Genomic DNA, 71,240 nt, shown 5'->3' on the forward strand with positions numbered 1-71,240 from the left:
CCCATGTTTTAATAGCTGGCCATGGTTGGTGCAAGTAGAGGGTCTCTCCTATTGCAACAAAGATGGGGACAGCTGATCTGAACACAATAAAAGTGTCAACATTGGCATGGAGGAGAAGTTCACTGTTCGTAAAAAGAGAGAGATAAAATATAATTGAAGCTGGCAGAAACCGCCACATTGTTTTAAGATCAAGCTTATCATGTTCTAGAACCTTGAGCCACCCGCACATGAGAACTCCAGCTGCACTTGTGAAATACTGCAGCGCAGTTAGTGCCCCTGGGTAAGGAAATTTCATGACGGCCCACTTGTTAATGATGGAAAGTAATGATGCTGATAGACAGTACCCAGCAGCTATTCCATAAACTGATGCTTGCTGAAGTAAACCATCGTACCAAGTCGATTGTAGACTGGGTGGTGGTGAAGAAGCATCCGGAGACTTCCTAGCATCTCCATCTTTAGGATTTTCCACATCATTTGACATTTATATCTAAAATAACAAAAATACATATTTTCTTAGAATATTATCTTTTACATTTTATGAAAAAGTAGTATTTTTTTTTTTCAAGCAAGCATGCAGAACCTACGCCTGCTGCTTTATACAGAAAAAGCCATATGCCAGAGCATTCACCAACAATCATTTTGGTCATGTGCATCAACCATTTTGAACTGGTCGGGACCAACTATATGACTCCTCTTAATGCATTCTTCTCTTTAGGCACATTTCATTTTACATTAAATAATTTGTCATAAGGCAAATTAGGAGCTCGATAAAACTATAGGTTCTTTGAATTTCATACATATCCTTACACAGACATAGTCCTTAATCATAATAAAGAAGCTCCTCATGGACACTGATGGTATCATCTATACAGATCCTTTATTCTGTTGTGTTTTAATCTAAGTTACATTACATATTGATACTGGGAAATTGTAGGATTTTTGAGACAATTTCTTCTCCATGTGATTTTAAATCTACCTCTTTCTATATCACCTTCAATCATCATATTGTCATAAAAATCAAATTTATTAAAATAATGCTCCTTCCATTTCAATTTGTTTGTCTTTCTTTCCTTTTTAGTCCGCTTGAAGAAGAATGCTTCTTTCCTTTTTGGCAACTCCTTTATTCTAACTTTCCACATAAGATTTTTAAAACCACAATATTAAAAGGCATTTGGTACATTCTACATATAGTTTAAGATCACAAAATTCAGAAGTTCTTTTACTTTTTTAAACTCCGCGCCAAGTCAAAATCAGACAAACAAATTAAAGCGAAGAGAGTCACAACTTAGTGGCCCTCTCCACTTCTTCTCCCTGATACTCCGTCTGTCCCTATTTAGTTGTCCACTTTAGAAGTGACACACATATTAAGGCACCAATTATTACCGTAGGATAGTTACAATTTTATCCTTAACTTAAAAGATTATACAACTCCCCAAGTATAATAAATGTATTTTCTGGTTCCAAAAAGCATGTATTACAACTTAGTAGTACTAGAAATTTTATAGAATTAAATAAGGGCATATTAGAAAAAAAATTTCAAGGTATGAGTTTCTCTACTACGTAAATAAGTAAATTGGTCAGGCTCAAAACCAAACGAACTAAGCCTACGGCACTCAGTGCCTGTTTAAATTAACTTATTTTTAGGTGCTTTTGATTTCCAAGTAGTTTACAGTTTTGAAGTGTTTGGAAAGATTATAAAGTGCTTTTAAGCATCCACTTTTAGGCCAATTTTTTTAAAACTAAGTCAAAAGTAGGAACCATCTACTTATGACTTTCAACTTACAAGCAAACTTTTTATAAGCACATCCAAACAGGCCATCAGTTCAATGCTACTTCAGTGAGGACGGCTCTTCATTTCTAACCTAACTAGGCAATATTAGTCATTGACAGAAAATTCAGTACACTCAGTAAAGGTGTCCTCCCATATTCACTTAGCAAAGCATAAAATCAAGAGCAGTATTCTGCCAAGCTTCTATTTATTACCGTAAAGGATATTGGAAAATGTATCTTGCCAAAACGATTAGTTGACTTTCTTAACATTTTAAACAAACTGGATATTAAGAGGATCCACATTTGTTATGGTTCTGCTTTAGATCTATCAACATTACATACTGCATCAAACATACTTGTAATAGATTTGCATTGAAGTACTATCCTCCAACTAGTTCGATCTCTCTTTAAACATATTAGAATCTGGAAAAAAAAATCAAGTTCCAATCTCAAAAATCACAGTGAAGTAGCACAACTTACAACAACCGCGTACTGCTTCAGAGCACAGCTCACCAGAAGAGTGATCCTCCCAATTAACTAGAAGCCACTGAAGAAAACTCTGCAAGAAAAAAAAAGTAGCATAGTTAGAAGACAACAGTGAAACAAGCAAGCAGATAACACAAATACAACAATACAAATAGTGACACACATTGTTGAAATGACAGTACATAAGATTCGGAGCCACAATTGGTCGCGTATCGATTAACATGGATATGGAAATATAAAATGCGGTGGAAGAAGCCAATGACGGTGGATTTGGACCGGTGCATTGACGATGGGTCGTGACAGTGTAAGAGCATTTAGCCTGGGTATAGCTCGAAAATTAGGGTTTGAGGAGGAAGAGAGGGACTCACCGTTGAAGATCACGAAACAGGAGGAAGACAGTGGCCACTAATGATCCCGGTGGAGTTGTCGGTGGCTCGAATACGCCGGAGAGTAAGAAATAGAGCGCAAAGGAAGTAAAAGGACGAATGGGATAATAACGCAAAATGAAAGTAATTTAATCGCTGTTAAGCCCTTTGCTTGTTTTAAAATTGTCACAATAAATCCTCGAGTTATCACAAAGAATACATAAGCCCTCAAGTTTAATACATGTACTAGCTTCTTTCTTCATTTATCAACAAACCATATAATAATATTATCAAAAATAAACATAGAATATGATCAAGTAAAATTGGCTAAACTCAACGAGGCCAATTTGAAATCCAAATTAGTATTATGTTTTTTGGGTTTTGCTGGCTACTATTGAAAGTTTTTAGAGATTCTCAACTTTTTAAGTTTCAACTGTCCAATGCTTGTGACAGGAAAATTGTTGTTGCAAACAAATTCAGATGACTTTGTTGTATACTTCAATAGGTTCAAAACTATAAAGCTCAAACTTAACGAAATTAAACCAACATTGCTCGAAGTTAAACTGTTTTTGGTCGATTAACATGGAAATGGAGGACTAAATTACAACATTTGAAGAATTGGCTTCATTCATCCATCATTTATAAAGAACTCGTGCACAGCAATAAATAAAAAATACAAGATGACAAAGAGACCACCATGAGAGCAATGCAACAAGTAGAAGACTTGAGCAATAGTCTTAATTCAAATCATAGGGGAACAAATGTGTTCCTGTATTGTGGACTGTACTGAGCTGCTCATCAACTGAGAATTGTTAGGACTAAGTGAAGAGTTTGCAGAACAAGTGTTATCTTCTATATCCATTGCATTCTCCTCATTTATGCCTCCAGCACACTGAGAACTTCTATACCTGGAAAACATGTAAGCAAGTGAGAGGTTCTTCTTCTTCGCTTCTTTCAAGGAGCCTATGGGCTGACAACTACCGGTATCTTCAAGATATTCCCTGGAAGAATCAGTATCAGTTATTGATGACTCCTCTCTGGGTGAATCTCCTGAAGTAATGCAACATATATTTCCATCTACTGAACTCTCTGCAGGAAAGCTTGTATCTCGCCGAGAGCCTTCCCGTAGCTTCAGAAGGGTTGTCTCTGCATTAGAAGGGGAATAATTTATCAACTACTAAGTACGAACTATTTTCACTTTGAGAAGTATATCTGCTCTTTATCTATGGCACACTCCATTATTTCCAATACCAATGTGATTTCTCGAATCTGAGGAAGTGCTATAGAACTGATACAAATAGCAAATTGGAGGATAGGCAGACTATCTGAGAACCTAGGATATGCTAAAACTGAACTTTGTTTCTTGCATGTTTACCTTGAAGGTTATTTCATCATCAATGAAACATGAAGCATGACAAGCTGCACTACTTTTGACTGCATGACTCAAAGGATCATCGTACAACTAAAAGATGAAAGAGAAAAAAAAACATGACAATGAAACAAGCTGGCGGAGAAGGCAAAGGCCATAGGAGTAAAAGCTTCTTTCAACGAAGTTATTCGTTCATAACTTTACACAAAGCCCCTCCGTCCCAAATTGAAATTCATATTGTTGACTATAATGATAAAGATCAGAAGTCAGATGAATTGTTTAAGGTTGACAAAAAGAGTGTGGTGGCAAAAGTTAGTTATTTGTTTTTGCTGAAAATAGAAGAGAGAAAATGCTTCATTGAGAAGGGAAAACCAAAAGCATTACAACTATTAGGGATGTATAAGATATACTTCAAAGTTCAAACTTAAAGCCTCAAGAAACATAGACATTTATTTGCAGCTGCACTTAAACAAGAAGCTGCAACCATTATATATATATAGGCCAAAGGGAAATTGAATCCGTAGTTCTGAAAACCAAATGATCATCGAGACCATTTAGATGCTCTTAGCAAAACTCATAAGCAACCTGAACCATCTTTTTAAGTTCAGTTATCACTGAAATACACAAGATGATTAGGTGGCATATGTTATCTGTCTGTCCCAAAACCATGACATACAATTTACAATGAAATTTGTAAGTCCTTAGCAAGTCTAATCATACCAACATTTAAGCTTTAGTTATATTTTCCTGCAAGGCTTCAAAACTATACTCAACACAAGTGAATGGAGTTTCCTGTATCCTACTATTTTATTGGCAAGACTATAAGTACTTCGGCTGTTTCACACTTTACACAGAAGCGGCTCGGGCAGTAACCTGAGTTAATCTAGAACTCGATTTCTCATTCCTCGTGCTAGAGATGTACAACCATATGATAATTGTCTTATTAGGTCACCCACATTCATTGTATTGGAGCATAGGAGTTTGATTTAATTCCATTTATCTACTTCTACCAGTATATTTACAGATAGTATACTCGGCTACAAAATTTAAATGCCGTACCAAGGAAGCTTTCCCTCTCTACTACAAGGACTCATAAAACCTTCCTTCAGCATGGGTTTTAATAAACAAATGTTAAAAGTTGAAACATTAATTAATCAGATACTCATTAGCCTGACTGAGTGAAATTAGTCCAGTCCTGGGTGTCGTTAGTTGGCTCTACCAATCTCTCAATCTTCCTTGGAAGATCAATCGTATCGACCTTGTTGAGCTCTCCTTAACTGAAAGTTCCTATTTTGTTCCGCTCAATTTATTTATACTTTACGCGTAATTGCTAAAATATATTACTCTCGACCACTTTAAGGGAAATGATCTTAAGATTATTACTGCTTACTCCTGAGTAGCTCATATGAGCACATTCCATTCCGCCATAACCACTCTTTAAAACTCAATACGGCTCTCAAACTATATGATCCTCATCACCATTCAACTAATACTGGTAGTTGTCATACTAAGGACAATTACTAAAAGCAATTATCTCTTGAATCATAGGTACTCATTGTCATTTACGTTCAAAGCAATTTCATCCTGAATTTTGTTCTTAGTTATTGGAAGTTATTTTCTCATTATTATTGTATTTGATTACAAAAATTAGAGAATTTGGAGATTCAAATGAAAAAGGAATCTATCGTCTTCTACGCATTCTACAAAATCAATTCACTGATAATGACAACATAATGTTGTGTTTCTGTCAACAGTATCATAACTCATTTAACAATTCCCAATAATGATAAAAAAATCTACACTAACGAGGCATTAGTCGCTGCTGCCCAGCTTTCTCACCAGTTTAAATCATCAGTTATTAATAAATATATTCTTCAATTCTTATTTCTCCACCTACGAATCAACAAATTATAATTGCAGAAGACAGAAGAGATACCAAATGATTTGCGAAGATTGCGGAATTGAGAAGAAGAAGAAGAAGAAAAAAGTACCATAGATGGAGAGAGAATCAGCTTTGATGATCTTCGACGATGGCCTCTCCAACTCCAATTGCTCCAGCGAACTGATCGTCGATCGTCTTACTCTTCCCAGCATTCTCCCTCTCCTTCTCCCTCTCTACAGATTTGAGAAAATTCCCAAATAAGGAACTCAAATCTACTGGGCGGCAAAAACAAAATGAAGTAACATTAGCGGGAAGTGAAAAATAAATGTGGGCTTAAATTCCATCCTAAAAACTAAAAATATTTGGGCCAATCTTTTTTGCCTAGCTGGGGCCTTCGACGGTCCAAGTGCACAAAATAGCCACTTTCTGGTTCCCATTTAAGGTATAGCCTGTTTATAGTTTTTGCAAGTTTAGCTACCTTAAAATCAACTAATAAACCTATGAGGTTGAAATATTTTTTTTTTAAAAAAAAAGATAGATTTGAAGTAGCCTTGTTAAAGCAAAATATGGAACAATTTGTTAACAAGCAAATTTTTCATACAACTTTATGTGATACGTGGTCCCAAATTTCAATCATTTTTATTTGAAGTTTGTCATGGTAATCATAAACTTAAAGATATTTTTATTTGAAATTTAGCTTACCAATTCATAATATCGTAGTTGTGTCTGATTAAAAATTTTGAAGTGTTAAACATACAATAGTCTAGGTGGGAAAAAAAGTAAAATACATTGGGACTCTTCTAGTATTGACAATATTGTTCGGTGCACACCTAGACAAGGGCGGAGGCAGCATATAATGAGGATTTGAATCTCCTCGGCAAAAAATATTATTATTTATATATGATTAAAATTATATTTTAAATATGTATAATAGATGTCGAATTCCCTTTCACTAATTCATATGTTTACTTTTCATATTTTGAACCTCTTTATTAAAATTTCTAACTCCGCTACTGAGCACTGCACCTAAATATTACTTAGTCTTAAGTAAATATTACTTAATCTTATGTAGTCTCATGGACATAAGTGACATTCGGATGAAGTGCATGAACATGTTTTATTATTTTTAAAAAAAATTGTGATTTTTTTTTCTGGCTAAATTTGTAAAACTAGGCGGGAATCTGTTGTTCAGTTGTTATTTAATCTTAGATAAAAGAAATGAAATGAATATATAGTTCAAATAAATTATCATTGCATTTAAAGGATAAATAAAATGAAAAATATAATTGAGGATTTTGTAATAAAATCAAGCTCATAATATATAATTATAAAGAGAAAAAGATAAGATAAGCGGATGAAAGAAAAAAATTTTCTTTTTATTCAAGTGTGTTCCACAAATGGTGAATGAAGTTGTATTCATGTATGTATATTTTCAAGGAGATATAAATATTTGTAGATAATTATGTACCTACTAGTAATTTGGACATTTAACGTGGTGGCTTTTGGAGTGATATCTCAACACTATAAATAGATATATCATTCACGTAGAACAAACTTGAATAATTTTCTTTCATCTACTTATCTTGTCTTCTTCTCTTTATAGTTGTATGTTCCAAACTTGATTTTGTAACCGACTCTACAATTTTAATAAAACTTTTAATTTAGGTAAAAATAATAAAACTCTCCAATTTTCTATTTTTTATCTAAAAAAATACAAAGTTAATTAAAATAGAGAGTCGTTGCATCTAAATCAATTCAAACAATATTGTTTCGGCTAAAAAATAAATTCGATAAAAAATAATAAGATCTAGTCACTTTTTAAATAAAAGAAAGAAATATCAATTGCAAAAAATATTCATTTATGGAATAAAAAATGTCAACTTAAAGGATTTCGAAACTCTAGGTTTCTCCTTTTTAAAAAAATGAAATACGCTATTTAAACTCACTTCTATATGTTTATGATAATTTTTACTCCTTCTACTTTCCTTAATTTAATTCGTCCATTTAATACTTTATTCAAATTTTGAAATAATCGTTGATATTTTGAATCGAGATAGCTTTAAATCTGCTGTACTAAGAATTGAAATTGCAATAATCTACTGATCATTAATAAGGTCTCAAAATAGCTTCTAATAATTGGACTCAAGTTTGAAATACGTGACCCCCCACAATTTGGGCATCTAATAATTTTGCACTTTATATTTGTCCCCATTGCACTGTTTGTTTTTTTTTTTTATTGTACGAATTATATTACTACCATTTTAAAAATATCCTGCTGCACTAATATTAATTATCTTTAATTATAAAGTACTTTTAACTCTTAATTGGACGGATCAATGGATTTTTGGAATACTGTTTTTGAGATGGGATAGCTAACGATGTTTCATAAGTTTTTTTCATCATTTTATGTTGAATAATTCTGAGAATAAATAATACTCATCATCAAACGTAGAATTTACTAGCCTCATGAGGTAATAATATCTCAGAATTATTATTCATATTCCAGATCGTTTGATTCGTGGATTGGGATTGATAGAGATATTTCATTGGATATTATATTTTATTCTTATCTTTTAATTATATGAAATAACAATCCACTACTTTACAACAATAACATATAATTAATTAGCTAGTACCTCAAATCACAGATAAAGTAAAGTTAATCCGAAAATTATAATTATTCATCTTACGTACCAAGAGCTTCTATATATGAGATAATATTTCATTATTTTAGTACAAATAATAAAATAAAATTAATACCTCAAATCAAACCTGAAATAAAGTTAACTCTAAAATTATTATTTTCATCTCACTTACCAAGGCCTAACAAGAGAGTACTTAACCTGAAATTAAAAGGATTAATGATTAATTTTATTTCATACTCTAAATATGTAAAAAAAAATTATATATCTATATACTACTATAGCAAATGGAAACTTAATTAATAGCTACATTGGACACAAAAGTCTCAATATATATATCGAACATTGAAAAAACTAATAATTATATAGCTATGATCGATTACATCTGATTACTTCGATCGTAAAAAATTTTACAAGTAGGAAGTAGTAGTGCAAGCAATACAAGCAAGTAAGAGAATAGCAGCAGAAGCACCATCTTCTTCAACATTTGAACTACTTCTCTTGAACTTATTTGTTTTCCCTTTCTTACATTGCACTATTTGATAATTACTATTTTTCACTTCTGTTTGTTGCCTTATCTTCATTGTTGCTTCTACTCTTGACACCATATTTGAAAAATAAAAATAAAAAAGTAATAGTTAGATATTTTATTTTTTTATGAAGAGAGATGAGAAAGATATAATGTGCATGAGAATAAATGTTGATGCACTCTCTCTTTATATAGCCTCCACCAAACACACATGACTCTCTCAGCTGAATTATTTAATTATGAATTAAAGTAACATGAATAGAGGTGGATAGAATAGTAAACATTTTATTTGGTTTTCCTAGGGTAAAGTTACGTATTTCGTCGATCGATTAAAAATAATTAGATTTGTTAATATTTCCTTTGTTATCTATCACGATATTATTATATTATTACTCTTTTTCCGTACAGGTCACACTACTTTAATTTACTTCTTCATATTTTACTTGAGTTTGATGCATTTGAGTTGAGGTTTAAAAAAAAAACATTCTGCATATATTCTGTCCTTTTCAAATTTCGTTTAGTGAATTAAACTGAATATGCTATTGTTAGTAAAATATACACGATTTTGTGTCAAAACAACATATTTTATCTATATTGTACATTAACATACAATTACTGGCTATTACTTTGGTGACAGTCTATTAATGCCAATTTATTTTCATTATTTTTGCAAAAATGGTGTTTAAATAACTTATGTATTTTATTTTATTTGTAATCGTGAATAATTACATAAAAATAGTGAGATTACGGCCTTTCCCAAACTCCCATGTGAATAATTCGTACTTTAGTGGTCCCAATAATTTCAAATTTTGAAAATGATTTATTCCGTTACATGTGTTTACCCGACATGTCTGTCATTTGCCAATTTTGTATTAATTCCCAAAGTAACTAATAATAATTACGTTTAAGATCAATCAGATAATTTAATTATGAATTATTGATTAATCTCATAAATATAACTTCAAATAGAACCTGTTAGAACTTAGAACTAGTCAAATTAGGCCTAACGTATAACTTTTTGTTTTATGCTTTTACATTAGCTAACAATGAAATTCGCGGATAAAAGAGTTTGATATTTGAAATATATTGTGTCGTATAAATTGAGACGTATCGTAGAGGGTAATATTTACCCTTTCCTTGTCTTTTACCCTAGATGGGGAGGAAAAGTTTTACATGTTTATGTTCTATCCAACTTCAGAGCTTTCACAGGAAAAGTAAAGATAGTGACAAACTTTATTTTAGAGCCCATAATTTTCAAAACCTTATATACCACCAAAGCCAGCCTTGCAACAGAAAAAAAAAAGATGGTTGAGAAAAAGGTTAAAAGTCTGTGAATATATTGTCTATATGCATGGTTATTCATGTGGTCACAACATTAATATATCATTTTATCTGTATACCTTTTTATATACAAGTATATATCATATAATTCAAACCTAACAAGGAGGGAGACATGTAAATCTGAAAAATAGACATATAAAGTAGTTAAAAGGGGTTCGAAATCTACTATATATATATATATATATTATATAATTTTCCGCCAAAGAAAGTTAGAATGAAACCATTAATTGTAATGTGGCTCTGCCACTGCCTAAAAGGGATGGTATTTTTATAACAGGTGGTTTTTTGGGTTAGTTTTTGTGTACTTATTAATTTCATGAAAATACATGATATACCTATTAACAGTTTTAATTAGATAATTTTGTTTATCAAAACTAGAACAAATGATGATTTTGTTTCTATTGTAATTTAAATCTGAGACTTAGTAATTCTTAATCGCTGCATTAATTTCACGAAAATGTGGAATAATGTTGTATAATATCAAAACTAGAAAGGATGTGATGGTAACTATGTCTCCGCTTTAATTTAAACATAAAACCTCATCACTCTTAATCACTTTATTGACTTCTAATACGTTAATAAATTCGATCGAGTAATTAGATGATTTGCTTAAGCTACTAATATAATGAGAAAATTGGTTTATTCTATTTGAGTAAACACGTGTATATGTTATATATACAAATATAGTTATTTGTATTAGAGTTTGATTAGTTTAGATTCATGTTGAACAAAACTCATCTAAAGGTAGAATCTTTTCATATCAAAAATTCAAAATCAAAACCTTTAATTAAAAGAGAAAGAGACTTATCAACTGCACCGAATCGTGATTTTTGTTAATCCAAGACTACACGTAATTAGGCAACTATTTTCGCATATGCCTAATATAATGCACCGATGGTCGTGTTGTTCATAATGCATTAATAATTAAGTGTCTGATCCCCTAATCAATTACAATTAAAGACTAAACACTACTTTGTTCAAGTACTTAAAATAAACTCTATTTTGGTCGTATTTAGCATTGGATACTCATTATTGACTCTCCAACATATATATAATTAGGTAGAATCAACTGCTTAATAATGTATTTGTCTGATAATTAATTATCTTAGCAAAATTATTATCAAAGCTTTATATTCTTAATCATTGGATGATTCGTTAATTAATAGTAAGTAGCTAAGGAAATATTATTTTTGTACCCTCATATTCCTAAATAATGTGGAAAAATAATTACTAGTAATACATTTTATCTTTAAAATTTGGAATCTAACTAAAAACTTTTAGTATAATTGAATAAAAGAAACTTTTTTTTTTGTGGGGATTTTATATTTAGTCAACAAATACTTGAAGTTCGAAATTATGAAATCCCATGTGCAAATCCATGTGAGCATGTTCCAACTGACCCCTAGTTTTTTTTTATGCTTTGTCACTCTCATAAGCCTTATATATCTCTACGATAATTTTTTTTTATTATTTATAAACTTAGACGTGAGTAATCAATTTATATATATTTCAATTATTTTATTAGATATTTATGAGTAATCAGTTTATAATTGACTTTAATTTGTTAATTAAATCTGAACAAATAGGAAAAAATCACATACTGTTATAAATCCATTAAATAAGTGGATAGTTCATAAAGTTAGTACATGAACAACCATTCATATTCACTAGGTTACATGAACCTTTTTGGATAAGAATATATCTATTTATTATGATACTTAATATGGTGACCTTTGGAGTGATTTCTCACTCTATAAATAGGGTTGTTCATTCACTATTGTAATATATACATATGAAACTTACATATGCTTGAATAAGAAGAAAGTCTTCTCCTACATCTACTTCTCTTGTCTTCTTCTTATAATCTTGATTTTACAAACACATACGTAAATAATTAATTTTTTCTTTCTATTAATAAATAAATCCCAAATCTCATAGTTATTTTTTCTCATTTATAACAGTATAAAGTTGTCAAAATCAAGTCTCAATTCGAAGTATTGTCTTCTGATAAAATATCTCCATATATATGGCTCAATAAGAAAGACTTTTATTTAAAAAAATAAAAAAAAATAGTGTACGGAGAATGAATTAGCTTTAATTAGCGCAAGGGGTGTCACATGAGTGGTTTCGACTAATTTAGACGCGTTAAAATAGATTCACTCAATAAATGAATAATATTATAATTGAGGTAAAATTTATAATATTTAATTTTAAATTTGTTGTTATTGAAAAATAGTCATTATTTTGAAGGCTAGATTTTTCAAAAATCAAAAGAAAAACTTACCTAAAGATTTTAAAACTCTAGTTATTTTTCAAATATAAGGTCAAAAATTAAAGAGAAAATTTTATATACTAGCAAATTGTTGATACAAACTATGTCATAATCATAGTTTGATTTAATTGTAATCCGTTGTAAATTGTTGTCATTTGCATCTCTCCCTAAAATTCACGCTCGCCAGTCTCTCCCTCGCCTCTCTCGAGTCATACAAACACAAATATATAAAATGTGTTTTTGTTTTTATAAAACGAGAGAAAGGTGTATATACAAGTACAAATATATATATTTTCGTCATATATACTTATAATTATACAAATAGATATCTTCTCATGCCCAATTCTCTGCTGTCTTTCTCTCTTGCTCATTTTGTACAAACACATATTATACAAATTACAACGCATAATTTGTGTTATATAAAGCAAGAGATAGATTTGATATACAAATGTTTTATTTCGATTCAATTTTATATAAATTCAAATTTTATGCAAATATACCAGCACATACAATCAATTGAGAGGCTACCAGCAATTCATACAACGACATGCTGCCAGCGTTTTATACAAATGAGAGGTTGCCAATGATTTGATACAAATTTGATGCCCACAATGATTTATACAATCTGATGTTCCACAACAATTATAAAGTTTGATATAGAGTGCAATTATGCAATCTATAGTTATAACATGCAAATATAATTTTTATATTTGCTAAATGTGAAAATTATTTAAAATTAAATGAGTCAGAGGCCTTAAACTAAACTTTAGTAATTGAGGCAAACTTTAATTCTAAATATGTCTCCTCGTGATATTATTATATACATAACCAATCAAGCCTGACCAATAAAATTATACTTAATATATTACTGTTTGGATTAATATAATTTTGACATCCCTTGTTATACAAGATAGACAAGTTCATGGAATTTCGTAACGTATGCTTAGTGTCATTAATGAAATGGACAAATTAAGGGAATTTGGTTCAAGTGTTTATGGACCCATTATTATTATTAACATGATGTTGGGTCATGGCTCAAAGAAAATGGTCTGTTGGACATTTTCACAACATAAAAACATTTTTTTCTCATCCAATTATGAAATGTGATGTTGATTTAATTCTACATATAACAATATTTACCTAAAAAATAATTTCGTTTTCATACATTTTTGACGGCATTAATTCGACAGTTACCGCAAACAATACAAATACTAAAGAAGTAACCCTCGAAATTATATTTGTGTTTCATGTTTATGGACTACCATCAAAAACATAATTATATTTAAAATTTTATGAGTTAGCTCATAATTTTTCTTACTTTACATGTTGTCTAGATATAGTATATATATCTTTTTTTTAAAAAAAAAATAATACATTCTTTAAATTGAACTACTAAGTGTTCTAAATTATTTAACATATATTTACTAAACACCATTATTACAATTATGCAAAAAAGTGAATGTTAAATTTTTTGAATTTGAAAAATGAATTTAAATGAAGTGGATGTTGTTAAAAAATTAGAGAGGTTGAAAACTAAATATACATATAAACAACTTAGTTAGTTTGCTACGTGAACTTTCACCTAACTCTAACGGGTGAATGTTCAATTTCCACCTCATAAATTATAATCCCTCCAATTTTAATTTCCCTTATCACCATTTTTTTAAATATATATATTCGTATATATGTTGTAATATATAATTATTAGTGGTATCCACGCTTGAATACGTATATCAAATTCTAAAATTTATCTGTGATTCAGTTATTAGTGTGTTTGGGCCGGTACAGATAGAATTTGGACTCTTAATTATAAGCCCAGTAGGTTTGTAACCTATTTGCTTAAGTAAGACCTAGGCCGAGCCCAATGATTATCTAAACCATATCCCAATTTAATTAATTAAAGGAAAAATCACATGAATTGATACATTTTAATAGATAATTACTAATTTTAGCGATACTTTTTATTTATTATCATTTGTAGAATACTATGTTAAATCTGCAATATGTATTAAAAGTGAATTATGTATGCAATATATATGAATTATAATTGTTTTTTTAAAATATATCATGTTTGTTTGGTAAAAAATTGAAACATTGTAGAATAAGTATATTAAAATGTAGGATAAATGTATTATCCATAATTAAAACTTGTACTATATGTGAATAATAAACTTTTCATTGAAATATATATTAAATTTGTATTATAAATGAATTAAAAATGATTAAATAAAAAAAATATTATTTTTATAAATAATAAATATTTTTTTATTATAGTATATTTATGTGAATTCCCTTAATTAAAAAGATAAAGAAAACAATTTTAATAGCCGGAGAATAAAAACAATTTCTTATCTTATTATTATTATTACTATTATTTTACTATATAGAAGCGTGATAGAGGATGACGACCAAGGCTATTTTGGTAGTTCTGTACTATATACAAGGGCAAATTCGTCATTTTGGTCAAAGACAAATTTCTATGACTAGCTTTTTGGCCTTTCTAGAAGACTCGTGAAGTCATTTCTTCTTTCCAACAATGAAGAATTTCCAGAAGACATGTCCGAGTTTCTTTCATCCAAACTTAAATTTTTCAATTTCATAACTTAACTTCATCGATACCGTGGTTATTATTCTACCCACTCTATCTTCTATGTTCTCTTTGATTTTTCATCGGTACAAATTAGTTTTCTCTCTAAATATTTTCCTAATCTTGTTTTGGGTAGTGTTCAAAATTTTCAATAAGTACCTTGTGCCATAGGCATACAAAGCGAGGTAAGTTTTTTCTCCAATATGGTGAAAAATTCGCATCTACAAATGTTCATATGCTATTATTAAAATAAGTTTCAAGCTTTTTCTTTATAGATGTTTGAACTTATTGGACCATGATTTGCAGAGGTTGTGTCTGCTAGCTCAAGCTAAGATATTTCGCCAAAGTAGATAACATCAATTTTCCGAGTTGGGATTTCAAATACTGCTTTTCAATCTCAAGAATGTTAAAATTATCGGCTGCCTTATGACATGGTTGGAGGCGTGGTCTGAAGCAGAGTTTTGTAAGCTTTTCGAACCTTTGAGGTTTATATTAAAGAATACAGTGGTTTTGCAAAAGTTTGTTATCATAACAAAGATAAGAAAATGTTTCACTTGTTTAAACAACTGTGCGTTCCGGCATTCATATCGATTGACTAAGAAATTGTTAGACAGTCAAAAATCATCAACAAATTTCGTGATTGTTTATCAAGAAATTGCTTAGCCAACCATTATAAATAATCACGAAATTTGTTGTAGTGTTTCTAGCCGCTGCAACAAATACATATTTATCAACAAAATATAAGGTGTATCTAGCGATTAAGAGTTGTTTTTTGTAGTAGTGTTCTTATTAGGATCATTATGTATGAACTACAACTGAGTTAGAGTTGAGTTTTGATAAGAAAAGTTGGAAGCTGTGGGCATGCTAATTGAAAAACCGCAAGTATCGACTATCGTGAAACAAGCACTTGATAGTTGATCCTGATCTTGTGGGGTTGGTCTTAAATATCTCAGGGTACTTAGGCTATAAGATGGATTCAATAGTTTTTTCTACTGTGGAAATATTGAGAACAAATTTGTTCACAACTCTTTTTGGACTTGGATATTGGGCAAATATCCATAGTTTCTAGCACTATTTGAGTATCTGACTATCCAAATGGTTGCTGGATTATTCCAATCCTCTGGATGTCCTGCAGTAGTTGCAATGGTTGGGAATTAGGTTTGCAAAGAAGAGGTTATTTATAATGGGTATTTAGAATTCTCACACTTCTGTTGGGATATTACGGGGTCATTAGTCGCATCAATATTATTGAAATACAAATGGGGTTGGTCGATGATTGTTCCTGGTATCCTTATTGCTTTTAGTGGCATGATAGTGTTCCTTTTGTTACCCGTTTATCCGAAATCCATTGAATGCAATAAAGATGAAGTGCTATCTCTAGGAAAAGAAGACGAGGAAGTGAATGAACCTCTCTCTCGATCAAACAGAGAGAGAAATCGGCCGTGGGTTTTAGTGAAGCACGGAGGATTCCCGAAGTTGTGCCATCTGGTCTTTGACCTTTTTTTTTGGTGGCTTACACATTTCTCTAATGTGGTTGTCGTACAACACTAACTGTTCCATGCTGCAGGAAAGGTCAAAAGTATTGTTGCACTTGGCTGAACTGGTTGAGAAACATAATGATCAAATTGCAACGTTTGAGACTTGGGACACTGAGAAGCCATATGAACAGGCTGTTAAGATTGGAGTACGCTGGTTGTACATCCCCGTTATTATGCTCGTAAGTAATAAATTCAACTAGAAAGAAAGTCTATCATCAATTATTTCTTCTCCCTGAAAAAAAATTATTTCTACAGGCTAGGCAGATAAAATTCTTGATATGACTATTCCTGCTGAAGGACCATATTGTATTCAAACGTTGCATGAACTGATTGAATTTGTTGGTTAGATTATCTCATGAAATTTTCCTCTCCTCGTGTTCTCTTGGAAGATGAGCCCTACTTTCACTTGTGGCAGAAATATCGTGTTAAAAATGCTGAGCAGACCCCTTTAACTACACTCTATGTAGAAAATCTGTTGCAGGAGGTAGCATCAAAATTTTCTCTTTTATTGCCCAAAAGAGTCGTTTTGCACAGTAAGTCAAGTTTCAGTCTTTTTGGTATCGTATCTGAGTGAAAGAATATGTTCTTTTTCTTTTCAATTTTAGAAAAATATTCCACAACAGTTGAAGTTTTTCATTGATTCTTATCAAACAACAACATATTCAGTGTAATTTGATGAGTGGTGATTGGGGAGGATAGTGTATACGCAACCTTATCATATAAGTTCGATAATATGTTATTTGAAATTAATTCTTGATTCTTGAATATATGATTTAAGTATGAACTTGGAAGCAAAGAATCAATGCTAATTCAAGAGAAGGGAACTGTTAAATGAATAACTATTAAGTTGATATGCCGGATTACTACTAAAAAGATATGCTGAAAATAAAAAGATCCTCTTTATAACTCAAGATCACAACTTTTTTCATCGGTTAATTTTAGCACTTTTTTAAAAGATATATAATGGATCTTTTATTACAATCTGTTTGTTCTTGTAATTTTTGAACTATATAACCCAAAGATAAATGGATTATCCCTCACCTCTTCCAATTCCATGGATATTTGCTGTCATTCCCATACCTTGAGAAGGTATATGAGCCTTATACTCATGGTTGTGTCCGTGAGCTTACAATTGTCTGAAGNACAACTGTCTGAATAAGTTTGCTTATGTCTGTTTCTTATAGAGCAACCATATTTGAGTAGATCTTATTGAATCCTGATGGTTGAGTTGTCAAGAGGCCACAGTTCATATTGATATGAGTTAGGTCTATTCATTTCTTCACCGTCGTCTCCTCAAAACTCCTCTGCTCTTCTGGTATTTCTTTTTCAATAATAGATGTAGATAATGAAAATTCAAGTTCATTTATTTTCCACNATTTTCCACCTCTTTCTCTCTGGTTTATGGTATGTATGCATTTATCAACTTTATTTTTTCAAGTTTACCTATTCTAATTTACGATAGAGCTATCTTTTTTTTTCTTCTTTACTCATTAATAATTAGAAATTGAATTTGTATTTGAACTGCAGTTAGCTTTAAACTCAGTAAGAACTACATTGAGGTACAATGTACCATATAAAGTCGGGGTTTCTTGATTGACATACGACAAATGGAGAGCTCTGACTATGCATCGGTCTCTCACCAAAAAGGTATGGTAACCTCAAAAAAACTTTCCTTGAATCTGAAGACGAGAGTACTTCAATAAGGAAATTCGTGAGGAGCCTGTTGGCCAAGACCATTAATAGGTTTTGATTGAATAACCAATGTATAGTCATTCTTGATTATATCCATTAATTTCCTTATTTCGTATCATAGAATAAGAATCTATACTAAAAAAAATATTTGCGAGGTTATAGTTACCAGATACTCTTAGTCATGGATACACTATAAGCTTCCACAAATGTTAAAAAAGACATCTAATATGTATGTGACAAAGGATCAATTGTACATGTAATGGTAAGTCCCAAATCTTACAAATTATATCAGAGACAAATTTGCCCTTAATTAGTTGTAAACACTCGAGAAAAGTTATTTTGATACCATCATCTTTATATTGGCATTTTGTGATATAGCTTAATATCCAATGGCACTATTATGATAGCTAATTTATGTCTTCCTTTCCTCATATTACTTGCCACTGGACTCANTATTTTGATACCATCATCTTTATATTGGCATTTTGTGATATAGCTTAATATCCAATGGCACTATCATGATAGCTAATTTATGTCTTCCTTTCCTCATATTACTTGCCACTGGACTCGCTAATGGGTTCAAAGATTAATAGACAATTAAAATCCTCATTGTGGTCCATTTAAATCTAAAGAGTATGCAAGAGTGCTATGGTTTGTGATGTTACTTTTTGAAAATTGTATCTTGATTAATGTGTTTTACTTTATTATTATCCAGTTTGTTCAAGTTGTGTGATATATTTAGGTGGAATGCTTTCGATTTTTAGCCCTCAAAAGAAGATGGTTGTGTTATTCTTCAATATATAGAATCAGAANCTTTTTGAAAATTGTATCTTGATTAATGTGTTTTACTTTATTATTATCCAGTTTGTTCAAGTTGAGTGATATATTTAGGTGGAATGCTTTCGATTTTTAGCCCTCAAAAGAAGATGATTGTGTTATTCTTCAATATATAGAATCAGATGTTGTTATCTTGAGTCAATTGAAGCAAGTTTCCAAGGTGGAAACTGGAAATAATCTGTCAAAACATGAGAAGGTTCAAAAACTTGTTATGTAACGGTGGTTAGAAGCTTTAAGTCGCACATATATTTTTGTCTAATGTATGTAAAAAATATAATTATATATAAGAGGCTAAGGAAGTAGGTCATAGACGACACGTCTACTTTTAGCCAGGGTAATTTATGATATTTTGTATTATTTTTAAGGAGTTAATATTTGATATGGTCATTTAATTAAAAAAAAATTTCTCACAAAGACATTCAACTATATGAGTTTTTTTTATCAGAAAATCACTCAATTATGATTTTTTCTTTCCCAGAAAGTCATTCAACTATTGATTCTTCTTTCAGAAAGTAACTCAAATTTTATTTAAAACTTTAAATTTGCTCGAAGTATTTTACTTTAAAAAGTCACTCAACTTATTTAATTAATTTTTTATTAAAAATTATTTAGATAATTTTTTTTAAAAAAATAGTAAAAATAGATAATAATAAAATTGTTATTATTTTTTTTATCAGTCATTAACCTAAGACTACTTTAGATGTGGTTATTTAGTTGTAATTTTTTATCCTTACGGAACATTGCACAGAAGAAGCCTAATTTTTTAAAAAGCAATTTTATGTAAAATTAGCCCTCTTTTTCATGCTAAAATGGAAAATTTAAATTTTGTTATAAAATCTAAGTTCATAATAATATAAATTTAAAGAAAAGAAGATAAGAGAAGTAGTTAAAAGAAAATATTTTATTTTTAATCAAATGTGTGTAAAAGTCTCATATGTATATCATAAAGTAGTGAATGAACAATCCTATTTATAAGTTGAGAAATTACTCAAAAGATCACAATATTAAGTATTATAATAAATAGATACTCCCTCCGTCCATATTTATTTGTCCATATTTTTTTATATTTGTCCCCATTTACTTGTCCATTTTAACAAATCAAGAAAAGGAAAACAATTTTTTCCTTCATATGTCCTTATTTAATTTTAAAAAAATTATAGTACTACTAAGTTGTAATGCATGCTTTTTGTTTTCCACCAATTTAGTTCACTTTAATTCAAAGAAGTGAAACGTTGTCATAAGTACTATAAATAAACTTATGAACTTTCTGTCAGAGCATTAATTAGTTATCTTGAGTGAATTTATTTTAGAATTACAAACTGTACTATAAGGGTAAAATTATAATTAACTTATGATAATCATTGATGTCTTAATATGTGTGTTACTTTTAAAGTGGATAACTAAATAGGAACAGAGGAAGTATATTCTTATTCAAAAAGGTTTATGAAACCTAGTAAATATAGATAGTTATTCATGTAATGACTTTATGAACTATTCACTCATTCAATGAACTTGTAATAAAGCATTTTTTTTTAAAAAAAAAACATGTCTAAAACCTAATTAATTTTTTTTGGGGAAGACACCAAAATTTTCATGATTTTTGCTAGTCGATTTAAACCTGCTTTTATTAGATTATTTTAAGCCTTCTTTTGTTAGGATATTGTTTTATTTTTTAAATAAAAATTTCACGTCAACAAAATTTAGTGAAAAGTTAATTAACTAATTGTTTGATTTTATGTAAGTAGAATATTTATAGTTGAATGACTTTCTAAAAAAAATAATGATTAAGTTATTTTGAAATTATAAAAAAAGTTGAGTGACACTCGCTCATATTTGAGTATAGTGGTGAAGTCAAGAATTTTGTAAAGAATGTCCAGAAATAACAGTTTGTCATGTTTCAAAATATGTTATTTAATCGTTTTGAATATTATTCTATTTATATATAGAGTATCTTTTTCGATAGAGAGTGTCCAATTATCTCTATGTTGCTACGACATTAATTGAGTGACTTTCAAGGAAGAAATCATTAGAGTGAGTAAGTGAGTGATTATATGAGATATTGTCTCATTTTCTAAGCTTTTAAAAGATATTCTCTCCGTTTAAAAAATAATAATTTAATTTGACTTAAAATAAAGTTTAAGAAAAAAAATTAATTTTGTGATTATAAACTAAAACTATATATTAAATACACTAAAATATCTTTTAATTTTTTAATTTGAAATATATCACATAAAAAAATTAAAATAACATATTACTAAAAAACAAAAAAATTACTCTTTTTAAAACATACTTGAAAAAATAAAATTATTCTTTTTTGGAAGAAAGAAAATAATAGTAATCCTTATTTCTGGAACTGCAGCAACCGAGTTTTGGACTTGATTTTGAAAATGTCATCACACTTCAGTAAAGATGGTAGTTCAGTTGTTGGTGGCGCTGCCGGTGATGATCCTTCTGAGAAGATAAAATACTAGTTCTGAATGGAGTCTGTCATGCTTTGTTTTCAGTTTCTGTTGTGTTTTCATGTTTCTCCGACAAGGCTCCTCGTTTAAAATAACAAATAAATCTCCACTTTTTTTATTATGACACGTAGCTTCCATCCAAATGGAAATTTGGAGAAATGGAGAGTAAAATTAATGGAGAGGAGCCTCGACCATGTTTCTCAATTTGGTCAGGATGTATCTTAAGTAGTGATCCTGAATTGAACCGTCTACTGTGTTTTTGGGCTTGTACAGATAAAATCTGGACTCTTCCATTTATAAGCCCAGAAGTTTGTAATAAGATTTGGGCCGAGCCCATTTTCAAAGTCTACATTTTGGGGATGGATACTAATGTGGAATATTCTTACACAATTTTCACAAATAACATTATTATTATATGAGCAAATTACTCGATGAAACGATAGTTATATAAGTCGTTCGAAATTAGTTCTGAATACATATATATCTATATATGTTCATTAAAAATAAAAATGATATTAAATTTTTTTTATATTTCTGTCAAATTCTAATCAAAATTTCAAATAATTTAGCATTACTCTTCGTTTTTTTTTGTATTTTCTAGAAGGGACAAATTAAAAGACAGCGAAATAATTCCAGTTGCCGGAGAACAAAAATAATTTTATACGTATATCAAAAATAATTTTTTCGTCATGGTAAAATATTCTATCATTTCGGATAGAAAACTTCCTCTAAATTATAATTATAATAAAAAATATTTTTCTTCCAACTTATGTAACACATTTTTCTTTTAATTTATTTAAAGAAATATCATCTTCCTAAAATTGAAAGTAATTTAATTTTAAGATATACATGATAAAATAATCCATATCCAATATATAGTTTTAGATCATAATTTTTTTTAAAAAAAATTATATCTTATAGGTGTTATAGGATATAGGGAAAAAGCTCAAATATGTCAACTTTCACAAAAGACTTATTTATGCTATCTGTTAAAAGTTTGGCTCATCTATGTCATTATTGTCCGCTCATTCATGTCATTATTTTTTAATCGTGGTTTCGCAAAACCATTTTTGACACGTGATCAATTGTAATTCGGCCACGTCATCAATATTTTTCATGAATTTTTTTTTAAAAAAAATTAATTCAATTTTTGTTCATAATTTTAATTTTTTTATTTAAAAAATTAATGATGTGACAAATTATAATTAATTTAATTTTTTTAGAATTATAATTTTATTTATTTAAAGACGTGACCGAATTACAATCAATCACGTATCAAAAATAATTTTATAAAATCACTATTAAAATTTGATGACATATTTAAGTCTTTTTACGAGAATATATGAAACTTTGGAGAAAAAGAGGTGCCAAGTGTAAATGGTGTCCTATATTTATGCCAAGTAACCCGTATGTCGGTTTTATTAGCTTACTATTCACGCAGCATTCACTCGAAACTTCTCCCTTTTTTGTTTCTTTATTCAACTTTTTTTCAAAGAATTGAAAATTGGAGCTCCAACTTCCATCATAAATATTTTTTCTTAAAGAAAATAAATGATACGTCTACCTCTCTTACAACCTGACCTCCCAGTTTCCTGTCCACATTTAAATGGAATTTTGTATTTCTCTCTCTTCATACCTACTAATTTATTATTTATTATAGAAAAAAAAGTAAATACATCCTCGAACTATCGTAAATAGTATGTATATATTTTCTGTCATTTTTTAAGACATTAATGTCTTTGTCGTTCATAAATTAGAGCATGTATGCCCTTCACTCTAACGAAGGGGCAGGGGCACCAATGTCCTCAAAGTATGACGGCAGGGATACCAATGTCCCAAAAGTATAACGACAGGGGCACCTATGTACGAAAAATATGACGACAGAAACACCAATGTCCTAAAAATATGACGAAGGGTATTTGCATACTATTTATAATAGTTCGGAGGTATATCTGTCCTTTTTCTCTTTATTATATTATATATTTTGAACTTTGAAATATAAGGAAATTTATTATGTTTGTAAAATTAATAAATATTATTATTTAAGTCTCTTTTTTTATCTTGCTATAAAATACTATATTCTCATTTCAAAATAAATGAACAATTAAATCTTTTTATAAATTAAAAATAGTGAATCATTGAGTATTTATTTTTTAATGTATAATTAACTTATATTTAATAAAAGTAATTTGATAAAATTATCCATATTTGTTTTTTAATTCCTTTATCAAGTGAAAAGTAAATAACTATTTTTGAACAGAATATTTTAAGAGAGATTATTCTTATCACAATCATGACAAATTCATTACTTAAAACTATACTTTTTAAATAAATAATAATAATAATAACAATAATGTACGTCCATGTATAACAATTACAACTATTTTCATAGTCAAATGTTTAATATATTTTTAGTTTCATGTTGTTTGACCTAATATTGAGTTGGTATAATCTCTAAAGCATTTTTTATAATTAAAATAGTAAATTATACAAAAATCTGTCGACTAGCTCAAAATATTACCTTTTTTATTTAAATTTATATGATATAATTTATATTTTGAATTCAAAATAAGTTTATCTTTGACTGTTAATTTTTTATATATCTTTTAATTATTTTGAGTTATCAATTATTGTAACTTATATAATAGTATTTTTTTAAAATTGTTTGACTTACATGTCAAATAAATTGCAACAGTGGAAATAGTAAATGTATATTCTAGTTGTTCCTATCTATATATCATCTTAATAAATAGATGATCCTTAAAATATTCATCAATTTATAAAATCAATGCATAAATTATTATTTTTTCTTTCAAGTTTACTTTTAAAAATTTTCAGCCTTAAAAATATGAATTTGATTGATATAGAACAATCGTATTACATAATAATAATATTTAATAGTAATAATAATGTGGAAATAAATAAATAATTTTTTGATTTTATCTACATTTGATAGATGTAGTAATGTAACAATAGTGAAAATCCTCAACGACCGCATATTTCGGTATCCGGTCACCAACCAGTTTATATTTAAAGCCTTCATCATCACCAACAACTCCACTACTCTGTTCTACAAAACTCTGCAACAACTCAAATACACACACAAAAAAATCATGGGTATTTCGATTCTCTTTCCTTTTTATTGTTACTTGTTTTTATTAGCATGAATCTCTCTGTTTAGATTATGAACTTCCATTAATTTTTATTTGTTTCTTATTCTCACAGCTAAAGTTAAGATTGGAATTAATGGTAAGAATCTGTTCAAACTAAAAGTGAATTTCATATAGGTTGTTTGGTTCTATATTTCTATAAAATTTTGAAATCTTGTTTTTCATGGAGGATTCGGAAGAATTGGCCGATTGGTTGCTCGGGTTGCTCTCCAAAGAAATGATGTTGAACTCGTCGCAGTTAACGATCCCTTCATTTCAGTTGATTACATGGTATGTGCCCACAAAAAAACCCATAAAACGAAAAATTGAATGAGTTTATTGATAATTTAGTTGATGGGTTTGATTTGTTGGTGTTTCAGACATATATGTTTAAGTTTGATAGTGTACACGGCCAGTGGAAGCATCATGAGCTCAAGGTTAAAGATGAGAAGACTCTTCTCTTTGGTGAGAAGGCTGTTACTGTTTTTGGGTTTAGGTAATGTTTTATCTCTTTAATATATATTTGCTAATCGTTTCACAATTTTATTGGGTTGATTTGAATTTCTAATTGAACTTTATTTGTGTATCTGAAGGAACCCAGAGGAAATTCCATGGGCACAGACTGGAGCTGATTACATTGTGGAGTCGACCGGTGTTTTCACTGATAAGGACAAAGCTGCAGCTCATTTGAAGGTTTGTGATTATAAAGAAGTAAATTAACTGAGGTTCCTTGCTTTGGATTATAAGGAAAAGTTCCACAAATTTGTGCTTTTTGTGTCACCGTGTGTATGATCATCAAGTTTCGAGTTAATGTGCTTTCATACATACATAATCACTCAGTATTAGTGATGTTAATTGATGTTTGATGTGTATCTTTTATTGTACATGCTGATATACAAAATTCTGTACTAAGGTGATGCTAATTGATGTTCATAGTTAACTTGAGTTTCGGTGAGCACGTTAGTATATAATTTAATGATATTGCTTACTCTGTTTCAGTTTGTTTGTCGTATTTTCTTTTCCATTTTTAGTAGATTGTGTGTCTTCTTTTTTGACAATTCTTTAATCCTAACTTCCACATGATACTTTTAAGATCACAAGATTAGAAAGTATTTTGGTTCATTATACCTATTTTTAATTTTATGATAGCAAGATTTAAAAGTTCTTTCTTTATTTTCTTAAATTCCGTGCCAAGTCAAACGGATACAACAAATTGAAATAGAGGGTGTATGATTTATAAGTATTTTCTTGCCAAGGACATTGATTTTTTGATCAATGTTTCCTCTCATGTTTTTATTTAAATTTAGAAAAGAGAATTAAGTAAAACATATCTCATTGTTGACTTATATCAAGGACTCTAGATCAAACTTTGATATCTTATGCTCGTTTCTGTTAATGACTTAATGCTACAAGAGTTGGACTAATTGACTATTTTCCTTTCTGGCCTTGCCTCTAGTTATTACTTCAGTGATTCAAGAGAGCTAATATCTGCTCGATTTTTATGAATCATCAGGGTGGCGCCAAGAAAGTTATCATTTCTGCCCCTAGTAAGGATGCTCCTATGTTTGTTGTTGGTGTCAATGAGAAGGAATACAAGCCAGAGCTCAATATCGTTTCAAATGCTAGCTGTACCACAAATTGCCTTGCTCCCTTGGCCAAGGTTCTCCTATTCCACCAACCCGGTTCCTTCAGATTAACTATTGTCTCATTTCATAACGTTAAACGCGAGAATGAGACATCATCTCACAATTTATCATGCAACTGTGCAGGTTATAAATGACAGATTTGGAATTGTTGAGGGTCTCATGACCACAGTCCACTCCATCACAGGTAAGTGTCTCTCTTGCTTCTACTTTTAGATAAATATAATTCATTTTTAGCTTGCTCACTCGGTTTGGCTACCACCATAATATTTCAGCCACTCAGAAGACTGTTGATGGACCATCAGCCAAGGATTGGAGAGGTGGAAGAGCTGCTTCGTTCAACATTATTCCTAGCAGTACTGGAGCAGCCAAGGCTGTGGGGAAAGTGCTACCAGCATTGAATGGAAAGTTAACTGGAATGGCTTTCCGAGTCCCAACTGTTGATGTGTCCGTGGTTGACCTCACAGTCAGGTTGGAAAAAGAAGCTACCTATGATGAAATCAAAGCTGCCATCAAGTAAGCTTGTGCTTTTTACATGATTTTTCTTAATTGCATTAGTATGTGCATCATTTTCCCTGTACCTAAAGAATATATATCACATATCTATAGCGTCTAGTAATGATGTTTGCGTTTTTTCATATTTTTTTTCCTGGAGCTTAGTGTTCTCATGGCTCCCACTAACTTGCACTGTTTTATTTTCTAAAGGGAGGAATCTGAAGGAAAATTGAAGGGAATTCTAGGTTACACTGAAGATGATGTGGTTTCCACAGACTTTGTGGGAAACAATAGGTGAGTTTGTGACATTGAACTGTTCTATGATTTAATTCCTGTCTATTTCGTGTTGCATGAGCTCCTTTGAAGTTCTTGCTCAAACGTTATTTGTGCTGATCCACTTTGTCTTGCTTGAACCTTGTCTGTGCTGATCCATTTTTATCGTGCTCTACTAATCAAGACACTGTATTTCTGCATGGAAATAATTTGCAGATCAAGCATATTTGATGCCAAGGCTGGAATTGCTTTGAGCAAGAATTTTGTCAAGCTTGTTGCATGGTACGACAACGAATGGGGTTACAGGTAAAAAACATGAAATATTTACTGTACATTTCTTTCATCAATTCAGTTCACTGGTTGCTCAGCACGAATTCCAAGCGTAGGAGTATTATATGATTTGTGGCTTCCTGCTAATAGTAATCCTTGTTGAAATTGCAGTACACGAGTGGTGGACTTGATTATTCACATGTCGTCAGTTCAGTAAATGTGGCAGTTCACTCGTTGGTGGCGCTGCTGGTGATGATCCTGTTCTTCGTGGTTAGATAAAATAGCTTAGAATAAAGTGTTCTCTCACACCATAAATGCGCAGATGTTTGATGTGCTTTGGGGGGCTATACTCTTGTTTAGATGTTCAACTGGATTGTAAACCTGTTCACTTTCCGAGAATGAGTCTTAGCAACTCTGGTATATGTGTTACTCTAGTTTCGTTCTGTTATGAATGTATAATAACTTTGAACCTTGTTTAGTAATCTTGCTTCCCTGTTTCTATACTTAGCCAACAGGTTCCAAAGGTGAACTTATCTGTTCTTTCCGGAACAGGTTCCTTGATCAGGTTTCCCTTTCTTCCTGTAGTGCAAGGGGAGCCTGTCATGCTGTGTTTCTAGTTTCTCTTACTAATAAATGCAGTGAATGGGAGGAGGGAGAATAGCAGATCTCATGTGAATTTGGTTTAGCTGGTTTTTGGGATCACAAGAATGTCAATAAGTTTGATAATTGTTGGTTGTGAGCTTTAACAACTACTAGTAGAAAAGCAGTTGCGTGGTAGGTGAGCCTGTTTGTATGGCTTATTTTAAGCCCGTTCTGGAGTGTTTCGATAAAACAAAAAAGTGCTTATAAAATCGAAACAAAAAAGTGCTTATAAATGTTTATTTTCAAGTCAAAATAAGAAAAATAAGTCGAAGGACTTCAGCTACCAGTCTTACCGATGCTCTTTTATTTAGCTGGTTTTTCTTCTTGTGGCAGGACTTAAATGCGCGCACTATTTGTCCATTTAAATTTCGAATTTGAAAGTGGGGAATACAATACTTCTACTTCTATTGGACAAGAAACAGTAGAAAAAGACAAGAAATCTCTTGAATAAATTTCCACAGGTAGCTGAATCCATTTCCATTTCAAATTTTGAAAATGAGGACATTTATTTTTCCTGTTGGCACAATAATTGTTGTTAGTACTCTGATTTCAAGTGGCCTTTGTCTTATAAAAATAGCTGTACCACCAAATGACTATTGTCTTCGTTCAAACTAATATAATATTAATATACCTCTATATTTAATTTGTCAAATCTCACAATTGCATTAACAAATGAAGATGAATAAACGTGGGATAATAATATGAGATAGAAATCGCAAGGATGACTAAGTTGGTACGTTGCTTGGGCCTGCGGATTTCCTTTCATTATTGTGAACTTAAAAATAATTGTGATACAAATTTGATACAGTATTTTAATGTTGACTAATAGGTCATTAAACTCATCCATTTTCAAATTTTCTCCAATTTCGATATCTCCGCCAAATCGTTTCTTCATTCTTCACAATCATATAAATACTCTCTCTCTCTGAGCTGTTTCATTAATACTCCATTTAACGCCATTCTCCACAAAACCCTCTATAGGATAACACTCCATTATTAAACAATTCATATTTTATACGCAAAATCAATTTTGAATGGCTCTTCACTGATGGCGTCATCGGCGTTCAAATCGACGACTCGGAGGACTACCTTAGGTGGAAGTTCCGCCGGAGCCGATGACTCCTCCGGTAGCTCTGGTAACAAACCTCATCGCCGTTCTAGGAGTCTCAGTCGAGTTGCTCACGGGCCACGGCGCTATGAGGAGCCTCTACAGGTTGACTTAGGCTACAATGCTGCTCCGCGTGGGAAGTTTGTTAATACGAGTAGAGGATCGGGAGTTCCTGAAATCAGCCTTGATGATCTGGCGATAGAGTTCTTCTCTCAGGAGGAGGAGAAAGAAAATAGTGACCGTGGTCGGTCAGAAAGGCGTGCGTCGGGGATTGGGCATTGGGCGAGTGAAACGGCGTCGTCGAGGAGACGTGGTAGGTCGGTTTCCAGGCAGGGTTCGAAGACCTCTGCTGCTGATCGGAAAAGCGTTGCTGCTGATCGTTCCCGGAGTAATCTAGCTAAGTCAGATGCCACTTCGAGGAGGAGGAGGTCGGTTTCTGTTGTTCGATATCAGATTAGTGACTCGGAGGTGAAACTTCTCTATCCTTTCCTTCTTTTTGTTTGACTAGTGAGTAGAACTGGAGCATGGTAGCTGATTAGGGTAGAAGGTTAGTGGTTAGTCGAGCTTTGTTCATCTAGTTATCATCTATTGTGTACTATGTTTTGAGTGGTCCATTATGTTGTCAATGTTACTGCTCCTTGCATGTATGCTTTGCGCTGCTTTCCGACTAGTTTTCATGTTTTTTTCATTGTTTTTCCTTTCCATTACTGTTTTGATTTGCTTCAGTAGAGCCGAGAGTTTTTCGGAAACAGCTTACGAGTACGATCTGCTTAGGCTCTACCCTCCCCCACTCCCCACTTTGTGAATTTCACTGGGTATATTTTTTATCTTGACTACTGAACTTTGCTTATAATAATCTTTGGGAATGAACATTTTAATGGAATTCACCAAAGAGACTACTAAACTTGGAGCACTTTAACTTTTTTTTGATGACAAGGGAAACCCGCAGCCGCTACCCTTTTGGGTGCACACAAGATAGAACCCCGCTCCTATCCAATAACTCGCAAACCACATAGGAGAGGTAAGCCTGGTGCGACGAGCTCGACCCAGAAGGCAAACCCCTTGCTTTCGCTGGCAAGGGGTTTCGAACTACAGACCTCCAACATGGAAGTCCCAAGGAGCACTTTAACTTTGGAAACTGTCTGTATGGATATTTTTTCACTTTTCTTCCCTTTATTTTAGTTTGTGTGTGTGTAGGTAGGTGGGGGAGCGGAGAAAGGGATGAAATTGAATTTAGCTCCAATTGACTATGCAGTACGCAGATCTTCTTTTACTGATCAAAAGAAAGAAAATGTAATACAAATTTGTAAAAGCAAAATATATGAAACCTAATTGGCCGTGACATCAGAAAGTAGATATCTTTTTTGGTTGTTAATTCCAAGCATAAGTGTCCTTTTTCACCAAAACTACTTTGATTGTTTACATTCTACCGGCAAAACTAAAATAAATGTCACTCATGTACATCTAATGATAAAGAAGCCTTAGCGAATTCCTTATGTATAACACATAAATTGCCTTGTATCATGAAAGAGAAAGTGTGCATGAAATCCTATGACAAGAAACTAACAAATGGAAGTTTAAGTGCTCATAATAATTTAAAAAATATCAGTTTGAGGAGGCAGGCCTTCATTTACTATGTCTATATTGGTACATTATACCCAATTTTGTGGGAAAATTTCTTCAAAGGTAATGGTTACGCCCATTAATTTGTTATTTTGTTTTATCTTAAAACTCAGATGTGTGCATAACTGAGTAAGTTTGAAAATTTGTGAGGGTAATGTTTTCTTCCAGAAACTTTGAACCTTTCATAACTTTCCTTGAGAAGTTGGAATTCCAAGTGCTTTGGAAGGTAGAAATAGCTAAAACAAAAGAATAAATGCTTGACTTCTAGAAATACATTACCCTTGCGGTGGTGCATCTATCTAATGTTATTCTGTCACCTTAAGAATTGTTTTGTTGGTTACTGGGTTCCTAGTAGAGACAAAAAAAGTCGGGAGATCACTTTTAGTCTGTTAAGTCTTGGTGAACTGAATTATCCGTTACATGTGCCGATGGATCAGTCAACATGTGCTCAAGCTGGTTTGTCTATCACTGTCATAAGACAAGTGTTTTCCTCCTGCCCTGACTTCAGTGTTGTTTGTTCTGATGTAAGTGCTGTCGGGTGGATGGATTATCAGTGACTCGGCATTTGGGTCAGTTTTTTACCCAAAAGAATTAGTGGGATGTTTCAGTTGGTTTAAGTGTTGGAATTGGTTTGCAATTCTAGACGTGGTTGGATCAGAAGAGAATAAAGGTGAAACTATATGTGGTGTGTAACATTCCCAGTCTTTTAGTCTTATACCGCAGAATTATAACACTTTTTGAGGCTTTGAGAATTGCACTAATTGATGATGTCGTCCTCCTTAAATAATTTCTGTTCAATGTTCGAGGACAAGCTGACTCTGACATAATTAATTTTCCGAAAAATCTCACCTCAATTTAAATGTCCTAGTTCTTTCTTTTATCAACAAAAGGTATTTATTTCTGAATAGTGATGGGGTATGATATGGTAATTTCAATACTGATTGTGAAACACATTAGAGGGACATACAAACTTATGGCACATCTACATGTTATATGGGTGTGTGTCCAGAAAATCTTGGGTTGTTTAAATATTCATTATCTATGAGTTCTTAAGATCACTGTCTAAAAAGAAGAAATCAGAGAAAGCCATAGGTATCAGCAAATAAATGTGTAGTGGGGGCACTTTTTGATCAAGAGTTTTCTTTATTGTATGGCAGAGTGATGCAGATCATTTTCGAAACTCCAACAGCCAAGTTGATATCAAGAAGAGTCAGAGCAATAAAATCAGTGACATTCCATCATCAATGAAGCCAACAGCTGTAAATAATCCGAAATTAAGGAGGTCTTTTAGCCAAAAAGACATGTCTCTGTTACATGATGGCTACTCTGTAAGCCGACAATTTTAATAGCTTCTCTTTGAATCGTTGGGAACTTATTGGGTTAATGTATCATTTCTCACAGAAAAATTGCAGTTGCTCTTGCCCTTTGTTCTTATACTGTTCTGCTTTTTGTGTCTCTATATTCCTTCTTGCAATGTTACTAATTTATGCACTTCTTCATTCATATTAGAGTCACTCTTCTGCCTTGACTGACGATGACACAAAGGATGCTCTTATCTGTAAAAATGGCATCGAGAAAACCATTCGAGCAGTTTATGCACAGAAAAAGGTTTACTTTGTTGATCTGTCAAAGTAGCATGCACTGACTTTTCCCTATGTTTTATCAATTGTCTTTTTCTGAAATATATTATTGTTCTTCAGGGTGAGCATCCAAATGGGGATTTGAATGGTGAACTGTATGAAGCAATGAGAAAAGAACTCAGGCATGCTGTTGAAGAAATCAAAACTGAACTTGAACAAGTGTGTGATTTATTTGTTCCATCAAATAAGAAAATTACTCCTCCCAGAGTTTATGACTTGCTTACTATTTCATGTTGACTAATGCAGACCATGGTGAAGAAAACTACTGGCTCCAAGTCAGGTCATGTGGCCAGAAAGAGTTATGCGACAAAAATGGAGCAGGTAAGTTTTCTCCATGCTTTCATTTTCCTGTTTTCCACACACGGTGTCGAGATCTTCTTTGTCAAACTATGTTGTGCTGTCTTTTTTCCAGTCTAATATTTTTGTGTCTTTTTGCACACTGGTTCTGATTCTTCTTTGGCCATAAGTATGTTATGTGATTGTAATCCTCAGAAAATGAATGTCTTAACTTTCTTTGATATTAAAGTCAGAAGTGTATGCAATATCTGCTTGATGAAATTATGCAGGAAGACCAAAGAGGTAGGGATCGGCGGATTGTCAAAGAACTTCCTGATACAACAAGTTCTGCTGCTGGGCAGAAACAACCACGTAGAAAGGTCTCTCCCTTTTTTGGTTGAACGATCAATTTCCGACTTTCTTGATTATCTGTTATTCACCTCTGTAGTAGTTTCCTTTATTACTAGTTTTTTTTTTTACAAATTTCCAGAGAAGCAATGATAGAAACAGGACATCAACACAACTGAATGATGAGGCAGAGAAGTTTTTTGTGGATTTCATTGCAAATATAGAAGACACGGATTTTTCTTCATTTGATGGAGAAAGAAGTGATGCAAGTTCCACATTAGGAGGAATAGCTAAGCCAAGGGACAGTATTACTTATGGGGAAGCAGTTAATCAAAGTCCAGCAGGATCTAATTGTCATCCTGTTGGAACCGACGGGGTTATCTTCCCCTGGTTGCAGTGGGAGACAAGCAATGATGGTTCTTTCACTCCCATAAAAGAAGTGGAAACTCCTGTTAGTAGGAAACCTTCAATATGTGATGCAAAACAGGTAGTGATACTTTGTTTTCCTCCTACTAAAATTAAATTCTGCATGTTTGTGTTATGACATATAAGAAGTTGGCATAATACACATATATGCCCTTTAACTTGGCCTCATTTCATATTTATACCCTCCAACTTTGGATGTGCACAAATAGGCACTTAAACTTGTATAAAGTTGAACAAGTTGACACATTAGTCCTATGTGGCATAATACACATAAGACACCACGTAGTATGCAAATTGTCATGTAGGATGCTATATAGGACGTGTGTGTCTATTTGTACAATGTTATACAAGTTTAAGTATCTAATTGTGCACACTCAAAGTTGGAGGACATAAAAATAAACGAGTCAAAGTTAAAGGGCATATTTATGTATTATGCCTAAAAAGTTAGTTGCTGCTTTTGGCATGATATACTAGCAAGTGTGCTCTTGATTGGATAACGTCCTCCACGATACTTGTTAGGTTTAGCTAAATTTTCCAGATGATTGGATACTTTTTAGGAATTACATAATCTCGTTAGTGGTCAAACTAGGAGGTATGTTTGGCTCACTTTGGGCCGTAAGTACCTATCATTTTGCCTATTTGGATGTATCTTGCTTCCACTTCTTCGTTGAGAAGACCTTGAAAATCTCTACGTGCTAAAATGCTAGTAAATAAACACATTCCTTTACTAAATCGCCTGAGTTGCTTTCCATGCCGTGCCATTTGTTTTGCATTTACATATTTACACGTTCACTTTAGTAGTGTGCTAGCCATATAATTCGTACTTCCCTCTAGTAGGAAATCTCATTCTCTTCCCAGACATCTATTGTAACTTGGCCCTAACTTTGCTTCTTATAGGACATCACCTCCCCTCAGAATGACAATAGTTATTCCATGAGCAGCCATGGGAGTTGGAGCCCAGCAATTCTGCAGAATAGAACAATGTATACGGTTGAAGATAGTCGAAACATATCAGGAGAACTTGAAAGTTGCCAAAGTTCAGGATTCGACATGGCTGAATACAACAAGCTTAAACGAAGTGAAGAGCTGTTGTTTGAAAGGTATCGAGAACGGAATAGAATTAGTTCAGGTGGTCTTTTGCTTTGTGGTCATTTGAGCTGGTAAAGTACATAAGTCAAGTTATTTAGGAGTAGCAAAAATTTATCATGTAGTGAGTCTTGGAAGTTGGACTTCACTTCATCTTGGATTTTGGGTTGTTAATGGTTCGGTCATATTTGCCCTCGTAGTTATATTTTGTTCAAATATAAGGATACATTTACCCTCTTAGATATAATTTTTCTTAGTTTTTTTTGCATCACGTATTTATATATATGCAAATGCAAAATTGTTGAGATTGTTTATACCTTCTTCTAAAGTTGATAAGTTTCAACTCTAGAGATGAAAATAATCATATATACTTGATAACACCAAATAGACATCTTCCAGCTGATACCTGATATTCATAAATATATGTATCTACAAATGGAAGCTTATTTAAATAAGCTCCAAATATCAATCATTTTTTCACTATGGTTTGATACTAATACAGCAGTAAAACTAACATTCAAGAAAAGAACTTGTAACCCTTGGCTTGCAGTATGATCTGCCTCAATGCACCAATGGGAGCTAAAATCATCAGAAGAACACCAAGTATGATGCATATCTAGGTTTTAAAAAAAAAGAAAACAATTAGAATTAGTATTAGCAATACAACCAAGAAACTACGTCAATTTCTCATTAATGTTTGCAAGTTTTTGCAACAAACGTACCCAATTTATGAACCAAGACAACCCAAATCTTTTAGGTTTACATAAGATTAGCCATATGATACAAGGAAGCTGCAACAACAAGAGAAAAATGCATGTCAATATTTGGTTTTGTAGTCTGTTACAAATACATCTAATTTTAGTTAATATAATGACTTACAAAGTAGGTAGTAGGAGCAAATGCAAATCCTCCGAAAAAACCAAGTAACCCACCAAAGAATGGGAATGATATTGCAAGGAACATTGTTAGGGCTGAGCCAACACACAAGATAACAACACAAGTTATGCCTCTGGAACACATATTAATCAACATAAAAGTACTGGAATGACATACCAACATAACCAGTCCGAACAATTACTCGTAATGTTTTAGTTGGATTGAAATTTCTTTGCTTCACCAAGTAAGATTCTATCATGTCAAACACACCCATAGCAAACACCTAAAAAAAGAAAAGAATAGTGTATCAGTCTATCAGATCATTGAGATTTGAATGACTTAAAAAAGTTTAAACCTGATAGCTTCCAATAACATGAATGACAACAAAGGCATTAGCCATGATAATAAGCCAAGCAGGTTTTTGTAGGGATATCAAGATGTTGTCCTCCACACTATTTCCAAAAACTCTGTAGCCAACAAAAGCTACTGGAAAGTAACACATAGCCACAACAATGTACGCGATAACGACTCCTTTCCACATAGGTTTCTTGGATGGTTTTTCAGGAGTTGAAGGCATTGTAGCTTGAATTTCCAAGACAACATTGTGGCCAGCAAATGCAAATGCAATATCCCCTAAAGCACTTAAGGAACCAAACACTCTTCCTGTACTTGTTGAAGCCCTTGGACTATAATCAACCTCTGGAGATATTCCTTTGTGTAATGATGCTCCCCAACCTATGGTCGAATAACTACACAATGATAAATAATAATTAATCTTCATAAGAACTGCGTACACTTTATCCTCTCCAGACCCTCAAAGGGTAATGTTGTTGTTTTGCATTGATTTTAGTAATTATATTATTTGTTGTTGATGGTGGTAACAGGAGCGGCTCAAGCATATTAGTGGTCTTGAGCAAAAATCAAAGAAGGCCTTAAACTTGAATTGTTAATAATTTTTATATAATTGATTTCTTCTATAATATAATCATTCTTATTTTAAATTATTTTTCATGAGATATAGTACCCCAAATATGTCAATATTCTTCTAACATTCCTTCATTTTTCATGAAAAATTTACTTTTTTTTACAAATAGTATTCAATATTTGTTAAAAAATAATAACTAATAACCTATTATTATTAAAAATGAGACACGTGTCTTTTTTTTTAAGACGGTTGATCCACCACTGATGGTCGATTGGAAACAGTCTCTCTACTTTCACAAGCTAAGGTAGGGATAAGACTGTGTACACACTGTCCTCGCCAAACCCCACTTGTGACATTACATGTATGCTAAGATGCATATGAAATATAGAAAAAACGAGACAAACAAATTAAGACGTACCTGAGAGACATGACAGCAGCAAGGAATGAGATAAAAGTGATGGAGTTGAAATTGGGACAAAAAGAAAGGAAAAAATGAAGAGAACCAAACATTAAGATGAAATAGCTAGTCTTCAAAGGGTGGCAATTAGGACAACAAGTCTGATAAATCTTCTCTAGTGATTTGCCACCAGTGACCATGTAAACTATATTAACTCCAACTTCAACTAATAGTTGTTGAGGAACCACAATCCATAGCCCAAGTTTTTCTCCAAAAGCCTCTTGACCCAATTCATGGTATCTGTCAAATCTTTTACCTGCTACCATCTCATGCATTTGTACCATTTGCCATAATGTGTACAATGTTATCACCCATGCTAATACCATCACTGTCACTCCAACACCCCCTGTCGATTAGAGATTCAAAAAAGGTGACTTGGAATATCATAACTCAATTTCAAGTCAGTTAAATAGATACGTACCAACCTAATTGGGACATTGCATAGGGGAGCCCAAGAACACCGGCACCAACCATAGCAGTAACATTATGAAAAGCGGAATAATACCACTTTGCATTTCTCGATGATGTGATGGGTAACCAATTGTTTATAATATTTACTTTACTTGATTCTATATTATTATTCACCATTTCTGTCAATACTAATTAATTGATCTAAAAAATTCTTCTACTTAAATTTTGTTTTCTATATGGGAATAGACTAAAGAGCAAGAGCGTGTGAAAATTAAAAGGAAAAAAAAAGAGTGTGTTTCTTTTTAATTAGAATTCTAACTTGATTATCATTTGCATGACCTTTTTGTGATTCTGGTTTATTGGTATTAATATAATAAATAATAAAATAAAGGAAAAATTACTTAAATATACTCCTTTAATTATCTTAATAACCATTTATCTCTACTTATTATAAAAATTTCAAAAATCTCTTATTTCCCACAATTAAAAAAATATGTAGTTCCTATAATTTATACTAAAATAAAATATATTGAAGTGTTTGTGTTCCATCAAATGTCTACCGCTTTTAATTATAGTTATATGCATTATAATTAATAGGAAACCAAGCAAATACTGAAATATCATTATAAATATATACTTATGAAACTATATGAAATTAGAAGAAGAAGAAAGTAGGGAGAAGAGAAAAGACTATTTATTTCTCTTGATGAATATTCAGGATTCATAGATCTTTCACAAATCTTATTTACACCGAAGGAAAAACCTTTATTTATAGGAAAAACCTTACTTGGTCCCCAAGTACGATTTCTAACCATATCCTACAAGGACTCCACATAATTAGACATTCACTATAATACAAATTGTTTATAACAAAACTAATTTTGTTTAAGTGATACTCTTTCCGTTGATTTTTATTTCTCATGTTACACTTTTCAAAAATTAATTTGATTAATTTTCAAAGTTAAATTAGATTACAATAATTTGATATTTAAAAAAAATTTAGATATTCAAAAATTATATCACTATAAATTGCAATTTTTTATAGGTCAATATGATTAAAAAAATACATTTTAAAATGTTAGTCGCAAAGTTCTCATAATTTAACTCTAAAAATAAAAATTATGACAATTAAAAGCGAATGAGGGAGTATTAAATAAGTGTCATATACTTTATTGATATCATTAAGATTGATAATTTTCACTTTATTGATATTATATATATATATATATATATATATTAGTATCATTAAGATCGATAATATATATTGATTTATATTTTTAATAGTAGAAATATTTTTGCCTACAAATAGTTGCTTCACGCAAATTACTACAATTATAATTAACTAAGTAATTGACATTGAATGGAAAATATATATTTAAATTTAAAAAAAATCAGTAATTTTCTATATGTGTATTATTCAACACAATTTTCTAAAATAAAAACTAGAGAGTATCAAGAATATCATGCACTTTCTCTTTAATAAAATTATGATCAAATTAAAACTATTTAATTTTTGTAAAAAATGAAAAATACCATATGGTAAGGATATTAAATTATACGAAATTAATGTATGCATTTATTTTTTTAAAAACCAAAATTATGTCCTCCCTCCTGCCCAAAAAAGGAAAATAAAAAATAATTTGAACAAACCAAACTTTATCTTGTGAACTCTAAGCAATCATTCCAATATCCCCTCGAAATGCAAACTCTTCAATTTTGTTCTTTCTTCTTCACATTTCCATCTCCTAAAACCCTCCTTAAACCCATAAATTCTTCTAAATTTCCTTTCTTTAATCTCTCTACTTCATCCAATTTCAAGCATTCTCCTCTTACTCTTCACTGTTTCAGTTCAGATGAATACCCAGTAGGTGATGACGACGCGTTTCTCGAAGCTTTTGGACCCAAAGAGAAAGAATCTGAAGAAGAAGCCCGGCGCAGGAACTGGGTCGACCGTGGTTGGGCTCCATGGGAAGAAATCCTCTCACCTGAAGCTGATTTTGCTAGGAAATCTCTTAATGAAGGTGAAGAAGTTGCGCTTCAGTCACCTGAAGCTATTGAAGCTTTCAGAATGCTTAGTCCTAACTACAGGAAAAAGAAGATTGAGGAAATGGGTATAACGGAAGATGAGTATTACGCTAAGCAATTTGAGATTAAAGGAGATATTCCTGAGCCTCTGGAGACTACATGGGCAGGGCCGTTGGTGGTTCGACATGTACCACCTAGGGATTGGCCGCCGAGAGGGTGGGAGGTTGATAAAAAGGAATTGGAGTTTATTAGGGAAGCTCATAAGATGCAGGCTGTGAGAGTGGATTATGATAAAGTGGAGGAGATGGTGAATACAGAGACTGATGATATGAGCTTGGAACGGTATAAAGTGTTCTTGAAGCAGTATAATCAGTGGGTTGCTGCTAACAAGGATAGATTAGAAGAAGAATCTTATAAGGTACAGCGTAATTATCAAGTTTTAATGTGATCATTTTTTTCTGTATAGTTTCAAATGCTAATTCTGATTAACGGAAACTAAACCAAATCCAAACCTCACCATAGTGGAATGCGCAGTGCTTTTTTTTCTTTTTTCTTTTAGGGAGTAGGAAAATTTTGGTAGTTCAAGTATCTATGCAAGTCCAAATTTTTAAATCTCTTATACTATATATATAAACTACCGAAATCATCAACACAACCTAGTAGAAGGTAGTGATTGCACTGGATATCTAAAGTTAAGCTATTAGTAAGCAACTTTCAAAGGAAAAAAAGCAACTAGTATCCAACTTAAAGTTGATAAATTTGCTGCAGTATCTAAATCATGCTGTGCTATTGCAAATTCTGTAGCTGAAGGGTAGCCTGTATTAGTATTTAAGACATCTACTTGCTTTTTTCTTTTTGACATTGAGTTAATTTTTCAATGTAAAGAATTTCCTCTTCACTCTAGTAAAAAAAGATTTTCTTCCAAAAAGAATTGTATTCTTGGTTCATCAATAATTGTACTTAACCACAATTTCTGATGTCTCTGCAGTATGACCAGGACTATTATCCTGGAAGGAGAAAACGGGGAAAGGATTACCAAGATGGAATGGTACAGTAGATGTTGCATTAGCAGTTTCTGTTGAATTTTTTTACTGTTGTTAGGTTTATTTGGGTTGATGCTTTGTCATAACTTCTCCCTCTCTTCATTTGGTTGCAGTATGAACTGCCATTTTACTACCCAGGACAAGTAAGTTGTTTTCCTTTTCCTGTTCTGATGATGAATATTAGAAACTGACCAGTGATTGAAGAAATTTTGGAGTGTTCTAGCCATACTTGAAGTTAGTAGTTTGAGCAGGATAATCCCTGATAAAAAATAGTCTGAGCTTGACAATTTGATTCTTGTCTGTTCTTATTTTATGTAACATTTTATTGTTTTTCAGTTATCTTAGCATGTACTTTTTCTTTTCATTTTTTTGCCTTTCTCTTTTTTGTAGGTGGGGGTTCTTTTGGTTCTTCATGTTTTCTTCCCTACCATGAATAAATCTGAAAAACTCTGGCATAAACTGAAGTATTTCTTTCCCACCAAAAGACTTATCATGTCTACAAGTTTACTAGCTGTGTTTTGGTTGGATTCTATTACTATCTTTTTGGGTAGTTTATCCTACAGTTTGGTGGTAGAAATAAACATGCATGCACTGTTGTTTAAGATATTCACAAGATAGAAGAATATTTTCTTGTTTAAGCTTTGATCACCCTTCCGTTGTCGGTAGCCCATGCTAATCTTTTTTGTCAAAGTTGCATTGATCTTTAGTTATCTATACATGGACATTCATTTGCACTCTAATTTTTATTATTAGAGAAATTTGACATGCATGCTCAATGTTTTTGTAATGTGTACACTGTAAATTTATGTATTACAGAAAATCTGGGAAACTGTTACATCAACATAAAATTGAAACCTCAGCTAGGATCAGTCGTATCCACTTCATATTGCTAGGACATAAAGCCACTTTCCTCACATACCTCAATTTGGTTGGAACTTATGTTAACTTATCAAATACACAAGTTTTGAAGAAAGGCAGGCTTATAGGAAGTCTTTTTTGCAGATTTGTGCTGGTAAAGTGACAGCTATACACCTTTATCAAGGAGCATTTGTTGATATTGGAGGTGTTCATGATGGGTGAGCATGTTCATGTGATCTGTATAACAAATTCTGGACATGTATTATATTGTCTAACATCCATGTAAAAAGTAGGAACATCCCTCAAATGAAATTGAATGTGGTTTGAGAAGTGAAGGTGGTATGAAAGCGTGTTTAAGGAGATGAAGTTTGAAATAAAATGTAAAGTGTACAGATTTCAAGAATTCCATTCAAATTCTGATTACATTTGTTTCTTCCCTTCCGATGGCGCAAAGTTGCAGAAAAAGTTTAGGATGGTGAGATTAAGGTTTTCTTTTGGAACTGGAATCCCATTACCAGACCGATACAACCTCTGAAAGGTTACTTGCAGTCCAAGTTGTAAAAATCACCATTCATATAAAAAAAATGCGGCATCCGTTGTCCAGATTCATTTGCTACTGGAGGAAAAATGTTGGAGATTTTTGTCTGTAAAACTTTATCTGCCTTGAGACAGAAGTTTCACTTTCAGATGGTTAAACTCACTCTCTCTGTATGTGTGTGCTTCTTGTGGTAGTAGAATCAGAAGGAGTTGAGAAAAACGAATCATAGTGCTACATATCAGTGATTATATGTGTTTAGAAGTAGCTCAAGGTGGTGGTTCTGTACTTCATGGAGAAGTCATTTTGCATCTTAATGAAAACTGAGAGGGGCAACGAGTTTTTTCCTTTTTCTTTTTCATTTAGTGCATCGGTTGAAGGAATCTCAGGTGTGTGCTGAGTCTGCTGACTTTGGTAATAAATTGTCCATGACTTTCAGTCGGATGAAAGATAATCACTTCCAGTGAATCCTAACAGTTTCTCATTGTGTTTTGGATTTTATTTAATTACTCAACTACGCTGTTAGTTTGACTAGAATCAGAATTTTAAATAGGGTCCAAGGAATCTAACTACTTTGTTTTTCTTGTTTCAGTGATTTTTAACTTCAGATTCACGTGTTGATGATTCCCTTGTCAATGCATTGCAGGTGGGTGCCAATAAAGCGAAATGATTGGTATTGGATCCGCCATCACATAAAAGTTGGTATGCATGTAATGGTTGAAATTCTGGTGAGTGATGCTTAACATTTTCTGAATTTTTGTTCATCAAAGAGCAACATCTGATTTCTAGCCAGTATCATAATCCTTAGTCACTTCTGCTATGTTGTATATCTACATTAAGTCACTTCTGCTATGTTATATATCTACATTATACTGCTGAGGGTCATGCTCTGTTATGCACTCATCATCAGTGATCTTGTTACTTTTTGGCTTCTCAATGAACTTGGAATGAAGTTGTATTATTTAGATACCAAATTCCATATTTAGCTTATATTGATATGTAGTCAGAGGTTTAAGGAATCTAGGCTGATATCATGCTTTATTTAGAAAAATCTGATACATTTAGGGTGCAGTAGCAGCTATTTGTCTGTGATAGCATTCGATATGCATACATGTATAGGTATTTAGGTTGCAAGATATATAGCTGCTGTCATTGTTACAATCATTTTTTTAGGTTCATTTATAGTTCTAACTTTTCTTATCAGTTATTTCTTTTAAGCACCTTTGTGAAATTGAGATAATTTTCTGGAATTCTGTGATAAAAGTTGAAAAGACAAAAAGAGGACATGTGATCTTTTTATACTTAAATGGCAAAATTTACTTACGTATATCTTTTATTTTTATCTCTCCTTTCTGGTTCACAGCTATTTCACACATTTAAGGTGCTTGAGAGAATCACAATTTTGTGGTTTCATGCCTTACAGTTTTTTTCATTCCTTTGCAGGCTAAACGTGATCCTTACAGGTTTCGGTTCCCTATTGAGATGCGCTTTGTTGATCCTAACATAGATCACCTAATGTATGTAGCTTCAGTGTATTTCTGATCTTTCTGAGACAATCCTTTCCCAAATTTCATCAGTGTCAAAACTATTCTTGCAAAGGCACATTAATATGTTATTTTGGGTCTCTCTTTCTCTCTCTCTCTCTCTCACACACACACACACACACATTTAGTTGGTTCTAATTGTCTTAACACACAAACAGAGACATTAGTGAGAAAGTCCCAGATCAGTCATTAACTATCTGTCTCCGCATGTATCTCTTATCATTGCAGCTTTAATAGATTTGATTTTCCGCCTATATTTCATCGTGAAGAGGATACAAATCTAGATGAATTGCGTGTAAGTACCATTTTATTTTGGCCAACTTATATAAATCCTTTGTTTTAGTTCAGTATCTCTATTAAAATTAGGAACTCTTATTGGAGTTCCCAACTTCTTATCAACAATGCATGGAATCTGAAATTCCAAAGCTATGGCTTTTTGATAGCTCAATTTAACCTCAGAAATAGATGTATCAAGTAATTTAACATTTGACACGTTTGATTGATGAAACTTGACCTAATACATCCTATCACTCGTCTCCAATGAACTGTGAACTTCTATTATAAGCCAACATATTTAAGTCCATGCGGACTTAGTGAAGAACAGACATGATAGAAGTGAAATTTTCATATAGGTAGAGGATCGGTGCAATGGACACACTTCAATAGAAAAGTAACTTGCTTACGTTCTCAAAACGGTATCTTTATGTGAATGATCGTCACAGCTCTTCTAATTCAATTCAGTCTGATTACTTGTGTCAGTGAAACAAAGTGATTCCGTTGTCTCTGTATTTGAATACCTTATTTCATGTTTTTTATTAAGTTTGTTCAGAAATTTATAGAACTGTGTATGGATAAGTGCGAGATCTAGGGAACTTCTAGTTTTAGAGGACCCCTAAATTTAAGTGAATTACTGGGTATTGAATGATACCGGCTCAAATAGAGCAAATTCTCATGCATATGATTCATTTATTCGACCCCAACTAGTTTGAGATTGAGCCGTGGTAGGTTTAGAAGCTGTTGTTCTTGTTGTTTTTTATATGGAAATTCTATTTATGTTCTTTTTTTTTTATCTGCTGAGTATTAGATAATTATTTAATAAATTCTTCAAACTGATGTTTTCGAGAAAAAGATAATACTATTTGATTACATATGAAGATTTGCAATATTACAGGCAAGTATGAACATTTTAATGGTCTATGATGCATACTTTGGTTCATATTCCATAGGATGTTGGATTCACTTTATCTTCTAAATTATTCTTTTGCTGTCTAACACATTTCCTTTCATAGCGTGACTGTGGAAGACAACCTATTCCTAGAAAAGACCCTGGAGTCAAAGTTGAAGAAGAACCACTACTATCAAATCACCCTTATGTGGACAAGGTATTCTTTTTTTCTGCACATGAATTCTTCAAACTAGGGAGGTTTGAGTAGTCATTGATATATACCTATATACCCATTATAGCCAAATAATTCTGCTCAAGCTTCTTTTTGCTCTCTAACTTAGTTGATCAATTAAATCTATCCTCTCAAGTTGTTATGTGCTGTATGAATGTGCTTAGAAATGGGACAAGCTAAGATTGATATCATCCAATGTTGTTAAACTTAACTGATCTCTGTCTTTATTTTTTTTTACTGCTGTCCTGAAACTTTATTTGTTACCGATATGCATAGTTACGCACCTTTTTGGCCATCTGAGCTAACAAATCATGATTAACAAACAATTCTGTCTTATTCTGCAGTTATGGCAGATCCATAATGCTGAACAAATGATTCTGGATGACTTGGAGGCAAATCCTGGTAAATATGAAGGCAAAAACTTGTCAGAGTTAGCTGACGAGGAAGATTTTGATGAAGAAAATAGCACTGAGTACTCCAAAGCTTATTATAAGAAAGCGTTGCTTACCAAGATGATTACAGTGAGCAGCTTATCAAGTCATTTTTCATTTCTTTCATGCATCTATCTAACACGATTTTAATTTTGACAGAAAGTCAGTGTAAGAGAGCTTGACTTGGAAGCTGCACTTGCTGAGCGTCAGGTTTGAGATAATATTGATAACTTTATTGTGACTATAGCCATATATCATTATTATCATGTTAGGGATAAATTGATAGATTCTTAGATTGAAATCAGGTGCTTATGAATCTAGAGATTTAGAAGGTACATATCAAACTTGTTTAGCCAAAAACTTGAACAGATAGAAGAGAGACCTTCATGTGATACATGCTATGGAACCTTATCAGAACACGTTAAATATAGTTTTAAGAATCTCAATATAATTTTAATGTCTGACCTTGGGAAGAGAACTTTGGGACAGTTGGAAAAATCATTACGGGTATATACATGTTCTTATTTAAAGTCAACATCTTCGATGTACAAGGTGGACAACAGAGTTATCTAATTCAATAACAAAAATAATCAGTTTTTAGTTATGTAAAGTTCAAAAATGATATTTGATGGGATAAATATTAACAAAAACTAACAATCATAGGGCTAGTTTGGCCAAGATTACAAAATTGACTCAGTTCTGCTAAAAGTTTCAAGTTGAAAAGCGCCTGCATTTACTGAACTTATACATGAGAAGTGCAAACTCATTTTCCGGCCTTTCTGCACATACCTCCTTGTCTTACTATACCCGTTATTTAAGAAATCCACAGCAAGAACTATATCAAGTACAGTAATGGCAATATCATTTGAAAATTCTGCTTATTGGTTACTCTAACCATGTAAAAAGTTTTTTGCATCTTGAATTTTCCTCCCATAGGTATATCTAATTGAGAAAGCATGTCCTCTTTGTGGCTTTTCCTTGTAATTGTAATGCAGCACCATAATAAACTGAGAATAGAAGCACTAGAACGAGGAGAGGTGTACAAAATTTCCAAGCTGAGACGAAACATTGAGATGGATGAATACGATTTTATCCATTGGCGGCGGTCCCTTGAGGAGAGAGAGGCTCTATTAAGAGATATAAGCTGGTATTCACACTGGACTTTCTCCTCCATCCTGACAGTTTCCCAAAGACCTTTCCTCTATAACCCCCACCCCAATAAAATGAAGAAGAATCATTTGTTTATTATACAATTGACATTCATATGTAGTACTAATTTCTGAACTGAAAGACTTGTTGTTTACCTTCTGTTTTCTTTCTAAACCCGAATTGCCTCATCATGTATAACTTGAGGGTTTTTGTCTGTATCCCGTTAATTTGCAGAGCTTATCAACATCGCTAAAGATGCAGTAATTCGATTTGGATATAAGATTGGAGACTTGGTGATAATTGATGCTTTTAATATCTCAAGAATTCTTCTGATCTGTTTATAATATTCAGTCCTCCAGAAGTCAGTTACTTCTAGTTTTGCTTGGGCCTAGTTTATCTTTAAAAACTCATCATAGAACATTGTGTTCATATAACTGACACCAACTACTTTGTGATTGAGGAATAGTTTCTCATTGTAGTTTGTCCGTAAGTTAACATGCCATGGTGTATGCGACGCACTTGTCACATTGTACCGTCATGTTTACGTATTATTTAGGTTTTTATAAGGATTACAATAAAGTATGGACAGGGGGGTCAGTGTATACAAATGAACGACTTTCAATGCATAAAAGTCAGAGTAGTCGTATAAGGACATGCACTGGTTAACAGTGACTGCAATAACCAGGGATTGGATGACTAGAGTTTTCCTTTTTCACTGGGTTGTTATCACAAGAAGTACAATATTCTAAAATGATATCGCTTACAATCTGTTTTAGGTGTTTTAATGGTAGAGTACCTTGAAACTTCCAGCAAAGTCCAGATATAACCTACCTAAGGAAAACATAGAAGACAAGAGTAGAAATAATTTACAAGAATTAGATGTATATTAAACATATTATTGCTTGTCAAAGACTTTAAAACATTTAATGTTAATATGTGACTAACTTATCTACGGCCCTTGATATCTGTATTCTGTACCTTCACATCTACAGCTATCTTCTGCTATTTCTCTTGTTTTTACTAGTCAAGTCATTTACATCCAAGTGGCACAGATAAATTTTATTTTCAGCATTGTTAGGTTATCTGAACTCAGACATGTCTCCTTTGTCCTTTCATTTGCTTTAAACCATGCCTGTTATCCTACGTTAGTAACATTTGAATAGACGACTTACTCCATCACACTTTGTGTCACTGGATGTGAACATTTAATCTCTATTTTAGTTATTCTGATTTTGTACTTGTGTGATGCTCTTGCAGTCGCCGAGCCCTTGGGCTCCCACTGGAAGAGCCTGGTAGGTATGTGGATCCAAGTGCCATCAGCAAGGACCAGTATGATCCTGAAAGTCCCTTGTACAGATATGACTACTGGGGCGAGCCAAAGAACTCAGAGAAGAGCAAGCAGGAGCGAATGACGGATGCTCACAATAAATCTATTGTTGGCAAAGGTACTGTTTGGTATGAGTTGTCATATGAAGATGCCATCAAGGAGCAGATGCAGATGGAGGCCCAAGGATTTGTGCGGGAGTTGTATGATGAAGATTCTGACAGCGACCAAGTGAATACAGATGATGAAGACGATGAGGAAGACTTTGATTACAGCATCCTAGGCGACCCAAGTGAAAATACAATCAACCAACCTTATGTCAATGGGACTGAATCTTCTCAGCTATCAGATGAAGGTATGTTTGAAGACTAAGTGACAAATAAGAAACTGATTAGCAGCAATACTATATTGATAGTTTGTACAGCTAGGTACATTAAACGGATGCAATTTTCGTAGAGTTTTTCCTAATGGGGGATTTATTTTTTTGCATCGTTAGACATGTATTTGTTCTGTGCCTTAGTAGAAAAGAAACAATTTTGTATTCACTTACAACCAGTTGGTTTTGTTATCTTCATATTTTTGATTCCTAAAAGTTATGAGTGGAGTTCCATAATATTATTTACCTTATCAGAAAAATGTTGCTGGTGCCGTTTCTTGATGGGATTATTATATTGATAATTGAAGAGTGTTATGTTCAACATTTTTCTTTCAACCTATATTTCGTTTTCACCTGTTGATGGCCAATGTTACTAACATTTGAAGCACTTCAAGTGGTGGGGTAAGTTAGCACTACTAACACCACTGAGAGAGACGTCAAGATGAATGAGATTCTTCTATTCTTAATTAAACATCTTGTGTTAGATAACTAGAATCTCGAGTTTTGATAATGAAAAGAATATATTAATAGGAAATGTTTCCCTTTCTAATAACCAATGAGATATAAATCCCAGATGATTATATAAAAGGTTTACCTTATTTAATCGTATTTGTATATATTAAAAAGTACCAAATTTCACTTACTATATTTATCCTTTAAAAATAGATCTTATACTAGACAAAATATTCATAAAATCTTTTCTATTCTTTAAAAGTATATCTCATACTAGATATAATTCCTAATATTAAGAATTTTAAAATCCCACCAATTAACTATACAAGAGATTCACCAAATTATGGTTACCAACAAAAGAACAACATAGTTTTTAAGTTTTACTGGCCCATCTCAATTTTGTAAAGTATAATGAATTGATTCAATTGATTATAACATTAATGGTATTAATATTATTTTTTCAATTAATATTAGAATTTAAACTATTGAAAAGATACTGACTAACCAATTCTTTTAATGTAAGTAAGAAATTTTTTTTTGGATGTCTCAGTCAAAGTAGAATGTATAATGTCGTTATTAAAATTAATTGAGATGTTACCTTACATAAGTTATTTCCTTAGTTGAATTATATATGATTTTGTGAAACAAAGAGAAAATTCAGTGTATGTTTTTTTTAAAAAATGAATTTAAAATATTAATAGATTCTGTAATTCTATTGTTTGATATTTAAAGGAAGCGCAAAATCAAATTTGACTAGAGCAAATCACTTAATTATTATTTTTCAGTAAAGTGTAAGATTTTATTACTTGTAATTAGATCTTAAATGTCGATTTAACAAAAAAATCAATGAAGGAACAAAACTATATCATTTCATTTCATGTTTATCAAATTATGAAGGATATTTCGTTACTACTAATAATTTTTTTTTTGGAGAGTATCGGTATATATTGTTTTACACTAATTAGAAAATGCAAAAATGCTAGTGCTGAATTGGAGAAGTATGAAAAATATTTCCCATATATTTAACAAAAAATAAATTACACTCTTATAGAAATATATAATCTACTTAAATTATCTTTATGCTAGTGATTGTGTTGCTTCTTTAATCAAGAGACACTCATTTTTAATAACAATAATATTATTTTGATAGAAAATACGAAAACAATAATGATAATTCACATTAAGATAAGAGGTGAGGCATAAATTTAAAATTTTTTTCTTATCCTTTTTCTTTAAAACATGAAAGGACTTAGAATTGGAATTACATTCAATTTTTTTGTCTACTACTATTTTTGTCAAAATGGAATTAATTTTAAAAAATATATTTTTTCTAATGTCAAATTATTTTAAACGAGTAAAAATATTGACTATTATTTTATACATTATGATATGAATTGAAAAATTATGCGTTTATATATTTGATCACGTGTAAATAAAGTGTTTTGGAAAGAAATCATAAATAAAATAAAATAAAAAGCATGCCAAAGATTTAGAAAGATGAAATAATTCTCTAAGTTTGATTATATATGATCTTACTAAGATATAAATAGGATAAGGGTACAATTTTAGCATTATGGCAAAATAATCAAAATATGGATGATTCTTTTTTTAGTTAATTAATAAATTATCGGATACAATATTTGTAATAAAATAATATACATACAACACACGTATATGAGTAAATGCTAATCCAAAGTTAAACTATCTTTAATCAAATTAAAAAGTATTTACGTCTAATTTTTATACAATAAAATAAATTAAAGAAAAACATGTATCATAATACATTTATCATTTTACAACTTTGTAATTTAAAATATTATTGTTAAAATTTTATTTTTATTAATACGAAGGATGACGTAAATTAATTAATTTATCTATATCTTAAATAAATTTTATGGTTCAACCAAACCAAATACTCTGTATCCATTACTATTATTTTTGTTATTTTAGGTTTAACATTACACATAATTAATGATTCATAAGATTCTGTAAATAATTGTAACGTAATTAATTAACAAAGCCCCCCAAATTAGCTTAGTTGTAAACAGAGGATTTTCCCTTGATTTCATCGGAGAATATGCAAATTAAAACAACACCCATTGATCTCATCTCCGTTCAATGCCTTCAATTCCGTCGCCACCGCCAAATCCGGCGTCCGCCGTCAACTGTGGCATCTCCGTCTTGTCTCTTATCCTTCAGTTTCCTTGAAATGCCGATGCTCATCTTCCTTTGCTCGTGCCTTTTCAGGTATATCACTTTACAAGCCCTCCATTTTATCATCCGCTGCTTAAACTGTTTTCTGTATGTGCTGAGGGAAAACGTGGGTAGTTATATGATCAGGTGTAAGAGCTCAGTTGGAAACTACTGAGCAAACAGTTTATGTGGAACCTCCCGTTGTGGTTATTACAGGAGCTTCTAGAGGAATTGGGAGGGCTGTTGCTTTGGCTTTGGGAAAATCTGGTTGTAAGGTCATCCATTCAGATACTTCGTCTATATTTAGTTAAAATAGCCTTATGGTTTGGATCATTGTTATGGATTAGATAATTGTTGACTGTTTGGCCTTCATTTCGTGAGTAAATTTGTCAATTTTGATAGATTAGGACTTTTTACTACCACAATGAAAAGGAAACTTATATTGCCTGATAAGCTTTCTTTAATACGTCACGTATTTGTAACTAAGTTAACTAGGAAACCCTGTGATTTTCTTGTTCAACAGCATCAGTTTTTATAAATAGAAATAGTAAAGAGCAGTTTCATTTTTTAGATACAGTGGTGGTTGCTTAAGTTGTATTTTTTGGGCAATAGCTCAAAAAGGAAGTATTTGAAGTATCTGTATTTTTTTTTGTGCCCCCAAATTTGTTTTTTGGCAGTGATATGAAGTAATCTGGAGTGCAACTTGGATGATTTCATGGTTATTGTTAACCTTTTGCTTGAATATCCTTTTTCTGGTCTATCTTTTTCATTGCTTTCACATTTTTGTGAGACATTTTAATCTAGGGCGTAGCCAAGTTCACCATTTTGACTCATTATTCGTCTTTAAAGGTCGTATAGGATGATGCTCTGAGTTCCAATTTCCTTAGAAACCTTGAACAATGCTTTAGGCCTGAGCTATATGTTATGATATATGTTCTCTTTAAAGAATATACTTTAAATCAAAATTTATGTTACGCCATGTGTATACCTGAGAAATCTCTCACATACTCTTCCCACCCACTTGATATTTTGTTGTTAGGTCCTAGTGAATTATGCAAGATCTTTAAAGGAGGAAGAAGTTTCCAAACAGGTGTGTTTCTTTTTCAGTCAAAATCTGCTGTGATTTTGTTATTTTACTAAATTCCTCCAATTCCATCTGCTGTGATTTTTGTTATTTTACTAAATTCCTCCAATTCCATGTGATATATTTCCTTTTTGTGGTTGAAAGTTGAGAACATGGAACTGTACTTTTGACTTAAGAATGATGTTTGAAAGAGTATTCCAGCACTTTTTCACCATTCTTAGTGCTGAATGGTTCATATTATCACTTCTTGTTTTACTTTTTTGTTTCTTTTAGGGAGAATACAAGTTGATAGACCACATTAAACAAATGTCATTTGATAGCAAAAATGAACTTTATAAGTTGGATCTCTACCACACCCCAAAACAGGATGAGACGTGGCCGCCACCTGATACATGCCAATTGGACCGACCAAACTTTTATTTTTTTAATAGTTGTGGTGTGCAATGCTGCTTGCACGTAACTCAACGAATTCCTCGAGATACCTGTCACCTGGTATCAGGTAATTTTTTCCATCAAGGTATCTGGTGTTGATGGGGGTTATCTTGTAGAATTAGTCGAGATGCACGCAAGCTGGTCCGTACACCACGGTTTTTTAAAAAAAGTAGAGAATGTACGGAATCCTATCTCACACATGACCGTCATACTTACCAATACATGACCCTGACATCATGAACACAATGTTGCCTGAGTATTGGAATACTCAGTATAGATCATAGCCAAGAAACTCATGGTGAGGCAAGAGCTATGCATAATATAACATTGAGTGCAAGAAAAATATAAATCAATTATGCAATTTAATATATCAAAACATAGTGTATACATTTTAATCCACTCTAGCATTTAAAGTAGTCATAAATCTTTCAAGGCAAGATTAGAAATTATCAATTTTAGAAACAATACACAGTCTTCTGCATGTATTGCAATGTTACTATAATATAGCCCAATCTTTCCATCTATGTTCCACTGGATTTATTATGATCATCAAAGTGTGATAAGCATTGTTTTAATTCGTAGTCTCAATGTCCATAACATAAGAGTCTCATAACAATCGTGATGCAATGCATCGAGATACCATCCTTGTAGCATGACGTACTCTCCCCGCCAGATAGACTATATGAAATCCATGATGTAATGCATCGGGATATCATCCTAAAGTTTGATGTACTCTCCTCGCCGGATAGGATATATGTAATGCATCAAGGATCCAAGAAGTATGATCTACTCTCCTAACCTGATAGACTAAGTCGCTCGGACTCGGGTACGGGTATCCGATCCGGATGCGAATCTGAGGGTCGGATTCGGAAAAATCTAAATTTTAAGATTCGGGCTACGGATCCAGATATGGATACGGGTGTTGGGGTTCGGCTAAAAATCCAAAATTATAAAATAGACCTATAAAGATATCCTAAATTATGATAGATCTTCTAGATTTTCTTTCCCACCCCCAACTTCTTCTTTCAAGCTTTTTGGTTCTTCCCCTAAAAAAAGGAAAAAGAACACCAACGTTTCAGATCAATTCTTCAGAGCAATCTCTTCGATCCGCCCCCTCTCCTCACAGATCATTGCTACTGTCAATCGGAAGTCGGAACACAACCGCTTGAATTCTTAGCTTCTTTCAGTCTGGCTTGAAGAATGAAAAAACGACTATTGACCAAGAGGAAAAGCTAAAAAAGAGAAAAGGACCACAATATTAAAGGTATGTCATTCCTCATGAACTCTGTTCAAAGTATCAGATGTGGGTTGATAGAACCCCACATGTATCCCGCACCCCTCACCCATGTCGTGTCGACAAGGGTGCGGCAACAAAAGTGAAGAGTCTCCGCAACTTAGTGATAGGCATAAATACATTGTGATTTTTTCAAAATCATGACTTGTAGCTAAAACTCATTTTCTGTAATTCATGAAGATCCAAGAAGTTGCTCCCCCGGCGGGATTGGTAATGCAGAATTGTGATATTATATTCCATTGTATGTCATGACATTTTAGCTTTTCTTAATTAAGTAGCAAATTTCATATATTCAATGAATATCAAGAGAAAGGAGTACAATGCTATAGTCGGAAATATGCCAAGAATCATATTAATACAAACGCTTCATGGACATCATTGTAGATAGATAGTATGATGTGCCATACAATACTGTAAAGATTGCATAAGAGCCCTAGACGCTTTTACATAATTCAAGACTTAAACATGTAGGAGCATTTATCAATACTAAAGCCTAAGTCCCAAAAATTTAAAGAAAAAAACATATTCCTCCATTGGAAATTGATTCTTGTGTTTAACTCTAATCTATTCATTAAATGTCTTATGGAGTGTAGTCGCTTTATTTTTAATCCATATCCACCCATCAATATCCATATCCACCCATCAATATTCATCATCTCTTTTCCGAAAATGACAATTTTAATGATCCATTTCTATGGTTCCTTCAATAACTCATTCCAATTACAAATACTACTCATATCATCCTCTTAACCCAATACTTATACCCAATCTATGCTCTGAAGAAGGAAAGAGAATACTTCAGTAACACCATAAAGTTGGAATGTATGTGGGATCTAGTTTTCAAAGCATTTCTGGTAGGTGACTTAGAAATGGTAACATTAGCAGTATATGGCTGCAGAAGTGCAGCTGCGCAACACAAATTAAAATGATGGTTAGTCTTTTCAGAAAGCCTACTGTTATTTATTGTTCTAGTTTTGATAACTGAAATATCATTATGTAATTTTCCTTGATGGTAATATCTTTTTTTTTAAAAAAAAAAAAAGGAACAACTGTTTGTGTAGACTGCACTTGGTCTCCCTGTCTTGAAGCATCCTCTAGGCCTTTCCTTTCCATATAATTCAAAAAAGGTGTCCCGCTTGCTTTGATGTCTAGCATTCTCTTTGTGAGTGCCTAATAAATGTCAGTAATGAGGGTACCATTTCCCAAGGCTCTGAAGTTGCTCTACAATGTCTCAGCAATTAATCTTCATCTTTCCCTCTCATCTTTGATTCTTTGAGAAAGGAGTTCTGTTTAATAGTGTGGTCTTCAATTCTTCATCTTAGGGTACAACTTATGGTAGCACTGGGTTATGTCTTCTCTAATCCCCTCTTCGCTGGAAATTCATGGCCATCCATTGATTTTTTTCTCATACGGTTGTATCCCCTGTAAACATTGGCCATTGTTATCTCCTTTTTAGCCAGGTGCTGGTGATCTTCATCTCATAATCACTTCTTGTGCTACAAGTAACTTTCCCAGCTGACCTTTCTATTCTTCACGTTGAATTTTATCACTTTCGATATTGTTACATGGTAATTTCCACTTATCACCAACTTGTAGCATGGTCTGTTTGCTACCTCTTTCATACAATTCTTGACCATCTTTTTGAAGTTCTCATGGTGTAGTCACAGGTTTGAATCTGAAAGGAACAGTACCTCATACATCAACAGCAATCTAGTATATTATTGGATTGTTATTTGATATCGATTTTGTCAGGGTTTGCTTACTTGAGTTCTATAATTTCTCCTCATTCCATGGATATCAACATCTTATCCATTGGGGAAGCATAGGAGATATTTGATCTGATCTTGGTTGATGAAGCCAGAGAATTCAATCAATACTATAGATGTTTCCTTAGCAAGTTTCTTTGCTCCAATTCATATCTTAGTACAGTAAGATCATCTGCTATCACCCAGGACATGACCATCTTTGCTGTGTCATGCAGTTGTCTTTTACTACTATCTATCTATCTTCGTTTTACTTTGTCTTCTCCTCTGGTTGATTGACAGATCAGGCATGTGGCACAGCTAACAGACCCATGGTCCAGCATCTTTTACTATTTCTCAGTTCCATTGTAAATTATAATCAGTTCTTTATCAATTTAGATTTTGGAATCTAGGAGTCGGTCTAAGAAATCATTGTGTAGAAAATCATGCTTACTATTCGTCCATCTAAGTTAATCAACCATAAAGTCCAATTCCATGTTGTAGTTAAGAAATTCCTGTAATTAGATTGTCTTACTCACTTTCTCGAGTGTTCTCTGCTGTCCTGCATCCTATGATACTTTCAGCAAACACATTTCTCAAACCTCTGACGTGTCTTTCACAATTTTATCATTGCTGCACACATCAGGTTTGAGTAAAAGCATCGGAATGGGAAATTAGGGGCATTCATGTAAAAGTAACCATTTCATTTAAATTAATTTTTACTCAACATAGCCTTAAAGGAGCTTTTTGATAGTAAGTTTCCGAAAAGTTTTCCGGGGAAATTTTTTGGTGTGGCAACGTTTGTGCTGTTTTCCTGCCAACAACTGAAAATGATGCCTTATGTCACTTAGAACTACCCGAGATTGTTATATTTAAAATGAGAAGACTCCAGTCAAGTGTGAGTCCTTCCAACATGTTCTACCCACTGTTGTTCCTTGTATATATTCATTTCCACAACTATGATATGAGCTCATGATAGTTGGATAGCAAGTAAACATTGTTTGCTAGAAAGCATAAAACCGAAGTAGTAAATAGTAATACTTCTGAAATTGCAGAAATTTAAGAAATTCTTGTTTGGACTTCTATAGGTCTTATGGAAAATACATCATACATACTTGGATGCCTTAAAAGAATAGATCAGTTATACATCTTCTGAAGTGAAGAGCAAGGTCTCCTATAACTCCAGAAACTGGTAAGCCATCGACAAAGTAATTCTGTTCTCTGTTTTTTTCAGATAAAATTCAGAATTGTTGTCATGAGAAAATTGCTAGCAACTAATCTGATGTTCATATTCCAAAATCAATAGTGTTGTGAAATTACCCTTTTGGAGCACTTGTACTGGTTACTCCTTTTTATTCCAAAGTCATGTGAAGATATCTGGTGACCAGTTAAGCCAATGATGTTTTGTTTAATTTGTGCAGCCAGAATGTTGTCATGTTGTATTTATTAGCTGATGCTACTAAAAATTGCAGGACTACTTTTTAGTTTATGAGTAATGATAGTAATGGTTACTGCTTGTTTGACAAATGAAGAAAGCTTACCAGGAGTGTCAAACGACTCTAGTATCTTCAGTCCCAATCAGCCACTGACCCACCCCCAAATGCTATTATACTGTGACTTAGGTTCTCCTTACCATATGAAAGTACCTTTCCTTACCAATTTGCCTTCATAAAGTAAAAGATTGAATGTCATGCTCCTAAAATTGCCGGGGTTGCATTGGATAGGTAGAATAGATTAGCGTTGTTAGTGGTACATAATCAAGAACTAATTCAATCAACAAATTCCCCTTGCTCCCTGAGGTTGCATTTCTCTGTGTTAGCTGATGCTTATCGAACTTTGCAAGGGTAAGTTTCTATTTCATGTGTAAAAACAGTAAAATAGTTTAACTTTCTGATCCTATCATTTAGTGATAAACACCATCTCATGGAGTACTTGTTTCACCAGCAATCTGATAACAGCTATAAGGTTCATCCTGTCGGCCGTTTGACATCTTCCCTAAATTAATTTAATTTCCTATTTTGTTGGCAGATTGAATCATGTGGTGGCCAAGCGATTACTTTTGGTGGTGATGTTTCAAAAGAAGAAGATGTAGAATCAAATGATGTATACCGTAAGCAAACTCCTTTCCTGGTGAAATTTATTTTAAATGTACCTTAGTGTAGTCGTTTCCAGATAATTTCACCTTATAAGGCTCATGTATGGAGGTGGTTCAATGAGGAACAGTTGATATCTTAACGTATAATGCAGGTTGACAACAGTCATACTGTCTCGTGTTTAGTTTATCTCAAAAATACGGCTCAGTAGTTGTCTTGGTTTTCTTTTCAGGCATAACGCCTGATACTTTGTTGATGAGAATGAAGAAATCTCAGTGGCATAAGGGTATTGATTTGAATCTTACTGGAGTATTCCTCTGCACACAGGTCTATACAGTTGTTGCGTTCTTAATTCAACCAGAACCTGAGTCTTTTTCAAAGAAAACATTTTTCCAAGAGATCTTTTTCCTTGTTGCAAGGTGCTGCTAAAATTATGATGAGAAAGAAAAAGGTAAAATGTTTAGCCCCTTCCTATTGCAATTCATCAAAATATGATATAGAGACGAGGCTAAATATTTAGCTAACTGATTCATAAATTACCACCCGCAGTTTGAATGGTGACTTTTCAGTCAATTTGAAGCTGCATTTACTTATATAAACCATCAATGCATTATTTTATTGTTTCATGTACTCTAGAATTTTATTGAGAAGACTCATCTAAATTTTTGTAGGGGGAGAATATTCAACATATCATCTGTTGTTGGTTTAGTTGGCAATGCCCAACTATAGTGCGGCAAAAGCAGGAGTGATTAGGTTAACCAAAAGTGTCGAAAAGCAACAGGGTCTACCATGCATGGTTGCCCCCCGTCCTTTCTTTCTATCTTTGGAGTGTAAACTACAAAGGAATTAATTCTTCTCAACAAGGAGAAGCTACTGACTTTTTATGACGTTTGACAATTTATTTACAACAATCTTTGTTTTCATCAGGTTAATGCTGTGGCCCCTTAATTCATTGCATCAGATATGACTTCCAAGCAAAGTGAAGACATTGAGAAGGAAATTTTGGCAAGCATCCCATTAGGTCAGGGCTAATATTCTTAGACTATATGATTGACAACTTTATCTAATATGTGGCACTCTCCTGCACGTCAAATATGGAAACGTATAGAAATCAACATTTGACACATCTAATAGTGTGGCACCTGCAGGAGTGTTGGAGATTTTTTGAGATGTTTGCAAAAATTATTCAAACATATTTTTTGGGAGAAGCTCTTGCAAGTTGAGAAACTCGCCAAGTGGGTGATGCTTCAACTTGCAAGAATTTCTTGTTTTAGAGTTACTCCTTTGCAAAAATTATTCAAACATATTTTTTGGGAGAAGCTCTTGCAAGTTGAGAAACTCGCCAAAGGTGGGTGATGCTTCAACTTGCAAGAATTTCTTGTTTTAGAGTTACTCCTCACCAAATATCTGGAAAAACTCCATACTCTTTAGCAGATGCCATCAAAGAATCCCAAGTTGAACAAGAGTAAAAATCCAATTCCCTGCATTTATTGCAAGATCTTAATACATCCAGAATAGGATATTTTCTCTGCCTTACACTTCCATCCAGCGTATGAAGTATTATTTTAACTGTTTATTTACACGAACAGCCAGCAAAAGGATTTTGGAGTCCTTTTAAACTATTGGTATTTTGTTGATTGAAAAGTTGGGGCATCATTGAGATACACTGACAAACTGAGATACTTAAATGATCAAATGAGAGTAGAAAATTTGTTTTGTGATGTATAAATTTGCTACTCTTGTTAATTGTTGAACGATGCGTCATTCCTGATTGACTATGAACAGTAAGTCATCAATTTGTACTTTAGGCACTGCAAATATTGACAAATTTTATTGTGATGACAGGACGATATGGCCAACCAGAAGAAGTTGCTGGATTCAGCCCTGCAGCCAGTTATATTACTAGACAGGTCGATAATGGAACGGCTATGTAGAAACTTTCAGCATTCCCATGAGGTGGATTGCACTGAAAAGGCTGATCAGTTATGTTGGTAGAGGAAAATCAGCAGCCTATAATTTTGTAATGAGCTATTAGGTTTTCATCATTAGTTTTGTCCAGTTAACATAGGAATATTGCCACTTATTTCAGGGTAGAGAGGAAGAACCAGAACACCAACAATTGGGGACAGAAAAGCCAACGCACCTTCTAGCATCAATTTTTTCCTTTTACAGCAATCTAGTACTAAACTACGTAACAAAACTGTTTTTACCTAACCTTTATCCACTCCCAAGCAGACAACCAACTTATACACGAGCAAAAGAATTTCAAATAACAATATAAGATGACCGACTGACTATCATGGTCAGACCCGCCAACCAGGTCTCTACTGAAGCATCCTAGCTGGGGGACACTTGCATCAACTTAAGATCACTCATGACTTCTCTGTTTATCGCCACTAAACTTTTTTTTTCCCCAGTCCACCCTGGGACGATAAAATCACCCTCATCAACTTGACGATCGGCCAAAGTAATAAAGAGATGTCAATCAATCTCTCCTTCCTCTGGATCATTCGATACGTCAGGGATGCTATGTGGTTCGGCTTCTTCTTCCTCCTCTTCATCTTCATCTTCTTCCTTCATATATAATCCAAGTTGCTCCAACGGATTACTACTTGCCTTAAATTTGAAACTCCCAAGAATATTCTCAGAATGACCAGGACTAGTCTCATCAATGAAGCTCTCTAGCTGTTCAGCTGGAGCAGCTCTGAACAATTCCAGATCTTCCATGAATCGACTGTTCTCATTGATTTCAACGGTCTTCTCCATCTGCTAACACATAAATTAAGAGTTATAAAGTAAAGATAAATCTCAATAAATGTAAACCCATATATACGTCTTTTACCTTCTGGAGTGCCTGACGGGCAGCTTCTCTTTCAAGTTCTCGTTTCCTTTTGGCTTCTGCAGCAGCTTCTGCCTCAGCTCTTTTACGAGCCTCTTCGGCAGCCTTAGCTTCAGCTTGCAACCGAGCTTTCTCTGAGTAAGCAGATAACAAATAATGTAGTGGTTTTCAGAGATACAATTGAGAAATTCAGCACATGCTAATCACAAGAGACAAAACCCAAAGTGTTTTCTCTGAATAAGCCGATAAACAAATAAAGAGGTGGTTTCAACAACAGAAAACACAAACCTTCTCGCCTACGCCTTTCAAACTCCTCTCTCTCAAGCTTTAGCTTTTCTGGATCCCGCACTTCACCCTAAAATTTAAGAAGACTAGTTAAGCAAAAAACACTAGTACACCTGGATGATTGGAACTAAAAAATCAACTTAACGCAAGAAAACACCAGCTAATGTTTGGCTTACCTTTTCAATGCTCTTCTCCTGAGCTTTTAGTATGATATCCGCAAATCGACCTCTTAACAAAGCTGCACGGTAAAGCTTCTCAGGAGAGACTTGCCTCTCAGGTTCAGCACTCTCCTCTAAAAGGTTACAGTACATGATGAGTGAGATGATTGCTGCAAAACTAGTAGCAGACATTTTCTTCATCTATTACCATTGCTTACCCTCTCGATGATCATCGGGCTCAGCAAAATTGGAGTTCTGCTGAGAAGTCAGCACTGTTTGGCCAGCCAACGGATCTGTAGTACACAAACACTATATCAGCACACACACATACTGACCAATAAAGCTATTAAATCTTCCCACCACCCACAGATTTACAGAAAGAAAGCAGTAATGAAAATCATGTCATTTGATTCCACAGGTTGACAACCTGTAGTTTCTGGAAGGTCAAGCTCATCTTCTTGCTCCAATCTCGCCCCAGAAGCCGCTGTTGCCTGTGGAAGAACAAAATCATTTTAGAAGGCAATAGAAGTCATCACTCAAAATAACAATAATCCAGAAGAGAACCAAATAACTTATAAAATCAGACGACAATATCCACACCTTCTGAACAACTGAATCTTTATCAACATCCGATTCACCACCAGATGAGCTTCCAGAATCTGTACCTGAGAAAGAAAAAGAGATAACAATTTTAGCAAGTATATAGACATAGCACCTTAACTTCACAGTAAATATGGCAGCAAAGAAAATATTAACTATCCAACAGTCCAGACATCCTACATACAAAAGCAAAAGCATAATCATTCCCGACAAATAAGAATTGCTGAACTTTCAACTCAATGCAAGCCCCTCCTATAACAAGCAAGTTAAAAGGGCTAATCGACCTAATTCTCTCAATTAATACAGGTATTTGAAAAAATCTCGCCAATTGCTGGACAGAGCAACTTTTTTTAGGATAAGCAAATGTTAGACAAGTAACACATCTCACTTGTTACTACAATGCTATATCCTCCCAAAATAAGAGAAATGTGGAAACAAGCAAATAACGAGCAACAGGCAATAAGGTTGGAATATGACACGGGTACTATCCAGCAACGTACACGTCTGAGCACATAAACAAATTTGTTACCATAGGAAGTACATACACAACAATTTCAGAATAGAAGATCCAGAAACAATGGCATTATTGCCAATGGAAGTATGAGGTGGGAGATTCAAGGGTCGGGCTTTCATTGCCAAAGATGAACAGAAAGCACAGTGAAAAATTGCGATGTCGTCAGAGTAAAGAAGAAAGTTATTTTTTCACATTAATTCCTTTTTCAGTTTTAAATAAAGTCACTTCCAAGCAAGCAAACCATAATGTATTTTCTGAAAAGTGCCTATTGAGTATTGAAAGGCAATATACTTCTACTCCAAGTTCTTCAGCCGGAAAAAATCACTCAGTACCAATCTCTTTATAGATCTACATCTGCCAAGTTGTGGCTCAATAAATTTTGAAGACAGAAAGCTATCAGACATCCAACTTTTTTTTGATAATGAGCTATCAAACATCCAACTTTTTTAGATAATGAGCTATCAAACATCCAACTTTTTTTTGATAATGAACTACCAAACATCCAAGTTCCAGCAAACACTTTATATCCATAGTAATTGACAGTGAAAAAAGTTATGGCAGATAATTAGCCAATACTGCTAATGTGATTTCAAAGACCAACAAGACTCACTGTCATTCTTATAACATGTTAACGAGCTCTAACTTACTATAATGTCAGACATATATCTAGTTCAGCCAGACTTATGTAACAGGGAGTCACCAAAATCCCCACCCCCAACCAGCAAAAACACAGAAAAAAACAAGAAAAAATAATCCATACCTAATTCATACCAAAATAATATCAAGTTAAAAGTTTCTAATTTGCTAGCCCACGGGAAAAAATCGTAAGAAGTTTCAATTACCTAGCCAGGACAAATCCTAGATTTTCCCTGGTCTACTAACTATCAGACTAAGCAAGGTCCTTCAGTCTCAAATTGTCAAAAGTGCCAACGTCCAGTTCAATTTCTAGTTCACGAAAAGGCTTGACAACACAAAAGAGCTAGCAGGAGCGCAAAGTTTCTAAACTTCACATGGGAATCATTCAAGTGGTAGAGTTCAAAACTGATGAGCAAGATGTAAAACAAACTTCTTTCCAGAACTTGAAATAAGTTGCTACCCCAAACGAGAGAGAGCAAACCGGTTTTTTCTCTCCATGTGTATTTCTTTTTATTCTTTCTTATTTGAGTTACAACACCTTGATTAAATTCTAATTCAGAATTGTGAAAACATCCTGCAAATAGATGAAGGTTTCTATAAAATACTGCTATAAGCAAAAAGAGATTAACCTCCTTTCGAGTAAAGCCAACATAAACATGTATTTGATGAGTTCTTAATAAAAAAATTTAACATCCTAATCTTCTATAGGTTGTTCATTTTCCCACCAAAAGTTCCTGCCACGGCATCACCCCATCCTCGAATTCCTGCGGACATTTTGAGCCCTATCTTGGATATTTGAATATCTTGGATATTTGAATATCGACAAATCAACCATCTTTCCGATACCCCAAGTACTACAGAACATTAAAAAAACAAGGGAAACAGGAACTGCAAAGTGATAGTGAGGAATCTACGCAGTTAACCTTTTCTTGTTAAGAAATGAAGAAAGGTATCCTCAGCTTAGCAATTGTGAAGGCATTTCTAAATAACAGCTACAGAGAAATACATTTTTGATACAGACCATACAGTGGGTAAACATGATCAATAAATTGGAGCTTGAGACAATTTCTGAAAATAGTGCTAAATTATCTTTTAAAATGTCAGAATAGAATGGTATCAATAGTGTCGGTGTTCATATGGAGGCAATGCTAGGTTTGATGAAGGTGGAAAAGCAGGATAGGGTCTACTATTTTGCTGCTAACACAATTCTATGCACAAACAGATCAGCATGTAGGCATCTAGAAAAACTCAAGACCATTAGTATCTACACCAAATTAAGGTGGGAGGCAATTGTAAGATACTAAAGTGATTGTACATCTGATAACCAGTTTGAAATCTAATCGTATTGAGTTTTTAACATACACAACCAGCTAAAAGCATCTGAATTTCAAACCCCTAAACTGACCCATGAAAAAAATTCTAGTTCAAGAAATGAATAATTGATTAGGGGATATCAGGTATATTACACATGCAAAGAGCTACAGGAAATGCACAAACAAGTAAAATAACAAGGTAATAGCGAAAGACTTCTCTTCTCGGATGTCCCATTATGCAACGAGGCAGTGAGCATGTATATGAATAAAAGGAACAAGTAAATTCTTTATTATTTACCATAATTAAATTTATAGTAAGCATGCAAGAAAAAGGCAAGTAAGGTAAGACATTCTTAATAGCACCAACCACTAGATGAAGAGCCAGAACCACTACTCGAACTACTTGAACTACTGCATTTATTGCTCCTGCGAGCTCTATCCTTCTCTATCTCCACAGGAGGGAAGCTTGAAACAGGTGGATCATTCCCACCGATATCCACTTCCTCATCTGCCGGATCATTTCCTGTATGAAGGACGGAAACACAGAAAAAAGAAAAAAGGAATAAGAAACTAGAAACTTCAACAACCACACTACATAAAGTCAAAGCTCAAATCCTCCACATCTACTGATCAAAGTCACCTTTGCATGGCTGCATGGATGAATTACTGAATCCAGACTCATTGTGAAGCTGTAGAACAGTAAAGAACATGACATCAGAATTTGCTTACAAAGAGAACTAATGTTACATAGCATCTGAAGCAACACTCTAAGTATCCACATGCTGATATTTACCTCCATCTCACAGGGTTCACCTTTAGCCTGATTTTTCTGTTTCTCCAGTAGATAATCATCCAAAAGCTTCCGTAGCTCATACAAGATATCGTCATGAAGAACATCAAGATCAATCTCGATCTCATCTTCACTGACTTGATTTCCGTTGGAGCTTTTTTCTTTCAAGAAATCAATTATATTTTCAGGTAATTCAGTAAGTAAATCCTCAAGCTCAGCAGTGAGTTTATGTTTTTCAACGTCACTCATGACTCGCTTTACGGGTTCTGGTTTAACCCTGTTCTCCAATGGAGCAATTTTCTTCTTCTTCGAAGGCGGCATTGCTGGAGGAGTATCAGTCTCAGTTTCTATGATAACACTCGACTTAGAAGGTAAAGGTTCCTCTTCAATAACAGGTATCTTTTTTTCTATTGGTTTCCACCTAACCTCAAAAAATTTACTTAGTGTTTGAGCCATGATATGAACATCATTTCCTGGCGGATTGTATGTCATTGCATTTTTAAAAGTTAGCCGCACATCAGCAGCAAACTGCAAAGGGCTTGAATATTCTCCCGAATGCAACTTTGACCTGATGGTCCCTAGATCCATTGGTTGCTTAATAACAGTGAAGTAGTCGGGGATTTTTAACTTTACGACATCAACTGGATGATTGAAGACCCACCCATGCTGATGTGACATCAGTCTGCTTAGCACTGTCTCACACTGTTTCATAAACATGACCATGCTTGTATCTGAAGGTATGGCCTGTTGCATCGTCTTAGGCCTCTTAGCTCCGGGACCCTTAGTAAGAGGCCCATTTCTCCCTGGGGCAGGCTTTTTCTTCCCAGGAGGAATCACTGCTTCAGCCATATATCGCTGAGATATCTCTGATCCTGATCTCCTCTGCCCATTGGTGCAATTTTGAATATCGCTAGCAGGTGAAAGAACCCCAATATTAGAGCCGACAGAAGCAATTTTCTTCTGCAGTCCCCTGACTAGTTCAAGTTCATTCTTCAACCTAATTCCCAACACTTTTTTTTCAGAGGATGACATACTGGACAACGACATTGATTGAATAGGTGCACCAAATTGGTCATGACCATCAGCATTCAAACAAATGGATTTTCTTTTAGGTGCGCAAGAGTCCTCCGATGCAGTCCTTTCAGTATCAACGCGTCCGGAGCTCCCAAAACCTTCGGATTCTGCCATTGTCTCAACAGCATTACGATAATCGGGCACAATTCCAGGCAAGTAACCTTTAAAACCCTTGCGTGACTTTCCCATCATATCAACTGAATCCTTTTTAAAGAACTTCCTTGATTCTCTCTGTCCAATGTAATCTATTGGAACAGTAGGTGCCATGAGAATACCTCCCCAATTCTGTACATATCAGATATTTCTTTTCAACATTTAATCCGCTCAAATTACACTATACCTTGCTAGGTCAACAACAACTATATATCAAATAGACCTCGCCAGGTCAACAATTATCAAAGATTTCAATAGCACCGGTATATGACAACTTCCACCATTCCTCTCAATGCAGAGTTCAATCAATTCATCGTTTTCCCCCTTCGTTCAATCTATTAAATTTTCCGTTAAAACTCAATCAAAAAAAAGTCTGATTTATTCTGGATTATGAATTCAACAAACAAATTGTGGAAGAAGTAAAAGAATAACAGATTTATACAAACCCTAACCTCCAATCAAATTATCTTCAACCAGAAACAAACCCTAGATTAAAAAAATCAAAAAAGATCCTACCTTTATAACCTCAAATCATATCCTCCACATTCAGATACAAACCCTAACCTCAAATCAAATCCCCTTAAACAAACCCTAGATAAATTAAAAAAATTAAAAACTAAAAAAGATCCTACCTTTATAATTAAAAACCTACAATGGTTGAACTAAAATAGAAACCTGGATCTCCCTCAAGCAGATAACCAAAACCAAATAGGGTTGAGATCTTATCGGTTCGGGTCAGACCCACGACCCCAAATCAAGGAACAAAACCAAACCCTAGAACAAAAAACCCTCTTCACCGCTAAAAAAAATTATACTGAGATATAATTAAACTATATATATATATATATAAAAAGTACACAACATTTGAGGTAAAGCTAGAGAGAGAAAGAGATGAAATGAAGAGAGAGAAAGAGAATACTTACGATATTGTCTTTGTTGGGTCTCTATCTTTTTGATTGCCACCGTCTACTTAAAGGCTGTTTTGCAGCCAAGCCCGCCGCTCATTAGCTAATCTCGACCGTATATTGCAGGTCCTTAATTGATCTGACGGTTTTCCTAATTTATATCTTTCAGGCCGTACGATTCAGATCTGACGGCTCTGATTTGTTGTTAGACACTTTTCAGATCTGTAAAATTATGTTTTCCAGTTTGGTTAATTTATTTAATCTTACGCGGCACTGATTAATTAACAACTAATTAAGAATACAAGTCACGCGCTCCCGTGGAAAATGTGTTGCACTTGCCATAATATTAATTTTAATAAATGGGAAAAGGTGAAAAATAAATGCTCTTTAAAAATGGTTTAAAATAATGTCCTTTTTTAGTATTTTCATTATATAATTTTCCTAAATAATAATTATTGGGTTTTAATTTTTCATCAACATTTATTGAAGCATAAAAATTTTAATTTACAATTTAAAATATCTCTCTTTTTGATTAAATTATGACATGGTATATATGTATTTATAATTAAATAAACGTTACTTATTTTGTTGATTCATGATAATCTGAATCATATAATTGTTAGAGTTAAATTATTAATAATTTATATTTGTTAAAAAATAAAAAAATCAAATTAAATTTAAATCTAAAGTTAATTATAACTTGTTTGTATTGATCTGGAACAAAAATTATTGCTCGAATAGAAAGATATTATTAATTTTTAATTTATCCCGTCTTTAAAGGTGAAGATTGAATCAAAATAGTGTGGACAAATGGATCTAATTATTTACGTTGAGCTTGTGTGGATTACTAAATGGACTAAGCGCATAAACATCCAATTTTAAAATCAATATTTATCTTTCAATTGCTTTTAAAAATTTTACTAGCTTCTTTTTTTTGTAAAATTATGTTAGATATACGAGACTAAAATTAAAAAATTATATCTAATATGTGACTTTATAAAAAATGTGTAGATCAATTTTGAATATTTTTTATTAATGTTGTGAATTATTATCGACAGATTTTAGTCATTTTTTGTTGAAGTTTTGCTTGGCCCCCAAAGGCTAATCTCAGACCTTTTTTTTAAAGTGAATTGTATGTAAAAGAATACAACTTTAATAATCAAAATTACATGTGTTTAAAAATTTTATACCTGTTGTAGAGCTAAAATATATTTAAAATTAATCAGTATTATATTCATGTATTTGAATGTTTCTGTGATTTTTTTTTTTTTTGTCATCAAATTTTAACACAAACAAGTTAACATCCAAATTTATTTCAAACAAAACAAAATTCAAAATATAAAATTCATAAATCATCAAAATAACATATTTAGTGTATCCAAATAAACAGAGTGAATCGAACATTTTTAACCATTGATTTATCAAAATAACAACAAATTTAGCAATTTATTTGATATTTTAATTATTTCTCAATTTTGAAATACAAAAACTTATAAATTCCTTAAATTTTAATTATATGTGTTAGACCTTTTTTGACGAGGAAAAAAATTGACCTTTGAATTTCACCAATTTAATACTCCATAACATCATTTTTACCTTATACATTCAAATTTAACATGACTATTTTTTCTATACTATCTTTACCAATTAGTTTTTAGTATTAAATCTCTGAAAATGATTTAGTGAATAAACAACCAATGCTGAAAGTAGAAAATGAACTTAAATAACTATCATTTTTTTAATATATCAAAAATGACAATTAATTGAAAATTCTACATTTTAAATAGTGGACAAATTTAAGTAACATAGGTACTACATAATTTAAAAAATTCACTCAAAAATAATTTAAATTTTGAACATAAATTTCACTTATTATATAAAAAAGGAAAACAGACTTTGGTTGTTACCTTATAAAAAATGTATATATATAACAAAAATTATATTCCCTCTGCTCCTAATTGTTGACCATTCTTTAATTAATACACCTGTTAAGAAAATAATGATTGACATAGTGAGTTTATTATTTAAACCCTATTAATTATGAACTAAAAAACTTAAGAATTTTAAGAAGTTATTTATTTTTTTAAATAATTAATTGATGGTGTAATAGGTTAATAAAAAAATATTCTTTCTTAATTTGTCAAAATGAACAAGTAATTAGAAACAATTAGAAAAAAAATGAACAAGTAATTAAGGATGAAAAATATATATAACAAAAAAGTGTAAATGAATTTTTATAAAATTCAAAAGATATCTCTAAAGTAAACTAAAAGAATTATTGTTTTTTTAAAATATATATAAAAATAATATAATATCAAAAAAAAATTATTTAATCATGATAAGTTTATAGCTATATAGAATTGATCAAAGATAAATTAAATTCCATGAAGCAGAAGACAATGAATAAGCAAGTGACCTATAGTCTCATATCAGCGAGTATATTAACGTGTATATGAAACGCCGTCGCAATTCCGTGACGCGGCAAAAGTGGGTCCACACTATATAGCCACGTGCGCCAATTCTTACTACAACCGACTTATTATTGCCTTATTGGACACCTTTTATTATTAGATGACGATGAAAAGATATCATTTAATGTATAAATGATTCGATATGATTGCATGATTTAAGATTTTAAATTTTTTGTTTTTTTTATTTATGATTTTACGAATTTTATTTTATCTTTTATTGTACTTTTTAATTGTACATTTAGTTCATACCTTACTTTTCTAGGGGTTTTTATTATATAAATTGTTGATAAGTGATATTATAATATTTGAATTTTAATCGAAATTGTTGTAACAATATCAAATTTTGAAAAAGAACTTTTTACCTTTGCACTATTTAATAATGTATTTTAAAGGTATATATGTGTCCACATAGACATCATATATATTGCATTATTATAACTAAGGAAAAATTACATAAATTGGTACATTTTAATAATAATTACTGATTTTAGCGATACTTTTTATTTATTACCATTTATAGCAACATTATGTAAAATCTGCAATATGAATTAAAGGTGAATTATGTATGCAATATATATGAATTATAATTGTTTTTTGAAACATATTATGTTTATTTGGTAAAAATTTGACACATTGTATTATAAATGTATTAAAATGTGTGAAGAATGTATTATCCATCATTAAAATTTGTATTATATGTGAATAATAAATTGTTCTTTGTAATAAGTATTAAATTTTACAGCCTGTTGATTTCTTTTTCCATTAATAAATTTTCTTCTACAATTTTATTCATGCAACTCATCAAATGAAGCTCATTTTCCTCACAGTCAACCTTTCATTTCTCTAGTCCATCTTTGATTTGTTAGATGGAATTAGTAAGAACATTTCTCTAGTTCATCTTTAATTTGTTCGATGAAATTAGTAAGAACATCAAATTTCTCTTTTGCTTCAGGAAAATTCTAATAGAATGAAGAAATTTAAAATTTCAAATTGCTTCCTCCGTTAAAAGAAGAAACCTTTCACATTTGATTCAAAAAATTTTGTGAAAATTTTGGGTAAGCGAGGTGAGTTATGAAGGATAAAAAAGGATGGAATTGTTGTTGGACAAACGATATCCTTTTGAATCTTGAAGTTTATCGAAGATCCTTTCAATTTTGATTGAAAAATTAAGATTCCGAATTCTTTCTTCTGCTAGTTCAAGCGAAGATCCTTTCAATTTTGATGCAAAATTATTGAAAATTTTTATATTCAAAATTCTTCTCCTAGTTTATTGAAGATCCTTTCAATTTTTATTCAAATTTTCCAAAAACTTGAGAAATACATCATGAATATCTTTGTTACTTAGCATTTACTATCTATGTATCTTGTTTAAATTGATAGGTATTGTATTTATACTAGATACATTAAATAAATAATTGTTACCCATAAGATGTTAGATTTAAGATGATACATTAGTGTGCGGTAGTTGCCATGTAATTGATATATTCAGTATAAATTCGAATTTACGTATTATATCTAAAAAAATAGTGCATGATACATTACTATTTATGTATCACATTTATATCGATAACTGTTGTGTTTATGCTAGATACAGTAAATAAATAATTATTGCCCATAAGATGTTAGATTTGAGGTCTATACATTACCGTGTAGTTGCTATGAATTGATACATTCAGTATAAATTAGAATTTATGTATCATATCTAAAAAATTAGCGCATGATACATTACTGTTATGTATCTTATGTAAGTTGATATGTATTTTATTGTTCGCCTTAAAAGATATGTATAACTTACATAATGTATCATTTTGTAGTTGATAATAATGTATTTGATACAATAAAGTTGTGAAAGAGGGATGTATGTAAATTGAAATAAAGTGTATTTATAAATGTATTACAATAAATACGAATTAAGTTATCAATTAGATATATGAACAAACACAAACTATTAAAGAAATTTGATTATGAAAAATATCAGAAAAAAGGAAAATATTAGAACATATGAAATTTTGGTGAAATTGAAACCAATATTATTATGAGACAACGAGAAGATTAAATTATAATACAAGAATCCTAATCAGTTTCAATGAATGAATAGTTGTTAGAGTCCTT

General features: G+C 32.5%; 7 protein-coding genes and 2 long non-coding RNA genes across 17 annotated transcripts in view; 5 read left to right on the plus strand and 4 right to left on the minus strand.

The window, feature by feature from the left end:
* LOC107015136 (GDP-mannose transporter GONST3-like) overlaps nt 1–2,774 on the minus strand; it is a 3,966-nt gene extending 1,192 nt beyond the window's left edge. For both annotated transcript variants that reach the window (XR_003577465.1, XM_015215315.2), the window contains exons 1-3: nt 2,625–2,774; nt 2,251–2,329; nt 1–487 (exon numbers count right to left, since the gene is read on the minus strand). The exon at nt 1–487 is cut by the window's left edge. Coding sequence is in view for 1 of the 2 variants with exons in the window: in XM_015215315.2 (XP_015070801.1) it covers nt 1–481 (481 nt within the window). In the remaining variant the exon portion in view is untranslated. The remainder of the gene's footprint in view (nt 488–2,250; nt 2,330–2,624) is intronic.
* Nucleotides 2,775–3,149: 375 nt separating this feature from the next.
* On the minus strand, nt 3,150–6,161 carry LOC107013728. The gene is made up of 2 exons (XM_015213602.2): nt 5,982–6,161; nt 3,150–3,767 (listed from the first exon to the last, which is right to left on the minus strand). The coding sequence occupies exons 1-2, from the start codon at nt 6,082–6,084 to the stop codon at nt 3,364–3,366; spliced, it is 507 nt and encodes a 168-aa protein (XP_015069088.1). The 5' UTR covers nt 6,085–6,161; the 3' UTR covers nt 3,150–3,363.
* An 8,999-nt stretch (nt 6,162–15,160) lies between these two features.
* Nucleotides 15,161–18,830, plus strand: LOC107013076. 3 transcript variants are annotated; one of them, XR_003577277.1, is made up of 5 exons: nt 15,161–15,279; nt 15,380–15,428; nt 15,550–15,706; nt 16,811–16,960; nt 18,309–18,830. It is a non-coding gene; the product is annotated as an uncharacterized LOC107013076 (long non-coding RNA). The 3 variants fall into 3 exon arrangements; XR_003577279.1 differs by lacking the exon at nt 16,811–16,960; XR_003577278.1 differs by lacking the exon at nt 18,309–18,830 and having other exon boundaries at nt 16,625–16,953.
* Nucleotides 18,831–24,751: 5,921 nt separating this feature from the next.
* LOC107014621 (glyceraldehyde-3-phosphate dehydrogenase, cytosolic-like) lies at nt 24,752–28,102 on the plus strand. Its single transcript, XM_015214607.2, has 11 exons — nt 24,752–24,886; nt 24,995–25,018; nt 25,109–25,209; nt 25,299–25,414; nt 25,512–25,611; nt 26,432–26,578; nt 26,688–26,748; nt 26,837–27,077; nt 27,267–27,350; nt 27,546–27,635; nt 27,771–28,102. The coding sequence occupies exons 1-11, from the start codon at nt 24,883–24,885 to the stop codon at nt 27,814–27,816; spliced, it is 1,014 nt and encodes a 337-aa protein (XP_015070093.1). The 5' UTR covers nt 24,752–24,882; the 3' UTR covers nt 27,817–28,102.
* Nucleotides 28,103–28,250: 148 nt separating this feature from the next.
* LOC107014620 lies at nt 28,251–34,988 on the plus strand. The gene is made up of 9 exons (XM_015214606.2): nt 28,251–28,702; nt 29,223–29,817; nt 32,130–32,300; nt 32,482–32,580; nt 32,673–32,771; nt 32,859–32,933; nt 33,179–33,268; nt 33,379–33,723; nt 34,560–34,988. Exons 2-9 carry the CDS (start codon nt 29,290–29,292, stop codon nt 34,824–34,826), a joined length of 1,674 nt encoding a protein of 557 aa, XP_015070092.1. The 5' UTR covers nt 28,251–28,702; nt 29,223–29,289; the 3' UTR covers nt 34,827–34,988.
* A 147-nt stretch (nt 34,989–35,135) lies between these two features.
* Nucleotides 35,136–37,582, minus strand: LOC107014004 (lysine histidine transporter 2-like). The gene is made up of 7 exons (XM_015213874.2): nt 37,429–37,582; nt 36,968–37,352; nt 35,980–36,373; nt 35,802–35,907; nt 35,628–35,719; nt 35,471–35,539; nt 35,136–35,364 (listed from the first exon to the last, which is right to left on the minus strand). The coding sequence occupies exons 1-7, from the start codon at nt 37,478–37,480 to the stop codon at nt 35,266–35,268; spliced, it is 1,197 nt and encodes a 398-aa protein (XP_015069360.2). The 5' UTR covers nt 37,481–37,582; the 3' UTR covers nt 35,136–35,265.
* Nucleotides 37,583–39,107: 1,525 nt separating this feature from the next.
* LOC107014646 (protein PLASTID TRANSCRIPTIONALLY ACTIVE 10) lies at nt 39,108–48,341 on the plus strand. Its single transcript, XM_015214649.2, has 12 exons — nt 39,108–39,860; nt 40,431–40,490; nt 40,599–40,628; nt 41,488–41,561; nt 42,525–42,606; nt 43,322–43,395; nt 43,651–43,717; nt 44,712–44,804; nt 45,164–45,340; nt 45,410–45,460; nt 46,246–46,397; nt 47,657–48,341. The coding sequence occupies exons 1-12, from the start codon at nt 39,117–39,119 to the stop codon at nt 48,093–48,095; spliced, it is 2,043 nt and encodes a 680-aa protein (XP_015070135.1). The 5' UTR covers nt 39,108–39,116; the 3' UTR covers nt 48,096–48,341.
* A 2,131-nt stretch (nt 48,342–50,472) lies between these two features.
* LOC107014540 lies at nt 50,473–59,546 on the plus strand. 6 transcript variants are annotated; one of them, XR_001456241.2, is made up of 9 exons: nt 50,473–50,799; nt 50,881–51,020; nt 51,785–51,835; nt 56,386–56,489; nt 57,326–57,407; nt 57,623–57,841; nt 58,062–58,186; nt 58,318–58,411; nt 59,236–59,546. It is a non-coding gene; the product is annotated as an uncharacterized LOC107014540 (long non-coding RNA). The 6 variants fall into 6 exon arrangements; XR_003577594.1 differs by having other exon boundaries at nt 58,062–58,411; XR_003577596.1 differs by having other exon boundaries at nt 50,881–51,015; nt 58,062–58,411.
* On the minus strand, nt 59,510–66,688 carry LOC107014539 (transcription factor GTE10). The gene is made up of 10 exons (XM_015214480.2): nt 64,529–66,688; nt 64,376–64,424; nt 64,103–64,258; nt 61,273–61,337; nt 61,100–61,163; nt 60,891–60,965; nt 60,691–60,806; nt 60,518–60,584; nt 60,233–60,363; nt 59,510–60,156 (listed from the first exon to the last, which is right to left on the minus strand). Exons 1-10 carry the CDS (start codon nt 65,864–65,866, stop codon nt 59,872–59,874), a joined length of 2,346 nt encoding a protein of 781 aa, XP_015069966.1. The 5' UTR covers nt 65,867–66,688; the 3' UTR covers nt 59,510–59,871.
* Between the last annotated feature and the right edge of the window lie 4,552 nt (nt 66,689–71,240).

Source organism: Solanum pennellii, chromosome 3, assembly GCF_001406875.1.
Source record: "Solanum pennellii chromosome 3, SPENNV200".
NCBI classification, from domain to species: domain Eukaryota; kingdom Viridiplantae; phylum Streptophyta; class Magnoliopsida; order Solanales; family Solanaceae; genus Solanum; species Solanum pennellii.

Coding starts and splice junctions, on each gene's coding strand:
- LOC107014621 (XM_015214607.2), top strand. Junction 26,579..26,687: donor GCCTTGCTCCCTTGGCCAAG/GTTCTCCTATTC, acceptor GCAACTGTGCAG/GTTATAAATGACAGATTTGG. Junction 27,636..27,770: donor GACAACGAATGGGGTTACAG/GTAAAAAACATG, acceptor TTGAAATTGCAG/TACACGAGTGGTGGACTTGA.
- LOC107014620 (XM_015214606.2), top strand. CDS start 29,290: ATGGCGTCATCGGCGTTCAAATCGACGACTCGGAGGACTACCTTAGGT. Junction 32,581..32,672: donor CAGTTTATGCACAGAAAAAG/GTTTACTTTGTT, acceptor ATTGTTCTTCAG/GGTGAGCATCCAAATGGGGA. Junction 33,724..34,559: donor CAATATGTGATGCAAAACAG/GTAGTGATACTT, acceptor TGCTTCTTATAG/GACATCACCTCCCCTCAGAA.
- LOC107013728 (XM_015213602.2), bottom strand. CDS start 6,084: ATGCTGGGAAGAGTAAGACGATCGACGATCAGTTCGCTGGAGCAATTG. Junction 3,768..5,981: donor TGATTCTCTCTCCATCTATG/GTACTTTTTTCT, acceptor CTTCTAATGCAG/AGACAACCCTTCTGAAGCTA.
- LOC107014539 (XM_015214480.2), bottom strand. CDS start 65,866: ATGGCACCTACTGTTCCAATAGATTACATTGGACAGAGAGAATCAAGG. Junction 60,364..60,517: donor TGAAAGGCGTAGGCGAGAAG/GTTTGTGTTTTC, acceptor CTGCTTACTCAG/AGAAAGCTCGGTTGCAAGCT. Junction 60,157..60,232: donor CCCGTCAGGCACTCCAGAAG/GTAAAAGACGTA, acceptor ATGTGTTAGCAG/ATGGAGAAGACCGTTGAAAT.
- LOC107014004 (XM_015213874.2), bottom strand. CDS start 37,480: ATGGTTGGTGCCGGTGTTCTTGGGCTCCCCTATGCAATGTCCCAATTA. Junction 36,374..36,967: donor GCTGCTGTCATGTCTCTCAG/GTACGTCTTAAT, acceptor ATCATTGTGTAG/TTATTCGACCATAGGTTGGG. Junction 35,540..35,627: donor TTGCTCCTACTACCTACTTT/GTAAGTCATTAT, acceptor TTGTTGTTGCAG/CTTCCTTGTATCATATGGCT.
- LOC107014646 (XM_015214649.2), top strand. CDS start 39,117: ATGCAAACTCTTCAATTTTGTTCTTTCTTCTTCACATTTCCATCTCCT. Junction 42,607..43,321: donor ATGTAATGGTTGAAATTCTG/GTGAGTGATGCT, acceptor ATTCCTTTGCAG/GCTAAACGTGATCCTTACAG. Junction 43,396..43,650: donor CCTAACATAGATCACCTAAT/GTATGTAGCTTC, acceptor TTATCATTGCAG/CTTTAATAGATTTGATTTTC.